At 41.0% G+C, this 72,089-nt stretch overlaps 1 protein-coding gene across 2 annotated transcripts; it reads right to left on the bottom strand.

The window, feature by feature from the left end:
- Positions 1 to 38,639: 38,639 nt before the first annotated feature.
- Positions 38,640 to 71,165, bottom strand: SOCS5 (suppressor of cytokine signaling 5). 2 transcript variants are annotated; one of them, XM_041413575.1, is made up of 4 exons: positions 71,015 to 71,165; positions 57,319 to 57,419; positions 47,686 to 47,777; positions 38,640 to 45,238 (listed from the first exon to the last, which is right to left on the bottom strand). In XM_041413575.1, the coding sequence occupies exon 4, from the start codon at positions 45,224 to 45,226 to the stop codon at positions 43,616 to 43,618; it is 1,611 nt and encodes a 536-aa protein (XP_041269509.1). In that variant the 5' UTR covers positions 45,227 to 45,238; positions 47,686 to 47,777; positions 57,319 to 57,419; positions 71,015 to 71,165; the 3' UTR covers positions 38,640 to 43,615. The 2 variants fall into 2 exon arrangements, with proteins under 2 accessions (XP_041269509.1, XP_041269508.1); XM_041413574.1 differs by lacking the exon at positions 57,319 to 57,419.
- Positions 71,166 to 72,089: the final 924 nt, after the last annotated feature.

Raw genomic sequence — 72,089 nt, 5'->3', positions numbered from 1 at the left:
TCTGCTCCCGACAGAAGTTATATAACATTAAGTCTTCAAATGCTCAGCATTTGCACTGAGTGCATTTGAATGGATACTGTGATATACAGTTCCCTGCACAGCACATCACATTGATTTTGTCAGCAGTTACTTCTGAAGCCAGGCAAAGAGCTGACTGCAGCATCTAAGCTCCATTTCATAGAAACTTGATGTCCCTTTTCATTCTTGCAATTGAATGACTTCTACCTCTGGAGCAGCCTGGCACATCTTTGGGCATCCCCAGTCCAAGTGTTTCAGTCCTGTACTATAATGAGGCAGCCTGCTTTTCTCTTCACAGTGTGGGATAGAATTTCTTTCTTTGATGATTTTCTTGTATGAAATTCCCAGTCAGTAAGATGTAAAACAACAGAAACAAGCCAACAAAAGTATAACTACATTCATCTTTAGCCAAATAACCTCTAGACTCATAACATGAGTCAACGATCACCTGGTACAGCAAAAAGGAAGTCAATAAATGAGGGCCATTAAGAGGATCAATAACAGCATATAGGGAAGAGAATGGTGTTAGTCATCACTTTGATGTTGAAATGTTCTTATACTTTTCTCTAAAGCTTCTAAGAAACACCTATTTTGCGGGTACTGAAGACCATACAGAAGCCATCTGCATTATGAAACACTTTACAAAGAGAAGCCTGAAATAACCCTCTTCTCATCACCTTTCATTCACCAGAAAACCATAGGAGAGAAGCATTTGTGTTTCATCACATCCATCAGCTGTATATTGCTGTAGTCAGGGAAGCTTGCCCTTGCCTCTAGTCTGTCAGTGTGTTCCATTTATCCCACATGAGGTCACTTGAGCTCATTTCTTTCATCTCCTTTCCTTACTTGATTAAACTAAAGCAAAATGACAGGTACAGAGATAGTAAACAGCATGACTGAGCTGGATCTCCAAAGGACTCAGACATTCTGACAGTGCTCTTTTAATTTAGTCAGCTTCTTTGAAGATGCAGCCACCTGAGAATAAGCCCTTGATTTCACCATGTGTGTTCTTGGAGGTGGCACAGCCTTTATTTCTATTAGCCCTAAGCAGGAACCCACACACAGTGATGCTGCAGGAAATTATATTTGTGGCTCACAGCTTTTCCACAGCATCCACAAGACTTAACAGTTTGGTGACCCCAGATGGGCATGGCACTTGGCTTGGAAAAGGGATTTGGTTTTCAGACTTGGGACAACACTCTCTGGCAAGGACTTGGGGGCCCAGAGGTGAGGTGCAATACCAGGTGGCTAATGGGGAGTCCATGTCTCATTATGAATTAAGGGGTTCTCCCACATCAGGAAGTGTAAGGTTCAGGGGTTGGATTTAAAACCCTTGCCACTCTTCATACTTTCAATATAAAAAGCTTTCAGTAGAGTTTTTGGCCAAGTTTCAAAAAAAAAAAATTCTATAATGGTACCAGCCGCTTGAGGTAAGGAAGTAGCATAAGAAGCATCATCACTGTGGTTACACAGCTCCCTAAATTCCTGCAGACTGTGGCCAGGAGGAACTGCATGGGTCCTTATTTATCCCTAAGACTTAGCTCCCCACCTGCAATTAGAGGCCATTTTTAGAAATTTCCTATACAAAGGCAAATGTAGAATTTAAAAAAAAAAAAAAAAAAAAAAAAAAATCATCCCATTTACCTGTGCAGTTTAGAGCTTCCATAAGTCTGTTCACCCGGTACCATGGAGGTAAACCATGGGTGATTTTGGGACGCCTTTGGAGATTTGATGAGGTGGGAAAATGGAGAAGAAGTGCCATTTCTCAAGTAGATTCCAGCAAGACCAAATACTTTGTTGCTGTAAATTAAGGCTGGGCAATTGATTGCAGTCAGTAGCCAACAGGCAGGGGGTAAAAGTTGCCACTGGTGTCCAGTTAAGGACCTACCTGCCCTTATCCCTGAGGTCTGCACTGAGCTGGAAACAGGAATGCAAGATGGAGTATGAGGGAGAAAAATATGACACACAATCCTTTGCATTATATCACACATGCTTATGCTGACTTCAGGGTTGCTTAATGAAGCCTTGGCTGGGTAGGTCTCTGACTCCAGCAATAGTTTTCCTTCAGTATGAGGCACAAGGCAGAGCCCAATACACCACAGGCTCTTGCATATCTGTAAAATGGTTCTAAGTTGAACAGGCCCCCAACAGACATTAAAAAGCACAGGATAATTAAAGTGCATATGATGTTCTACAGCCCTCCACTTTACAGTCCTACACTGCCCATCCTGCCAGCCATAAGCTTAGTTCCCAGCTCTCACTTATGACTCTCAGACCTCTATTTTTCAGCATACTGCTCACATTAATTTTACAAGATCTCTGCATAGGTCTGAAAGCTGGCCTATGTTGAATCACATTAATAGGGCAAAGAGTGCGTGCAGCTCAATTTTTTTTTTTAAAGCTCATAAGTGTGTTTCTGTGTCTGTTTGCCCTCTTCATTTCCTAATATGCTGCAATTAAATTAATGAGTGAGACTTCCAGATTCCCAGCTCTGCAATTTTAACAGCAGGACTTGGCTACACTAACTTCATCAGCTTGCTCTATTGTCTGGTCATGAAGGTCTGCTAATCTGCCCATGAATCCAATCTGAAACCCTGGCACTTTGCTCCTTACCACTTTCACTTATATGATCTATAAAATCACAAATGAAAATGAAAAAGAAAATAAGAAAAAAGCAGCTGTTTTGAGACTTTTGAAGTAGCTGAAATGTATCTTAAAAGCAGCAAATGCTTTTTGCAGGAAAACCTAGAAACTTGAACAGACATTTGGCAGTCTTCTGTCAACTAGCCAGGCACTAGGCTGGTTGAAGAATGCACAAAGAATATCCATCTGAGCTGAATTTCATTTACTAGTAAACTTTGTTTTTACTAAGGAGGAAAAAGGGAACCTGAGAAAGAGTTAAGAATTTCCTCTTGTCTCATTACTGGTGACCTTCCATTAGTCACTGAAAATGAAACGGCTTGTAATGGGATCTTGTGGTTTCCATGGCTCTAGAAAAGCCATTTTTATGAGGTTGATGCTTGATGACTCTGATGAGTCACACCTCATGAAAAAAAAAGGCAGATTTGAGAGCAGCCAGTTCCAGCAGTTGGGGGGATATGAATGGTCCCCAGAGGCCTGTCTCAGGGAGGAGCACTGTCAAAGGCTGGGGAACAGGTCCACACTGTCAAAGGCTGGGGAACAGGTCCACCCTGGTCTCAGGAGTGAGCCCAGCACTGCTGGGGATGCTGCCAATACATGCTCACTCAGCACTAAGGAGCACAGGTAGAGCCATATTCACAGAAATGTTGAGGAAGAACTGAGAGGCAGCTTCTTAGCACACACCTGGATTTTTTGCAAGCAGCTGTATGAGACAGCACAGCATCCATTATAAAATTACACGTTTCTCTCTTGCTATTGTTTACTATAGCACCCACAGCAAATTATAGACTCATATAATCACTTAAGGTAGAAAAGACATCTGAGATCATCAAGTCCAACCATTAACCCAGCACTGTCAAGTCCATGTCTAAAGCATGTCCCTAAGCACCACATCTACACTTCTTTTGAATACCTCCAGAGATGGTGACTCAACCACTTCCCTGGGCAGCTTGTTCCAATGCCCGACTCTTCACCAGCGTCATTGCCCAAACCTGGATACACTCAAGCACCTCATACTCAGAAAAAGTAAAACACTCAGAAGAAAATAAAAATGGTATAAAAACAACTCCCCCCATTTCCACCACCACCAAAATAACTTCAGAACCATCATGCTACCTTAAAGACTTTGGATAAGCTATGTACAAGCTATTTTGCATGTACTGCACACATTAACTGATGCAATAATGTTCACTTGCAGTTGCTCTATATTGAGTGTACTTACCTGTAATATCTATTAAAAAGATGGAATTTCTTTTTAGGAGGAACTTAATACAGTAACACTCCAATGATGTATGTGAAAGAGGCCTTGAGCTATTTAATATTATGGAAAAATTTAAATACTTTTCTAGAAATCATCCACTTGAATTAAAACAATTTCTTCTGATGACTGGAGCAGAAATAATATTCCTCCAACTTAAAGAACAGCAATAAGGAAAATCTGAGACTGGTTGACTTTACCTTAGTCTCCAGGAAGCTGATGGAGGCAACTGTCCTGAAAAGCATTTCCAAACACATGAAGGATGAGAATGTGATTGGCAAGAGTCAGCATGGATTTACAAAAGAAAAATCTTGTTTAATCAACCTAGTAGCTTTCTACAAACCTCATTCATACATACTTGCTTTGTATGTCTGAATTCAGTTTGGCACTCCTTGCTCATGCATACAGGCTTCCTGCCACTATTCCTTTATTGCCTGTGCTTTCAGATGGTCCTTTCCTGAGGACTCATCACTCCTGGACTCCTTTTCTCTCTGCAGCCATATTCCATAGGATTCCTCCAAGCAGATCTCTGAAGGGGTTGTTATGAATGAGTGTTATGAGATCACTTAAAAACTCATTGGCAAAGGTATCAGTAAAAACAGCTTTGATATAAAAGCGACAGCACAACAAATTTTGTTGGCAAGATTCACTCTGCTACTTACTAAATGGCTAAGGCACACTGAGGAAAAGAAACTAATTAAAATCCCAAGTCAATCAATCCAAGCCAAAATAAACCAAAAACTGTGTGCATAAGCATGTGCGTGTGTGTGACAAAAGGATAGAAAGGGTAAGGATAAAAAGGAATATGGTCTAAAGGCCTGATATCACTTAACAGCATTTAAACTTAGCAGTACTTGAACTTAACAACATTTAAATTATAATTTAAACGTAACACTTCAACAATACAATCATATAGGATGTACTGTCTCACAACAGTAACTTATTTACAGGCCTAACTTACATATCTGAAGTACTTAAGAACCTAAGAGAGTAGCATTTCTCCCATATTTGAAGTAGCATACACACATTTGCATGCACACAGACATAAGGAGGCTGTACAGGCTCTCTTTCAAAAATTCTCCTCAAAGATACTGAAATAGTCTGGAAGCCTTTGCATCTTCTCAATGGGCAAAGAGTCGAGGCTCAAGGAGTGGGGTCCAGGATCTGTCCTTGTCCGGCAATCCTCTGAGTGTAGCAAACCTGAGAAGGAGATTGATGGTCATGGCCCTTTGCTGTCCAGGAGAGCTCAAAGGGTCTCCTTTTGGACAGCTGTTAATAGGGCTGCAAGAGAGTGTGCTTTTGTCAACTATGTTTCATCCTGGCTGCACTTTGGGTCAGAGATTTTCTTTGAAAGTGTGAGAACAAGAACGTTATGCCATTCAAACAAAAAAAAAGTTTTGAAGGCTGTTCATGAAATAAAAAAGCAGGGACTGGTTAGAGAGCACAAGCTCTGGAAGCAAAAAGTGTTTCTGATAAGGTCAAGAGGAGCTGAGCCCAGGTGCTCTTTGTCAAGATCGAGGCCTTATCAGCATTTCTTAGACCATAGTGTGACCTGAAAAGGAGGGGAGAAGGGGAGCAGGCTCTACTACAGAGGAGTATTGTGCTCTTCTGAAATTCAGGGCTGTGATCCTGCTTTTTGGCCAGCTCCTTCCTCCTAGGGCCTTCAACTCCACTAGTCACTGCAGCCAAGGCTGCCTCCAGCCCTCATGTCACCAACCAGTTCTTCCTTGTTCATAGAATCAGGTCCAGCAGAGAACCTTTTCTTGTTCATACCCTGATCACTTGTTTGTACAGCATTATATCTTTGCTACTGTTCTACGTCGATGGAAATCTCTCTGTGAACATTGTTTTGAGTTTTCAGCACTGACAGTGAAAGCTCTTCTCAGTAGGCATGAATGCCAGGAAGCCACATGCTGCTTCAATTTGTTTCCTGACTGTACCAGCTTAACTCCTAAAACTGAGACTTTTGGCACAAATAACCACAATTGCACTGACAGGATATTCTATCGTCACTGTTTAAAATGTGATGTTTAGTGAAAACTCTGCCAGATGTATCTTTATAATCATTCACACAAAAAAATCAAATAAAAGAGAAGTGTTAAGGTTCTAATTCAGAAAAGCACTGAATATTCCCTTTAAGGGAATATTTTTATACCAGCCTGAGTTTGGAAAAATATTAGCATGCATTAGCATGCATGTTTGGCGAAAGTTAGCATGCTCAAGTCCTCTGTCTAATGTAAGGTTAATTCTCATAGAAGTTAAGATGAATATTTTACTATCCTCCTACATCTCTACAGTGAGATTCTAAACACTCTTTAAAATATCATCTCTGCAGCACTGTAACAGAAAGCAATAATTTTGGCTGCCCAAACTGAAATACCTTTGTTTCCAAGGATAGGTGCTCAAAACTCTTTGAACACAAGACAGTTTTAAAAGCATGTAAACTGGAGTTCCAAAAAAATAAAGGCAAAGGAAATCACTAAATAGCTATGAAAAGCAGTCTGTAACTTCAGTGTTGCCTGATTTTAATGGTTGAAAATTGGAATCTTAATGTTATACTAACACGTTTTTACATTTTCAGTGGAAACAGATGGAATAATGTTGCTCATGCTATGCCAACACTATGTTGTTACATAGTCTTTATTAAAATTGCTCCAAGGCAAAAAACCTGTATGCACAAAGGTAAGGGGCGGGGAAAGCTGGGAACCGTCTTGGACATTCAGGCTTGAATCCTTTAACCCTGAGCTAGCTCCGTGCTTCATTGAGAAATCCCCACAACTTCATGAAGGGTGAAGTGCAAGGGAAGCTGGATGCAGGGTACTGAATGAACTGTGTCCATGAGACCCTTGTCCTGCCAAAGGCAGTGGAGACACACAAACAAAAAGGAACAACAGGAGAAGGGGTAACATGTACAAAATGAAGAAAACCAAGCTTCACAAATTAAAGCATAGAGAAGTATGACTAGAATGAGATTTAAAGGACATAATTGAATAAAGAGTTATCATCAGCTTATCTTTAAATCCAGGAAAATCCCCCAAACCTTCTGTCCCTATCTTGCTCAGAAATTAATCCCAGTTCCGACAAATGGGATGCGAAGCAGAGAGGCACCTCTGTGTGTGCATACATCTATAAATGTGTCTTCAATATGTTCTTCTACAGTATGATCCACAGCCACTGAATTAGATGGAACCATTCCCATTTGGCTTCAGTGGGTTTTGGATCAGGTCCCCAAACTCTGTGATTTTGCTTTGAAAAAAAAAGAAAGGGATGATAAAATGCCAGATTAATTCTCATTCTGAAAAATCTGAGCTGATCTGCTGCAGGGGGGTGGGGGGAGGAGAGGGCAAAAAAAACCCAGACCAAAAAACCAAAACAACCCTCCCCCCAACTTTTAACCTTCCAACCATGTAAATGCCTTCAATTAACTAACATTGATTTCCCTTTGCTTATATTGAGAACTTTTATGTCCCAAAAGGAAGCAGTAAAAACATTTCCATGATAACAATAAAGATCACTGAAAAGAAAATACAGTTTTCTGTTTCATTAACTTTTCCGTGTGGTAATCAATTACAGAGGAAGACCAGTACAGGTTCAATTAAGTAACTAAATAAAAAGGAATTAAAAGACACAGGGGATCTTTATCTTACTTATGTTCAAGTAGGTTCCAGCTCCAGGCCCCACTGACTTGTTTGTACTGTATAAAGGGGTTTAATTTCTGTGAACCAGTCTGTCAGCAATAGCTGATCATAATTATGAAAATGGGGCTAGAGAAAACAGAGGTACTGGAAATAGCTTTTCCCAAGTGTAATCTTCCCTCCTCTTTGCTTCTTTCCAAGTGGGATTATCCTGAGCTCTCAGCACATAGCAAAGTAAAAATGAACCATTCGGCAAAACAAAGGTTTTTCCTTTGAAACATAAGGTACAACTCAGGAAAACACTGAATGCTCTGTCCCAAATTAGCAAGAGCCTGAGCACACATTCACCTTTAAGTACTTGCTTAGATGTTCCACTGACTTCAGGTTTAGCATCTGCTTATAAAAGCTCTCTGTGTCTTGCAGAATTGCAAGTTCATACTAAGTGGTGAGAGATTCATTTAAAAAGGAAATATGATTTTTTTTAGAACTTGAAAAAAATAGCTGTGGGTTTGGTTTTGAATTTCTTATTTTGAAGTCTGGGTTCTTATTTTAGGCAAATAACTCATTACTTCATTATAGACAGTCAGCTTCACATGGGCAAAAACAAAGCTCATGGAGACATATGCAGTATTAAATTGGTGCAGATACTGCATGGAAAATTTCAGAGGAACTGGCACCTGTGAGATGCTTTGCCAATGGAAAGTAGTTTTGTGGGGATTACGTATACAGATATGCCAGTGCATACACACACACAAAAATCACAGAAAAATTAGGCATTTTACTTCAGGCAATAGCAAAAATTTCAGAGATCCACACAAAAATCACAGAAAAATTAGGCATTTTACTTCAGGCAAAAATTTCAGAGATTCAAATGAAGCCATTGTTTCATCCACAACTTTTACACACACTGGCTGGCTGGGACTCATCACCTCTAACCCCTGAAGCCTCATAGCCACTTGTCTGAGACTATGCCAGCCACATGAGTGGGGGATTGGGGGTGGCACCTAGAGGGGCAACTGGGCTATGTCTCTGGCACTGCATGACACAGCAAAGGGACCAAAATGCCTTTCAGTCTCCTGGTCTTGAACCTGCAATACACCTGCTCAGCTTCAGCAGGGACCTGTGGCATGCCTGTTCAACCATGGTTCACTATCCCTCTCTGCAGCAGGGACCCTCAGGGCTCAACATGCCTGCAGCCAGCCCTTCTTCCCACCCTCTCTGGCCATCAATTAAAGAAGACCCAAAGGCAAGAAAGCACCACCATCCCTGGTATGACAGCTGATGCTCCACCAAGCATTCAACTGGGCCATATAGAGAAAAAGAGAGATTGTACCATCAAGTTTCAAGAGCAGTCAGTATATCTCACCAAGAGCTGCACCTCCAATTTGAGAAAAAAAAAAAATCATCACTCTCAGAAATCTGTTTGCAAAAAGATGGCTTGGTATTGCTCATAAATTAAGCCACTCTGTTTCACTGCCAAAATATTCAACAAATTTCTTTTTTGGACTGCTCATTTTTCATTCTTTCAGGCTACATTTAACCAAGTAATCTCCCTATAAATCCTGGCTCCTTCTGCCATTCACAATGCAGTGGGTCTTGTTTAGAAATTCTTAGAATCGGTGCATTCCTGATGCATGACAATCCTTCAGCTTCTTCCCTTCTTAAAGGAAGAAAATGGAAATCAGTCCTTCTCCAAGTTTATCAGAAGGGCAGCCAAACACTGATGTTATACAGTAAAATTTTGAACTGGGAACTAGGCAGCTATTTAAATCAGTGGGCTTATTTCACGTCTGTCAAGGACAGTATATTTAGAAGTGGACAAGCTGTTTCTTCACTGCACCTCCAATCTAAAAAAATGACCCAAGAACAGCAATTCTCAGATGGAGTCTTATGGACTTTGGCAAACCCTTGTGAAAGAGTTTAGATAGCACACCAGCTATCAACAGGGCCAGGATTTAAGTACAGTAAATAAATATCTATGACATGTAGAACTGGAGCCATCACTGTTGTTTAATCATGGCTATTTGATCATACCTTTTAGGCACCACCAGATTTGAGTGAATCACTCAGGTAAAGGCACCAGAATAAGACCAGCTCTTTTATCACTGCCTACCTGCCCAGAGTAAAGCATATGTAAACATGATGTAAGTGATGACCTCTGAGCAGCGGACAGCAAACAGAGCAGGAAAGCTCTCCTGAGCCAGAAAGAAGGAAGAGCTTCTTTAAGGTACCCCTTCCCAGCCATGCTGCCAGGCAGTACTACAGCAGGCTGCGAGCCTTTTCAGAAGTGCACAGCCCCCTCTCTGAGCATCAAAAGAAACAGAAGGATTCTGGAAAGACCTTGCCTCCAAACTAGCTGTCCTTACCACAGCACAAAGGTGAGAAAAGCTAGGTGGCTTTCTTTCAGCCATTTAATCAGCCATTTGGATAATAAAAGGATTAAAAATGAAAGCATTACTGTCTAGCATGTTCTAAGATACCAGAAACCTTACCCATCACTCACCCAGCCTGCCATATGCCTTGTCTCACCAGCTGGAGCTGTGGGTTACAGCAGGAGGAAGAGATGCTTGTGCTATGAACAACAAAGGTCTTTGCAGCCTGTGCGCTGCCTGCAGGGACTACAGCTTGTCTGCTGCAGCTTGGGCACAGAGCTGCCTGTAATGTCAAGGCAAAACACAGACAGCTGGCACTGTATCATCTTCCCCATTCTCCTGACTAGGAGCTGAAGAGCTTGGATTTGGGACCTCCTGTAATCAAAAAATCTAGATTTTAACAGCCATTTAGACTTGCATCCTATTGATAGCAAGGCAGTGAGAGGAAGCATCACACTCTGCACTCATGCAGACTGTCTGTTCTTTGAAGGACTTCTCAGAATGCTTTGATAATGGTTAGAGTAGTAATAAAATACTGAAGCACAATGCAATCTGAACAATCACCACCAAACATGAGTTCACAAGGACTTCCATATATTTCCTACTTCTCTGCTCTTCTACTTTTTTATGTTCTAAGGGAAGAAGGGGAAAAAAAGCTAAGTTAGGAGTTATTGCCTGAGATATGCCAGTGGACAAACTGCTTAGCAAGGCTGAAATTAAATTACCTCTTCATTCACCACACAACCACCCAGGGACTGCTCCAGACCCACCCACCACAACCCTTCAGGGCACCCCTCTCTAACTGCTGTACAGGGAGCACTGCAGAGAGACCGCTGCAAGTAACCACCTGCCAGAAAATGCAGGAGCATTAAAACAAACAACCCCCAAAAAACCAACCTTACACCTCCTGCTTTCATCATAAGCCGCAGATGCTCAAGAGATCCCAGGGGAAAATGCCTTTATGACCCTCAGAAGCCTGTGTTCTTCTAGGGTACTGGGGAAGGACAACAAAAAAGCCACCTGCTATGCTGAGGTGAGGAGTAAATTCCACCCTGATCCAACTAGCAATGTTACTAGAAGAACAACAATCTAACAGGCTGTCAAAACACCTCTCTTGCCTTCCCCATGCAGTCTCATCCCCAGACTTGCCCTGGAGGGGAGAGCAGTATTGCCCCCTGCCTGACCGCATGTAGCACAAGCTTCAGTCCTGGACTGCCCTGGGGCTGTTCACAGGGCCCTGGCTTTGGCCTCTTGGAGGGCTGCAATGCAAACCTGCACTTCTGCTGCTGGTTTGATATTCCACTCCTCTGCTCCCTCTCTTTTTCCTGCACATCAGCTCCATTCCTCCCATGCATTTCTCACTTTCTAGCTCATTCCATCCTTTACCTCCTTCCCATCTTGCTATTCACCCTCTTTACCTAGGCAGATCACAGCTACATAGTCATGGGAGTCATCCTTCACCCTCTCTATGGAAGTGTAACACGAAGTGTCACCTACATTTCAGTGACATACTTTACTGCAGCTGCAAACTGCAGTCTCAAATCAAGAGCTGGGGTCCTCACCACTTCCTACAACACCCACCCAACCTAAAGTTGTTTCAAAAATAATATTTCACTGGCAAGAGGTATAATGCAAGCTAGCAAAATACCATTTCCTCCATTAATGTCTGTGAAGTTATAACATTCTTGCCATACTCTGCCTGCAGATGTACTATAGGTATTGAGAAAGAGCTCAGAAACTCAAAAGAATCAGGAAATGACCACTTTCTGGGGTACAGAGTCAGCTTGTTTTGTACGAGCTGTCTGGCTTACTAAGACAGTCTTGTCTTAGACTTGCCAGCCAAGCGATATGAGCTACTGATGTACGTCTGGAAAATATTTATGATAAAAATTATGGTTGCAAAAAGAATAGCAAGTAAGTAGCTGATCCAGCTGGCATGCAAATCGTGCATAATGTTTATCAGCACAAATATGTTCATCAGCACTACCACCTAATCCTTCTGGAGAACAGTAGGTACTCAGGGATCTTTGTGACCATTAAGCAGTAGGGTTTCCTGCAGCCCTGACAGTACATTTATTCTGTCTTCTGTGAAACAGGAGAGGGCATTTCACCATCTATCATACTGTCTGACAGAGCAACATCAGGGTTTTTTCTATCTCAGAGTGCATCAGGGCAAGTGATGCACTTGAAGCCTTGGACTTGAACTGATATTTCGTCAGGACAGTGCAACACCTTGGGAGTTCATCAAGCCCCTGGCACTGAGAAGAATGCTCAGCAAAATCACCCTTCTCAGAAAACAGAGCAACTGGGCATCATTTTAAAGTGTGTGCCATCTCTGACACCCCTTCTCTGCCTGAGCAAGGTCTACACACTGCAGCAGCCAAGTTGCATTGTAAAAGGGGTTTCCCCAGAGCAAAGGCAATGCCAGCCTGTGCTGAGTGAGCACTGTGCAGGTGCAAAATCGCTGGAGGCAATTGGAGGGGTCAGAAAGGCCCCAAGACAGGGAGAATTTGCAAGGACATAGCATGAAAACTGCTGAAACGGCTCTTCTGCACACAGGAGCAGGAGAAGAAGGGAGTCCTACCTCTGAGAAGTGTGCAGAGGGCAAGGCTGGGTTAAAAACAAAGCAGCGCCACCGGGAACTGCTGGCTTCACATGTCCTGCAGCTCTGTCTGTGCCACCAGGGCTCCCTTGCACAATCTGGATTTCCCTAGAGCCCCTTTTCTGGGGCAAGTCCTCTGCTGCCCACGAGCACTGCTGAGCTTCCACTGCTCCTGGGTCTCTGCCATCTAAACAGCCACCTGTTTTCACAAAACTCTAGGCATTCAGTATTTTTATCTTGAAAGTGGTCAGGCATGTTTCCCTGGGAAACCAGGCTAAAAACATACCCATAGTCTTCCATGTCTTCTGAACAAAACAATTAATCTGGGAACTGCTGTATTAGAGCATATCTTAATGTTGCTGAGGGAGGAGAAATCAGCTCCCAGTCACCAGATTGATTTAGTGAGATCTAAATCAATCAGGATTTGCTTTAGCATCTGTCCCTTCTGAAATATCCTGACACCCACTCTGTCAGCAAAGACCAGCAGAGCATCTGTGCTCCCTCACTAGCCCAGCAAACCCCAGTCACACTAGTTTTTCACTGTATGCCTTTCAATGAGTCCTGTCACCAAAAAGTATGATTTGGCTCTAAATCCATACATTTTGTGCTCAGTTCCTAGGTGGATGAGGTCTGCTAGTGTGATACAATTCCTTGTATTCCCCTCTCTTCCCATAAGAAAATGGGAAGAAAACCTCCCTTTCCATCTTATTTCATATAAATGTTACTTCTTGGTCTCAGAACAGCTTGGTCAGCTTTAGGATCCAAGACCAGCTTTGTGCCCACCCTGCTCAGGCTTTCTAGAAATACCTTTGCTCCAGTGTGGGTCACCCAGACTGTGGGATAACTGGAAACTTCAGTGTTTATTAGTTTTCATTTCCAGTGCTGAGTGATTTTTAAAGGAATAATTGTTTCCAGATGTCATGCATGTTTTGCTCTGAAGGAATACTGCAATCTCTGTTAAGGTTACCAACCTGGAGAGGTTGTTTTTCCTCATCCAAGCAGCTCTCTCAAAAGGATTTGCGAACATTGTGTCTCCCATGCGGACCCTGCAAATGCAGGTAAGAGTAAGACTCAGCGTTTCTCAAAACACTCTTGGTTGTATGACACATTTCATAAAGCTGAAATGCTGAATGTGCATCTGTGAGACAATTTTTGGGTTGCTCTGTAGGGAGAACATTGTATTGGGGTGTTAGAGCAAGGCCCAGTCAAAACCAGACAACCCTAGAAGACTTAGATCTCCATTTTTACAGGAGCATCCTCATATTTCAAGGAAACACACTTCTGATGATGCCAAGCCCTCTCTGAATTCAGAGTGCAAAGATTGGAAAAGATAGAAGCACCTGAAGAAGCAGCACAAGCAAAAAATAAAACTCTGCCACTATAGAAATTCTGAGTCTTGACTGGTTTTAAATGCATTTCTTTAGTCAGATGATTTCTGTGCTTTTGCTCTTAAAAGATGTACATACATGTGAGTAAGTACAGGATTTATGTAGCAGCAGTCAAAGATAGGTCAGAGCACAGAATAAATACCATGTTATACCTTACAGGAATCAGTAGTTACATTATCCAAACTTTGAGAGGCTGCTCAAAATTACTCCTGAGCATTTTCAAAGTTACATCTGTTTAGGTGCTCTGCTTTCAAGAGCCCTGGTCTATCATACTAGGTATTACTTAACAAGGGCTCCTGGATCTGTTAATCGAAATTTCCAGTTCCAGAAGACATTATTTCCATAAACATAATTGCTTGTTGAAAGGCAGATGTGTTCTACACATCTCACACAACACCAGCATGAGCAAGGTTTCACACAAGGCCCATGTAAAGAAGGATGGGAAAAAGCACCTTCTCCAGGACACAATAAAAGAATGTATTTTGGACACAGGTAGACCAGCTAAAACACTCATACATGAAAATGACTGATGAAGACAGAATGGTTGCATTTCATTGTCTATGACATCCTGCAGGTTTGCTTATTTGCAAGGAAACCTTGTAGGACATCCAACTAGACTTGTAAATTCCTGAAAAATGCTGCAAGTGAAATGTGGCAGCTTTGGGAAAAAAACCCAATACATAAGTTGGTAAAAGGGAGCTTTAGTAAGACTTAAATGCACTGTTTGAACATTTCTGCAATTGAATTATTAATTTTCTATTTTTGAAAACATTTTTTCTATTCTGTGTAATGAAGTAAATGCATCATTTGACTAGAAAAATCTATGAATTTTTCTTTACAGCTTGTATCAAGAAAAAATTCAAAATTGCAAATGAAATCCCCATAAAATGAAAACTGAAGTTATCTCTCTGCTTTACAACTGAGAGTAGGTGGTGTTGAAAACTGTCCTAATAACACAGGACAAGACTGACAGCACTAAAAAAAGGGGCTAGAAAAAAAAAATAGAGCTAGAAATAAACTGGCCTCTGCATCAGAGCATTCCATAATAGGTAGGAAAATATGTTCTTTTTCTACAGAAATAGATTGTACAGAACACCATAATTTTGTGTACAACACCTACTTCAAAACAGCCCAAAAAGCTGTAATGCCTAAAATAAGAAAATGACCAAACTTATGTCCATGTTCAGCAAAACTCCAAATTTCATTCCAACACTATATCACATGAATAAGTAAGTACATGCTAAAGTATACTGCTGAAGGCAAAGAAACATGGGTTGAACTTAAAGGCTTGCCTGGGTAGGTCAGAAGGACATCCAGGGGAGTTTAAGTCTTTGTTTAAGAGATTCCTTGAATGGGGACAATTAGTTTTAGTTGAGGGCATGCAAAGCATCACACAACTTGTGATACTGCTGGGAACAGGCTGTAGCCTCCAAATCTGCACCCCTAAATGGACTCTAAACAGTAAACAACTAAAATATTAATGGAGTTTGAGAGATGGTAAGCTAAGCATTCAACCAATTGATTGTATCAAAGAATTATTGCAGATGGCAGTAGGGCCACCTGTCAGCACAAGCTGTCCCTTCACATTCCCCTGTTTTCAGCTGTTTATAACTTTGTCAAGAAATAGACTTTTTTTGCTAAACATCTGATGAAATTAGGTATCTCTTTGCAATCAAAGAAGCCCTTACCATCATTACCAAGACAAGCTTTTAAAATGTACTGTTTAGCCCACATTGAAGTTGTCCACAATTCTACCCATTTTGTTCTAAAGTCCTATTGCTTCCAAAACACTAAAGACTGGGAGTGGGATTTGGCACAGACTATCACAGCGAAGAATGTCCTTTTTGGCATCCCCACAAACAGTGTCCCAAACCTGACCAGGCCATGGTGAAAAGTGATCACAGCTCATGCAGGGCCAAGAGACCCTTGCCTCAAGGTGCAGGGCTAAATCTGCTGACATCCAGCTGCACCAGCACAATGCACAGCTCTTTTTTGTGTAAACTGAGTTTACATCTATTAATTTAATCTTATTATTTAATTTAATCTCACTATTTTCATTCTGATATTCCCAAGTGCCCATGTGCTTCATGTTCTTTAAATTATGCTATGACATCTTATAAAGGTCATCAAACCACCCACAAAGCCTTCACACACAAGTATATAATAATAAATATATTAAAAACCACCATGTCACCTAAATGTTCCTCTAAATACTTGCATTTTAACTAAAAACAATATAAAATAAGAGTAAGAAATAGCTTGCAAAAAGGAAAAAAATAGCTTTCTTTTCCTTAACAGCCAAAGGACCCCACATTAAAAGAGTCCATGGTGACCACAACTCATGCTTGTGCAACAGTCACTTGTTCTGCATTAGATTTGCTTTCACAGGCCCCATAAGCACAAGCAGTGCCAGAAGAAACTATGCTGAAGCTCAGTACCAGGAATATACATTGCTTTTGCACATTTTAAATACTAAGTACTTTTTTTATTTGTAGATGCACTAACAGGTGTTATTGCAGCATCTGGTAAATGTACTGTGTAAAGATCCAATTCAAATTCATGGTTAGGCTAATTTTAAAAGTAAGTCTCCACTTTAAAACAGAACTAAGCCTTGACAGTGCCCAATCCTGCAAGATGGCTAATTTTAAGAGGCAGAAATCCTATGAGATCTGATATTTTGCAAGATTTCCCATCCACATGCCTTCCAGCTTGAGAAGCAATTCAGAACCACAGCTATGGGCATGAATCCAAGCTTCAAAGATACAACGTGGACTAATCTCTATTTTAATCTCCGCTTCTCTTCTTCGGGGTATTACAAAACACGTTTCTGGTTTTGGAGCTTCTGACTTTATCACTCTAAGTTTGGAGCTGATACCTCTTGGTTCAGTTGAGAATGAAACACTTAATGGCCTTAGCTGGCAATTAGCTTTTCTTGCTCTTCTGATTTACATGAAGAAGGCAGCATTGCCCTGCCCAGCCCACATGGATCAGCAGTGCTGGCAGCTGCTGAAAAGCAGAGATCACTGTTCTTCAGGGGTGATGTCCCCCTGGGATCTCCCTCTCTCCAGCTGTGACTTTCAGGGTCCTCTTCTCTCTGCACTAGAACATCTCAGAAATCCTCTAAACTTGCATTTGCCAAGGTGGAAGCAGTGATTTGAGCACTGCAAGACCGCCAGGTCAAACTCCTGATATCATCAATATTCATATACTTGTTGGCACTCCATAGTCCAGTTTGAGACTGATGGAACATCTCTAAATATCCTTTGATACAGTATAATAGCAACTTGTTTAGACTGAGTCAGTTTGCAATGGAGATTACACCTTTTTTAATAAGATGTGCAGGGCACAACGGGACTTTAAAAATCTCTTCTAGCTTCTAAATTTTTCTGCAACAGAGGAGATGAAGTTGTGAAGAACCAGAATACTTCCAAGAATTAGTCAGTGATTCAATGTGCCATGCTCTGAGAAAACAGGCCCCTGGGGATGATGCATGCTAGTGGTCTGACAATATCTGACAATATCTCCAGCCATGAAGTAGTGGCACAAGGTTCATTTCCCTGAGGACCTGACAAATGACATTTCCTGCAAGGCTCTTTGGATTCCCCTCTTGACAGGGACAGGTTTTTCCAGTATGGAGGTTTCTAAGCCCAAAAAGGAGCCTTGCTTTGGTTTCCCTGACCTTTTCATCAGCACCCTGGAAACATGTGGCAGAAAGGGAAGCTGCTTTTCCTGACACCATTCAGCTGCCAAAACCAGTAACCCCTCCACAGTGTTCCTGCAGCTTTGCCTGGCCCCGAGGCCAGGGACCAGGAGTCTCGTGGGCATGAAGCTGCAAGTGAAATGTGGCTGCCCCTAATTCACCCCCTGAGCAAAACCCACTACAGTGAATGATGATGACAGCAACCAGGGCAGCAAATCTGTGACCCCTTAGGAGAGGGCTGTGCTATTACAAACGTGGAATATTCTATTTCAATTTAAATGGACCTACAATGTTCATCTAATCCAGTTGCTGGAACAAACAAGTTGTCTGACATACAAAACATTAAGCAGAAACCTTATTTCTGATGATTCCTCACTTCTCAGAACTTGCAACTAAACCTACTCAATCTGTAAATTTGCATATGTCATTTATTAGATTATTTGCAATTGTTCTTGCTGCTGAAGGGTTAACACAGTGTCCTTACATCCTGATGATCCTTAATTATAAATAATTAAGGGCACAGCAGAACTCTTCACTAAAAACTACTGTAGCCTTTTCCAGAACTGATTTCTAATCCTTTCCAAGACAGCTGCACAATTTAATATTTTTTTTAAGTGCTGAACTATATTTCACAACTTGCCAGCTGCCTGCCAGGGAAGAGGGGTGTGTGGTCCTGGCAGGGAGGGCACAGCCACAGCACCAGCCTGCTTGGAGAACCTAGCTCTGCTCAGTGCCAATGCCCCAAGCAGCAGTGGCTCAGGAAGAACCACTTCCCAGCCCATCCAAAAGGACACAGGGATTTACTGGTCTGGCCACAGGGAGGGGATGTGGTGTGCAATGGGGAGGCCCCTACACAAGTTTGGAGAGGTCAAAGAAGGCACAGCTGAGACGGAAGACCTGATTGCCAAAGCCAAAGTGGCCACCTCAGCCCCTCTCCTTCGTTACGGCTCTGCACCTTGCCCTCCTTGTAGGTCACAGAGAGGTAACAATGGGCACTAAGGGAATTAGTTGGTTGGGCTCAAAAAAACCCAAACTGGTGGGCAGCAGGTCTAAAAAGCTGACATGTAAAAAAAAAAAACCTAGAAAGATCAATAGTGAGACCCCCCACATCAGAAATTCCTTCTCCTCTAATGGTACAGCCACTGACACACTTTTTCTTCTCTTGCTTTATCATTTATCTTGTAAACAAATCCATCTGCCTTCAAACCAAACATGCCATGTAAATATGAATATTATTAGGAAGCCCTTTTTTTCTTCCCCTAGAGTAAATTAAACAGCTGGAGGTTACATTTTTTTGATATTGACAAGCCATTACCAGGCGTAACATAAAGCAGTTGGCTGCACACACAGACCTGCAATGTTTCACTGGGCTGATGCAGCAAAATCAAGGAACTTATGCCTTGTACCCAGCTGCAAATGCCAGAGAGGCTCCTGAATGCCACTTATTTTATGGCAACTGTCACATCCGAAGAACTGCTGCTCCCAGGCAGTGGAAGTACACAATTAGGTCACATTAAACATTGAGAAAATACCACCGGAGTTCCACATGCCAACTACAAGTGAGTGGCACTGGGAAACAGCTCGTAGCTGGCAAACGCCATCCCAGCATCAGTGCATAATTTCTGCTAAAAGTTCCCAGATGAAGTCTGCGGGTGCAGAAGCATGAGCAATCACCCAAACAGAGTGAGTAATAACATTTTTCCACAAGGTAGAGAAGTGAGACCAGGCAAGAACCAAAGACAGGTTTATTCCTCCTGGGAAGCCACGACTACCTCCTGTTCATAGAAAGGGAGTGGCTGGGTACTACATTCCTTCAGGAGGGTTTCCTTTAGGGCCAGAAAAACAAGATGAAGCAGTGATGCTCACAGCAGACGCTTCAGACTTGTGTAGGCTTTTTTTCCATGTACAGCACTAATCATAGCAACTGGATCTCCTAGTGCTAGCACAGGAGGAAAAGTGTTTGCAGTGTCCTTACCATTGCACCCACACACTACAGAGAACCTCGTTGGCCAGAGGTGACTGGCCACCAGGACTGGTGAGAAACACACAGCCCATTCTGCTTACAGAAAGCCTTTTGCATCCTGTCAGCATCACCAAACTATGTTCAGCCAAGTCCAGTCTTGCAAACCCAAAATCAAAGGTAGTTGTCAGTTGTAAGGTAGCTGCTATCACAAATATTGTGTCTGTTGCACAATATTTGGTGCTGGGCATAAAATTGTACTGAAAAGACTTCTATGCCCTTTCCACAACAGTGATGATTATTTAAAACATTAATAAAAGGGCACTGTACAGGACCTCAAAAAGAAGGCAACGCTGCATGGGGAGAGAACAGACATAACATGTAAACTTCAATACTGTGAGAAGTGTCAGTTTATGTATTTTTACTCCCATGTATCTTGAAGTTACTTGTGGAGTCCACTGATTACAAAAGCATGTTTAATTTTGCCTGTGATCAAACACATACCCATGATGCAGCAGCTAGCAGTGCACCTCAGGGAAATGTCACACAGTTTTGGATGGTGAGTGGGCAGCACAGCTTTCTCAGCACATGAATTAACACCTCAATTCTTTGAAAGTTTCCATTTTTCCAATTTCTTCACCAGGCTTTTTCAGATGAAACTCTAGTTGTGATGATCAGCAATCCCGTTGCAATATTTCCTCTGCATGCGGCCTCACAGAGCATCCCCATGGTTCACTCCCAAACACAAGAGCAAGGCTATTCTTTACACTTTCAGGTCAGCCCTTAAGCACAGACCAAGAGTAGCATCTCATCCCAAAAGCAGCTGTCAGAAGGGCACAGACAGATATGCGTGCAGGAAGTAACCTCCGGAGGTATTGCTGCTGCTGCAGTGCCCATGACCAGGGTCTGAGAGCAAAGCCACACACCAGCACGCATTAACAACCAAGCTGAGCACTTAGAGGAAACAACCAACCTCCAAAATATTTCAAACTGGAAACTTAGATTAAGTTCCAGACTGGAACAAAGACGGTAGTTATGATATCCTCATAAATCAGATTTACTATGGTCTGTCATGGCACAAAATCACAATGTCACACTTTCACAGAATGGTTAAGACTGGAAAGGGACCACTGGAGGTCATCTAGGTCCCAGTCAAGCAAGGGTTCCCCAAAGCAGGTTACTGAAAAATGTGTCCAGATAGCTTTTGAATATCTCCAAAGAGAGACTCCACAACCTCTCTAGGCAAACTGTTCCAGTGCTTGGTTACCCACACAGTAAAGAAATTCTTACTCATGTTCAGGTGGAACTTTTCAGACATCAGTTTCTGCCCATCACCTCCTGTCCTATTGCTCAGCACCACTGAGCTGAGTCTGGCTCCATCCTTCTGGCACTCTCCCTTCAGACACTGATAGATTTTGATGAGTTCCCTCTCTGGCATCTCTTCTCACGGCTGACCAGGCCCAGCGCCCTCAGCCTTTCCTCATACGTGAGATGCTCCAGTCCCTTTATCATCCCTGTTACCCTCGGCTGGACCCGCTCCAGGGGCTCCATGTCCCTCTTGCCCTGAGGAGCCCAGAACTGGGCACAGCACTCCAGACGCGGCCTCACCAGGGCCGAGCGGGGACACGGAGCAGGAGGCTGTGTGGGAGCCGGGCCTCGCTCCCGGCACAGCCCGGCCCTCGGGCCGGGGCAGCACGGCCGGACCCGCCCGCCGGGACACAGCCCCGCTCCCCCGGCTACAACACATCGAGCCGTCATGGAGGGCTGGGCTCCGGCAGGAGCGAGCGCCATGGGAAAAGGGAATCAAACTGAAACCCCACACTCCCAAGCTGTAGGGTGGTCTATTGAGAGCGAGAGCTCATCGAAACGGGCCCAGGCTAACCTGGAGGAGACCTGGGACAGAGGAGCTTGCATGGCTGATACCTGGCAAAGCAACCAAAAGCCTTCACCAAAAATGATTTCATTAGTTTTTGTTTAGCATAACTTTCCCTCCCTTACTCCCCGTGCCCTCCCCACGACCTCAGCCTGCCTGGGTTTTGTGGAGTAATTTTAGGGCTCCGTGTTTCTGACCAGATCTCATCTACTGTGACATGTGACAGAGCCCAGTGAGTGGAAGGCTCCAGCCCACAGATACCCAAGAAAATCTCAGATTCCCTTGCTGCTCATGCAGTTTTCTTAGATGGTTTGTCAAAAGTTATTGGTGGCTATTTTTTAAATGGAAGGAGTAGTGAGAAAATAGCTTGCAGCATATTGGGCTAGCAGATTGTTCAGACTCTGTACAGGGACAATAAAGCCTTTAGGAGCCTTTGATTGACATATATAATGAATGTAGCTGTCAAACTTTTGTGCAGCAATTTTATTTTGGCAAGCTATTTCACCGGCCAGGGTTTGCATAAAAGGAATAATCCACATTGTTGTGGTGCTGCTATTTACAGAGCCTAGAGGACAGTGGCATCAGTACAATATAAATATTAATATTCAGATTTCTTTTGAAATACATAATTCTGTATGCAACCTATACTACATGCACATCTTCATACAGGGAGAAAGGCATTGTTCTGCAGAGAGAAGGGGGTCTGGAGCTGCTGGGAGTTGTTCATTCACTGATTTATTATGTAGCCTTTGAAAAGGCACTTAGTCACTCTGCAGTTTAATGTTTCTCTCTGTGAAGCAGAGAACAAAGCCTCAACACAAACTGCTATCACTGTTATCAGTCAGAGTGGCAGAGGTCACAGAGCCAGCGTGGGGTCAAGGGGATGTTCTGAGCAGCCCTTGTGTGCACAAAGCCCAGGACAGCTGTGCTCTTCTGAAACAGATTCTTTCTCCTGCCAAAGCAGTGGCAGGGTCAGCTTGGGCTACCTAAGGCAGCAGTTGCTGCTTACCCACTACCTCTCTTTGGTTATGAACAATAACTTGCCAAGAAATCACTAGCCTCAGAGAAAACAGGCAGAAAGCTACTGAGAGGGCAAAGCAAAACATCAAGGAGAGGAAGAAAATAAAAATCTACATAAGCAAGGATGACTCTCACACTGTATTTGCTGTGCAGTCAAGCCCACAAGTGGGTTGTGTGTCTGAAGGTGGAAATACAAAGACATGTCCTGTTCCCTGGAAAGGTAAGCAACTTCTCAAATTATCTTTAGAGGCTATTATTAGCCTCACTCTAACACTAGCACTCCTCACTAGTACATCTAGCACTGACGTACCCTGTGCCCAAAACCACAGCACGCACACATTGTATACATAAAAAGAGATATTCACAGCTCTGCAGTTCATAGAAGTGCTGGGCCCATGCTTTGGTACCAGTATCATTTTAAAAAAGAAGTCTGAGTAGTAAGTAAGGGCATGGAAAGGACATGCACAGCAAGAACTTGGAAAGAGCATGAAAATCCAGCTTGAGGTGCTGAGGTCAATGAGCACACAATTTTTAAGAGTGTAACAGGTTTGTTTGTTCTGTCATTCCTATATTCATTTTCAATTCTAGAGACAGGAACTTCGTGCCTACCCCCAAAATAATAGTATTGTCTGAGACACAGCAAACTTGGTACGGTGTGCCAGAACTTTTCCATGCCCATTTATGTAATAAAGCATCATATACAACCAGGAAGCAGAACAAGAGCTTTATGCTCCTGTTACTTGGGTCCTAAAATACAAAGAAAGGAGACAGGGCACAGAGCAAAGAAGAGCAGAACCTTGTCCTCGTTCACATCAAAGACCTGTAAGGCTTTAACACAAAAGATATAACTATGTGGTGAAACATCTATGGGGGACACTCTTGTCTGGCACAGAGGGGTTCTGCAGATGGACTTCCGAGGTGGAAAAAGAGTACCAAGTTGGCAATACAAATTACTTCAGGCCAAACTTCAATACATAAGTATAGATTCCATATAGAGATCCACCGTTAAACCCAGACCCAGGAGCAATACAGGTAGGGAGAAAGGAGCCTGGCTGATTTAAACTACATATTTAAGAAGCTCAAGGTAGCTGAAAGTAGCACTGATGCCTCTGGGTTTCTGTGTTCATCATTTAAGGTGAACATACAAAACTCAAGGTGCAGGATCCCAAGGATGTTCCTCACCAGCTTCAAGCCGGCAGTTTCCTAAAAGCAGCACTTGTTTCCTTAGTTTGCTGACCAGCAGTGGCACCTCCTCTCCCTTCTGCCATGGTGCTCAGCCTTTCCCAGTGTCAACAAAATGGCATGTTACTGTACTTTGCCAAACTTCAGCACTGAGAATTTAATTTCAAACAGTTCAGCATCTGCTTTAGCCAAAACAGTTCAGCCATTTCCAGGAATATTATTAAAGGAAAAATATACTGCTTTGGCACATGTTAAATAAATCCAGGCTACCTTTTATATGAGGATCTCTAGCTTCAGAAGGGAAATTTTGAAATTGGCAGAGAGGTGACCTTTTTGGAAAGAAACGTGTCTATCCCTATTAAAACCTACCTAAATTTGGCCAGATTACAGGGCAAGGAAATACTGCAGTTAAGGACCCAGTAAAGACTTTTGAGAGTTGCAGTTACTTGCTGTTCCTGCTGTGGGCAAGCGGTCCCTGTGTCCTGCAGAGCTGCAGCTTGTGCACACCTATTACCATGGCCAGTTGTGCCTGCACAGGTCCTCCATGGCTGGATGATGAAATTACGGAGCCAAGGGTGACAGAGAGACCAACATTCCATCTGACATCTCCATATATTCCCATCTTTTTTCTGATAGAGGACAGCTTCATCTGCCACACAGCCCAGGTTCAACATCAGCATCACAAGTGCTGAACAGCATGAGCACACTGCAGAAGACCAACTGCAACTGAATAAATCAGGGCAACTGCAATACATAAATGAATTAATACAATACAAAAAAATTAATGTCAAACAGACAATGGCATTGCAGACATCCCCTAATAATGAAGGCATTAATGTACTGTCTCAGTAAAACTCTCTGAATGAGGTTTGTGTGCAGTATAAGGAGAGCTTCTGGGAGAAATATAAATGCAGGCCACCATTCTGCAAAACTTCACAAACCTAAGCCTTTGCATTCAGGCACCATCTCACTGACTTTGCTGCAAAATCAAGGCCATTGATGTTAAAAGCACAGACAAGAACGTCTGCTCAAACTGATGTGTTTTAACTGTATTAGTTAATTATCCAGAAATTCTTCTTATGTCATGGAAATGCAGTTTGAACACTGGCAGGTAAATGCTCTTGCATTAAATAGGAAGGAATCAGTATTTGCTGTTGTATCTCTGGCATGAGTAGGTGGGCTGCAGGCTCCCATTAATCTCTTACAAACAGGTGTTAAGAGGATTTACAGATTTATAATGAAAGCACTCACCCGATAGAGAGTTGCAACATTTCAGTAATTCTTCAGTCTTGGCTCATGGAAAAAGGACAAAGCCAACCAACCTCCACCTACACCATGCTATTCCTTCAAGGATTTACAGCTCAGCACATCAAGGAAATGGTTTCAAGTCAAGGAAAAAGATCTATGGAGGAAACACTCGAAGCAGCCATTAGAAAAAAAAGGTTCCACCTTTCACACAAGGGTGTCTTCTCCCCAGTCTTCAGCACACTGTGCAGTCCTTTTGTATATCCATGTGCGGGATCTCAGGACTCATGACCATATACCGAAAACTGGCATGTCATCCTCATCCCAGAAAATTATTTCAGTTCATGAAGCGCTGCTAGGAGAAGGATTATAATTCCTGTCACCGAAAGACTCGACAGGCTACAAAGGAAGAGTACAAGGAAAAGTTAACCATCCCCTTTCCTCACCCATAAAGCAGGAGCAACAGAATTTATATACATGTATAGAAGTTCTATATCTATAATATAGATTGTATACTTTAGTACATATATATATATATATGTAGATAGGTATAGATCTGTTTATTATTATATACATACCTCAGGTCTGGTTAAAGCATGGTGTGGAGCAGAGGGAGTCTGTAGGGCTTTCATTCCACGGGAGAAGCAAACCATACCTCCTGCAGAAGGCAAAGTGTCCATGCAGACTGCAAAAGGCACTCAACAAACAATTTTGTTTTGTCACTCAAGTGCTTGGTTAATGATCCACCCTGAACAACCAAGAAAGGAAGAAGTGAGCTTGTCCTCCTTAAGTCCACTGGCTACATTAAGAAGAAAGAGCTCAATGTGGAGCCAGTGCAAGAGAGAAACTTCCCACCTACAGTGCTGCAGGACGCTCTTTCCCAGGAACATGAACCAGGATTATGTGTCACAACAGCAGGTATGGCTTAAACAGGTATGGGCCAACCCAGCCACACATGGACCTTGTGTCATATTTTTCATTAGCAGAACCCAGATCCTTTACACAGTAATTGCCTCCCAAATGAGGAAGCTGCAACATAAAAGGCATTTGGGTGACTTCCTGATGGGTGACTGCAGAGCCAACAGGCTCATCTCAGTTCTTCCACACACTCAGGCTTGGAGTGCCTGCAAAATCCTTTCTTCCTCTTATGCCTCTGAAAGGCAGCATGGCCAGCCATTTTGCAGGGGATTTCAATAAAATTACACGCTTGATGTTTACATGTTTTTGCCCATGAGACAGCTTTGATATGCTTTGTGAAACACATGCTTTCACAGAGATCTGGGGAGGAAAACCACATTACCAAGAACAGTAAAATATTGTTCTGTTTGGAACAGACAATTTTAACAATACTGTTTTAATGGGAAGAGGATTTGGTAGATATTTTTAAATACTGGCAGCAGGTTTTGCTAGACAAAATCTTATTATATCATTCATTGGATAGATTGCTAATCTGCAAAACCCCATCATTTGAGACCCAACAAATACCATTCTAATGTTAGAGAAATCCCTTGACTTCTCTGTACAGCTTTGAGACTGTGGTGCAAGGTCAAGCCATTTGTGAATGTAAAGTCTACCCAGTACTTAATTTTTCCAGGTGCAACTTGGTGCCACTTGGCTGTTTGAAGTTATTACAATGTTTCAACAGAGGACTGCACAGAATGACCATGTTCTCCTTCCCGTCTAAGAGTTGCATGAGCAGATAAATGTTTCTGTGTTCAATAACTAAAATTAAGATTCCCTCTGCCTGTAGCCTCCTTCAAGAATGTTGCTATTCTGCCTGAGAAACCACATCCTGCTTTGCATCCTATGTGGATTCTTTCTGTCAACTGAGAGACGTCAAGCTCAGCAACCTTCCAGAACTGCTGAGAATCTCTTGAGAGTCTACAGTAAACATTTCTTTATGAACTGCATCAGCTATGATGAACTACACAATTCACACCACTCAGGAAAGTGTCTGGGACTGGCTTTCTAACCAATACAGACACAGGGGTGGACTTACTGGCCAATTATAATTTTTCCTAGAGAATGATGAGTATATCTTTTTCCCACTCAGAGCTATTGTTCTGTGTTTTCCCAGGACTTCAGAGTGTGTCCAGCAGTGACTGTGCGGGAAATCCACTCAGGCTTACCAGGAAACTGGGAATCCTGGGTGCGTTTATGCTATAGTCCATGTAACCTGCTACTGCTAAGGGTATTACAAACATTTTTAAAGTCTTACTGCAGATATTGCTCATGGCTGCACAGTGGATTTGCCCAAGTCTGATCCTGCTGGAAAACCATCCTACTCAGCTGGTACAATTCACACACATACAGTCAAGGACCTCCCAAAGCATCAGACAACCCACACGGCACCTCAGCCACGTTCCCATCTTAGGCAAGGGAGATTCGACATTTCTTGAACAAAGTCCTGTATTTGCAAGTTCAAATACATGCTACAGGCAGTAGTAGCATTACTGAGTGCATTTGCAGACCAACTCCTTGAGATGCTCTGTCCCCACCTCCTGCGTGCCTCAGCACATCAGGAAGTCAGACACAAGTGCCTCTCAGAGCAGAGCACGAGCAGCTGGCCTCCAGCAAAGCTGACACAGACAGATCCCCTGAGTCTCACCACGCTGCACTTCGAGGATGTCTCATGGCTGCTTTGACTTGAAGGTGACCTTCACCCCACCTAATGAAACCAGCAGTAGGCTGAGGGCTAGGCTGGCCAAAGCCTGGGTAAACATCTGCTGGGAACCAGTTAAATGGCCTTTTGCTGTGGAAAAGAAGTCCGACTTTGAAATCTGCCCTAGAGATCCATAGCAGAGGGTGCCTTCTATGCACAGGCTGAGGCATCACGTCACGAGCAGTCTCAGCTGAACATGCCTATTTATGGTGGAAAGCTAAAGGTGCTATGAGTCAGGTGCCTGAACAGGGATCTCTAATTATACCTTCCAGCTACATGTAATATGTAAATATGCTATGTGGGCAGGAAATGTATGAAATAGGAAGGCATTTATTATAATTATTTTAAAAGAATTTTAAAAATATTTAAGTATTTGAACTTTATTTACAGCATGGCAAAAGCTGCTACAAAGAGAGCTGGAAGTGAATAAACTCCTTACCCAGAACTCTCTTACAGGCCACTCAGCAAGATTAAGTGAATATCACTTTTCTGCATCAGTTTCTTTATTTTTTACAGCCACACCAGGCAAAACTGAGCTGTTTAATAAACTGATCTGAGTTTTGCATATGGAAAGGAATTTATAGGGCCTTGTATGATTTATAAAAATGTAATACAAGAGCATTTAAATTGTGCCTTCTTCTGACAAAGTGGACAAATTCCTGGATTTCTTGGTTGATGTTTATAGCAAATTAACCTACTAGGAAAAATGCTGAAGTGACAGCAACCAGAAGCAGAGCAGAGAGGCACAAGGGGGTGAGCAGCAGTGGTGAGAAGGCTCCCCAGGCTAGCATGTGCCCTGAGGAGAATGTCTAAGATGACACTGGTGACAAACACAGTGGCCTACACGCTTTTGTCTGCTGTGTTCTGGGATGAGATCACCATATATGCCCATCCCTGGCCTGGCCACTGCTCCTTGGGGACAGCCTGCTCCTCTGCTCCCAGCTCTGACTTGGGAGCCTGCAATGCAAACAGCTATGCAAACTCCAGGAAAACCATCTAAAATGGCCGCAACACAGCTGTCTGACCAGAAGGGGACTTCCCAATAAGGGATCAGAAGGTATTCAAGAGTATTTTAGAACAATCTCTGTAACAGATTTGAACCAAAGGGATGGGTTTGGACAGTGACTCATGGTGCCCAGTGCACAGCTGGAGCAGGACTGCGTGTACAATTACAGTTATTAAAGCCAGCCAGCTATAAAAACTCACTGCTTCAAAGTGGCATCTGAGAAACCACAATTATTTCCCGTTCAAACTGTAGAAGAAAAATGTGGTATTTTTTGGTACCAGCATGCAGCAGTGTTTGCAACATCTGTACATGTCCAACTGAAAGGGAAATGGTGGATTTTGACAAATTTAGGTTCCAATATTAAAAGTCTGTACTATAAAATTCATTAGCCATGAATCATTTGTGTTACAGATGCGACTTTAAGACCTTCACTGTCTGGGCAGGCTTTGGACATGTGATACGGTCATACCCATGCTAAATGTCCATTCAGCAAGCCCTGATGTCATCTATCTCCTCCTTCCTAATTTAAGGGGCGAACAAAATTTACTGATATAATTACAATTTTCTAAAGAATAAAATTAATGCAAGGAAGTTGGGAAGCAGCAAAAAAACCCATGGTTGAAGTAAATTCCTAAATCAAGTGAAGAGAACCTTTGACAGAAACTGTGGCTCAAGGCTCCCATGACAATGAGAGCAGTGAAGAAAAGTCTTGTTCTTGACTTGTTTCCCGACATGCATCTGGGAACTCCTTGGATGGCATGAAACCTTCATGGCAGGATGATCACTCAGAGGCTTACATCAGACACACCACAGAGAAGAAAACTGTCCCATACCTACTCTGTGGATCAGATGGAACTATCATTTCAGAGGAGGTATCAAGGGAGAGGATTAAGAGCAAGGAACAATTTCATCTGATGTCCTTGGGCCAGCTAAGCTGCAGTGCTCCTTGTCTAGTGGGCAACTGCCCCAATGTTTTGGGGTTTAGCCGTTTTAAATAGTCAGGTAAACTGAATGTGGCAAGGAGGAATAGCCTGAAATAACAGTTGTGTGTGTATGATATTTGCCAGTATCCTCTGATAGCAAAATGATCTCTTTGGAGGGCTTACTACTTCTTCTAACAGCCAAAAAAGCTGTGAGGTACAAGCTGGGCCTTTTTCTCCTAGAAAATTTGTCCAGACTTTACCTTGCTAGAATCACACAGCCAACAAACAAAGAAAACTTGGAGCTTTTTATTCCAAGGCACCAAAGGGAAGCAAGTTCCCTAGAGCGTTGTGGTAACAGACTGACTTTGCTGGAGCAATAAAGTCTGCACCCATTCAGCAGTCCCCAGTGCCTGTTTAAGTTTCTCAGAGAAGCTTGGGTGTTTGTGCGTTTGAGTTATCTCTGAATTCAGAAAACCAGAAGACAGCTGTTGACAGCATTTAGCTCACATAGCCACCATAAGATGGCCAATGGTAATAGTACACCAGCACTACATCTCTGCTTATCTCCACATTTAGCAGAATATTTTCTCCTCTACTTCAAAGCATTCAGCCAGTCTCTAAGAGTATCTTTTAGTTTCATCACCTAGGCTGTGGTCTTTAAGGTATCAAGCCTGAAGACAAATATAATTTTTATGTGATAAATTCAGTATTTTCATGCCTCTCTGGCTTCAGGGGAGACTTTAAAACTCTGCAAATAATTCAGATTGCTTTAAATTTTTCTTTTCTAAAAAAGCCTCTCAAATTTGAAAAAACATGCTACTGAGGATTTTTGTTCTCAGAAGTAACAAATGTTAGATCAGTCTGACTTCCTTCACCAACACAAACAAAATTTAATGTAAATATGATGCCTATTCTGACTATTATCTCTAGCTCTTATAACAGAAAAATTCTTTGGTTAATAGACTTTTCTTTATGTTCTATAGCTCAAAACACTACAGTATTCTCACTAGTTTTAATGTGTCTCTTCACACACAATAGACATTTCAGGTGTTGCCATTAAGGGACATTACTGTTTCACATAATAAATTGGTATAAATAGGAGATTCCATCCCAAAATGAGTAGTCCTATTAGGAATGGGAATGTGGGTATGTCCCAGTTTGCAGTGTAAAACACTGATGTCGTAATTTGCAATACTAAAAGAACTTTTCCACAGGCTTTCTCCTATGTATCCATTTAACATTTTCAGGCAAAGTAAATGCTACATAAATCTTAACTAAATAGATTTAAAAACAAATCTAAAAAAAAAACCCCTAAAAACCAAAACAAACCCAAACCCACACAGAAATCCCAATAACCAAGCATCAGCATCAGAACAGCTGGTCTAGTCTATTTAAATTTCAACAATTGCAATAGGAAAGAAAAGGCAGTGAATTACTTACAGGTTGCCTCTGTGCCAGCTTCAAACAAACAAAAAAATTCAAGTTAGTTTTTAAATATGTCTACCATTTTTTAGTCACAATTATACACAAGAGGCACAGAGATACAAAGGACCTCCTTCAAGTGGCAATGTGTGTAAGTGAATTACCACACCCCATGTTCACACAGCCCATCTGAATCATCTCAGAGAAGTTGAGCAGCCTTTCTGTTGCACAAGCTGGGATTATGATTAAAACTCTTTGAGATGTGCCCTGAAACACCAAATATTGGGATGTGTGTACAATTACCTGTGACGTCCCAGCAGCTGGTTTCCCTCACTGGAAGTCGTCAGGCCGAGCCTTTGGCCATCTCAGTATTGCCACAGCACGAGTTGCGCGTGAGGCCTTTGCCACGGCCTTGTAGGACTGCTTTTGGCAAACGTGCTCCAGGATGACCACAAGTCTCATCCGAAAAAAGTTTGGCTATAAATACTCATGGAAGACCTGGGAGCAACAGGGAGCACTGACACTCTCTCCCAGGCCGGCTGCTGAGGACAAAGAGTGAGCTGACTCAGCCCACACGCTGCGTGATAATGTGACAGAGGGCGAGCACACAGGCAGCGTAACAGGCCACCAAACAGCACTGGATCCCAAGCCAGACGTGGCAAGCAAGGAATAAAGGAGACTCAAACTTTCTTTCCACAAATACATAACAAGAAATCTCTTATTTGGAGCAGTGACCTAATGCCAACACTGAACAAAGCACAGCTGTGTTCCTGGAAGACCATGGTCTTACGGAGAGAGTCCAGTGGAACAGCTGCGGCCTCACAGCCATGCTGTGGGAAATTTTAAGGAAAGAGGTAAGCCTGCACTATCTATGGCCACCTTCCCCATGTTGCAGTTTCCATGCAAACAGCATTCAAATGCACAGCTCAAAAGCTGCAATAATTTGACAGGATGGTTGAGTGGGGAGCTAGGGCTGGGGGTGCATTCCACAAGATATTCCATGAATGCTTCCCAGCCCCCCACCACAGGCAGTGCTGCCTAACCCAGTCCACTGTTTCTGAGTCTACCTACCCAAGTTCTCACAATAAATCAAAACAGCCCCTCACAGCTTTCCCTTACATCCCCATTGTAAACTCATATTAATTTCTCATCTCACACAACAGCATTTAATCACTGTAGAATAAACCAATCGAATCAAGACAAAATATAAGTGATTAAAACCTGCAGCTTCAAATTCTGCATTTCTAGATCTACAAGCTCACCTACACAAATTCGTAGGTGACATGCTGATCCAGGTCTGGATCTCATACAAGGGGAATCCCAGCCCTGTCATTTTTAACCTGGGTTCCAGAACCAGTTGACCTAAACAGGAGCTGGCATGCAATGATCCTGATGGGTCACTTCCAACTCAATTCTATTCTATGATTCTATAACCCATCACACACATGCCAAGCACATCTTCTAACTTTCACCTAATGTCTATGCTGACCAACAACTGCACATGACAGAGATACATACACACAAGTTAAGTTAGCTGTAGAATTTGGAAGGTGATTCTGTACATAAACACATTGTAAGAAAGTTTTAAACTTCTTTTGCATGTTGAAGACATTTGCCTAAGGTCTTTCAGTCTTTTCCTCATCCATGCAAATAGAATGTCTTGGCACAGAGAAACATCCCCCCAAAGTACAACATCATTTTTACAGGAGCAACATCCATTTCCACAGACTCTCCACTTGGTAGACAACCCTACTATCCCTGGAATTTGAATAAATTATGAGGTGCAGTATTTTGCAGTCCCTTGGAGAGAGGGGAGCAGGGCACTGTTCTGCTGAAAGCTCACATTCCTGGAAGCCCTCACATCAGCACACTCCTTGGTAAAGATGCAACAACACTTCCAGGTAGCTGCTTTCATTACCCAGTTCACCAGAGTAGTCCAAGCTTTGCTGAGTGGCATTTTAACCACACTTAATATTTTCATCTTGTCACTTTCATTATAGGTGGTGTCACAACCAGCTCTTTGGTTCAACAACCTTTAGATAAAAGAGCTGAGACCTGGACTTGCATTGTGGAAGGTGGTCCCAAAAAATTTCATGCTGTTCAAATAGAAAACTAAAAGGTTCCTCAACATCCAAGATAAAATGAGATGATTCAGATATGTGTATCAGCAGTTTTGGGAAAAACTGTAATTAGCACCAACCAAACTCAGATAAAACAGTAAAGCAAGTGTAAAAGGCAGTTTTGTCAAGAGAGGCAGTGCAGGGAGGGCCAGCTAGAAGGGCATGCATTGCTCACCCTTGTCATCAATTTGACAGCCAGCAGAATGGTTGCTATGGGCTCAGCCATCTGATCTTCATAGGTGTCTAATCCAATTAAAATACTCGCTAAGGAAAGGTTTTAAAATAACATATAGAGATGAAAATTAAAAGGGAATGAAAGGAAATGTTTCTAAATCCATAGGATTTCTAACCATTGCAGGATGGAGGAGAAAAACAGTGTTTGAGCAGCAAGGAGGGCCACAAACAAACTTTTCACTAAGAAGCTCAGACATCAAACAGTGTGCCAGCAGGAAAGGGAAGAACATGTCCCTGCAGAGAAGTGATGACTAAACTTGAAGGAGAGAATCTAATTACTTGGCTTAAGCATTCATTGCTGCCGTTAATTAGGGTATCTCCCAACAGAAAAGCCAAGTCATGATTTAATGCTGAGGACCATATGACTAAGGGCAATGAATAGCGCTTTGAGTGGAGATGCTGATTTAAAAGACGGTGAGCAACTCTGATGCATAGTGTTGATCAGTGTCTATTAGATTGTTACTGATTAGTTAATTGCTTAGTTATTTTTGGCAAAACTTGCTGTACCACAACAAATTATAAGTTATTACTGAGTCAAGTTAAAATGGACATAGTAAGACTAGACAATGTTTTGAGAAAACCAAGAGGAGCCCTTTGAAACAACCTGAGGGAGGCAATTATACTGCAGAAATTCTCCTTAAAGAAACTGAAGGCAGCTCACTGCTCAGAGTGCAAATTGCTCATGATACGGGTACAGACATTATCTCTGTACTCCAGGAGAAGGCAGCCTGAGGAGAGCCCTCTTCCATTAACCAAGGCAGATGGGCACAATCTCCTATCTTGTACATGACGAAGGGGATGCCAGAATTGGCCCTATTAGGATGGAGGGATTTGGTCTGTAGGCTTACTCAGGAAGGAGCCAAGCCAGATTCTCTCCTGTCACCCCAAGACTTCTGGCTAAAGGATGGTAGTAAAAGCTCTCTAACCACAGGGCATGGAAAGCAAGGTTGGCCACTAGATCCATTCTCTACCTGGTCTAAAATGGGGATCAACTCTTGTGCCTAACCCCTTCTCTTTCCACCTACAATAGATATCCCCAAGGAAGCCAAGGAAGATTGAGCCACATTCAGAGCCTCAGACCATCCTAGGCTGCTTCATGAGGCGGCACTGGTCTGAGGAGGAGCATAAGGATTAGAAAAGGAACCTTTCCATTTCAATGAAGAAGTTCAAATGGCTGGAAAGCAGGACTCAGGGGAAGCTCTGGAGGGCACCAGTGCCTGTGAAGCACATAGTGCATGCAGCAAGTTATGACCTGCTGGAAAGTGACTTCCAAGGCATCCACCAAGGGCTGCAGCCAAGTAGTGCTTCAGGGCGGTGCTCAACCTCTCTGGGCAACTGTATCTGTGGAGCCCGTGCCAGTCTTAAATTCCAGCCAGAGATACCAGACACCTGAGAATTTAAGGAGGTCTTAAAGTGACACAGATACCAGTCTTGGAAATAGCTCTTTCGAAGTTTGTGCTGAACTATTTACAAGCCCTTTTCCCCTTCTTTTCCTTTACCCCCCAATGTAACAAAACAAACAAACAATCAAACAAAAATCTAGTTGAGGTGACCCAGCATATAGATATAGATTAAGACTCCTTGAAGTATGGAATCAAGATGAAGCCAAAATCATTAAAAAAAAAAAAAAAAAAAAAAAAAAAAAAAGCTGAAGCTGTTGCTGTTTAATGCAAACACTTCTCCTCATAGAATGTTTTCCATTGGCTTTTTCCTGAACAGCATAAACACTGACAACACTCATCTGATGGTCAGCATTGACTCCACCACATCTGGAACAGTTTAAGCCACAGCCTTCATGCAAAGCCATGCCCACAAAGTCAGGAATGCAAACCTGCAGTTTAAAAGAAAAGCTTGATAGTTCAGGCTCAAATGGACATTTAGAAGAACAAGGATGAAAGCATCCTCCAGCCATAAGTACACAATGTGTGTCAGGCTGGGGGTGGCATTGTCACAAGGACTGCTAGGGCAGAAAAGTGTTTAGCTGAAGTATCAAGGTGCCCACATGCCCGTAGTATGAATGGCTATACAAGCAACCACTTGAAGGGAAAGTCTGTCTTTTTTCCTCTTGGCACATAATGAAACTGAAGACAAACGGTGCGTAAATAAAACAGGGTGCTTCTGTAGTACAGAATGATAACAATCTCAGCAATTCCTTGGCTCATGCCAGGAAATTCTCCTCACACACTGCTTGCAGGTTTGTCAGCCTTATCAGATTGGACACAAAAATTAAAATTACAAAAGCAAGGATTCAAAAGCCAGTGTCTCCACAATGGAGCTTCTAAAGAGCAAACACCACTTTATGTGGGAAAACCCAAAGTATGGCTTAACAAAGTCTGGGTTAGACCATAAAGGGGATATGGCACTCAGTGCCACACCACTGCATCCCTATGTATCATGTGCGTCATGTCAGCCATCCCTGAGCAAAACCACTGAAGTGCAAATACACACACTTACCTCAGCTCTACCGCTCGCTGAAGGGAGAGTGTCACACACGTGATGCTCCTCACTAGAGCACAAACTGTTTCACAGATGAATCAAGTATCATCATTCTTCTTCCACGAAAGGGAAACCTGAGCAGCATCACGTCCCACTTGCCCCATATTCAGCCAGTCTGATTCCAAGCAGTTCTTTGTGGTCTTGTGAAGTCTTTGTCCCACTCTTGAAATCAAGATGAATTTACTTATTCCTGCTAAAGTAACAGATGACAGCTACAACTAATGCTATCTGAAGATCAGAAACCCTGCAAATGGTGATTTTTATTCATTTGGTAACTTTATAGGAGAAGCTGTGAACCCCCCACTGAGGGTTTACAACTTTAACTTCCCAGATACCCTGCACCTGATGGGAGAGTGAAGTGAAAACAGTCTTCCAAACAGGTCATGTCAACATTACTTAATCCACACCCAAGCTATCAGATGTTGGGAAGCTCAGATGTGAAACCACCCTAATGCTCCTCACATCACCACCTGCTTTGGAGGTGAAGTGACAACACTGTTTTATGGATCCGTTTGTCCAGGTCCTCTGTGTTCAGTGGCAGCAATGTCACTTCAGCAATCTCTACTGTGCTTAGAACTCCTGCATTCAATCTAGGTAACCGAATAAATGCTTACTGGACACTTCGAAGCCCAAGAAAAACCCTATAGGAAAGGATTCTGCCCTGCACAACTTATGCTAGTGTAACAGACAAGTTCTTTGCAGGTTCTCTCCTACATCTATTCTATATATTGACATGTTCTCTTCTATATACCGGCCAAACCACAACACAACAGCTTTCTAAGAGACTCCTAAAATTCCCTTCCCTAGGAAAGTGTTGCAGAAGATACTGATTTTAGGAACTTTAGCTTCAGAATACCCAGTGATTTGAAACCCTTTTGAAGTATTACTGTGCCTGTACTTTCCTTAGCTAAATACATAAAATATTTACTATAATATTAAGATATCTGCCATAAGTTTTACAGAATTTGAGATTAATATTTCAAACCCCCCCACTACAACAGGTGAATCAATATTTCCATAACTTTCACTTCTTAATCAATTACAGATTTATTTCAGGTGAGTTTAAGACACATAGGCTTCTCCATGTACCAATGAAGCTAAAACTACAAGGGCGATCTCTATATAAAACAGCCAATACCACATGGTTTGTTTTCAGGGTTTCAGTTTTCTATTAGTTCACCAGTGATGAGATATAAATACTCCAATGAAGCCTAGACTAAATGTATTTTTAGGAGCAGTGGTCCAGAAAATATATAATTAACAAATTAAGAAGCCCAAAATAGTTCCACAGAGCAGCCCACGACACTTCTTCAGCTTGTCACATGGTTGTTGCTGTGCCCAGCTATAACTGCTCACCAGCAGCATTTTGCTCAGTTTTCATAATTAGCTATAGGGTTTGTACTATGCTTTCAGAGCAGCTCCCATCAGGCACAGAGGAGAAACGCTCTCACTTTAGAGGATGACATCTACATCTTCTGAAGACAACAACTATCAGTTTGTGGATCTCTTCACTCAAGTATTTTAGGTGAAAGAGAAAAGGACTCTAACTAACATGAGTTACTGATTACTTATCGTTCTTGACATGTGCAACTAAATACTTGTAAAACTATGCATTTACAGCATGGACTTAAACTCATTAAACCCACAACTTTTTGCTCCCAAACAAATATAAAAAGAAAACAATATGGCAGTTTATACCCCGTTTATTAAGACAGAGCCATCTATTACTTAATACACTGGTTGGGTAGCCATAAATCACATTATTTTCTTACTCTATTAAGATGCAAGACAGTTTGGCAACCAAATAACAAAGACAAATTAGGCAGGGTGGAGAAACATTTAAGCTGCAGTGAGTTAAAAAACATCTAAGCTGGGGAGACCTAAACCAGCACAGTTATACAAGGTGCTGGCATCGGGTGACGCTCGGCACGGCGTGCTTGCCAGCCAACTCCTCGAGTGCCCAGCGGGCCTGCCAGGCCCCTTCAACTGGAATGTCAGAAAAGGTCCAGGGACCGTCTGGATGCCACTTTTTTGGACATCTACCAAAGAGCGCACCACCAAAGCTACAGTTTTCTGTGTAGGGATCGCATAGTTCTTTGTAAGAATGAAGGCTTCTGGTAAGAAAGTTTATAGTGCAATCTGAATTAATTTGTGCCCACAGTGTCATTATTCATTTTCCCAAAACAGTTTAAATATAATTGTGTAGGAATTTGATGTCTCTGTAAAGATATTACAAAGCAGTGCTTATGCAGTTGGTGACTACATAGATTCAATTTTAATAAATATATCTCTTTTGCAAAACCACAAGTACGAAAGCAAGAAGTGACAAAGCAGCCAAGTGCTTCCGTATCTTCCGAACGCTATTAAAATTCTCAGGGCTCTAAGGAGTTCAGATACCCTGTCACACAGGAAGCACACCGCGTGTTCAGTTTAACAGCTGCTCAGGGAAGAGCAAAACCTATTTCTGCTTCCTCTTAGCCAACGTGCCACCAAGTTACAGCTCCTGCTGAGAAGTCAGAGAGGTTGCCTTACTCCAGACAAGCAAGTTCAGATATGTTTCTGCTTGTCAGCATAGCTGCGTGCTTAACATGGAAATTTGTAACGTGAGCTGTATTGCGCAGTTACACACTTTTTTTCCTACTGAAGACAAAAAAGGGTCAAGCACCAGGAGCTTCAGCTCATAAATTCATTGTGTTGGCCCTAGGGAACCTCGCTGGTAACAGCTGTAGCCTTAATGCAAATTTACAAAGTGAACACTTACTCAGCTCAAAAAGCATACACACAAGTTACCCTGATAACAACAAATACAGTATCAGGTCATCCTGTTGACAGACAACTTTTGTAAATGGAATTATTTTATAAAATCATAAATGGCAATGCTTCATTGAAATAACAGATTTAATTTGCTTCTTGAAACAACTATTCTTAAATCAGTCTGGCAATATGCAAGCAAATTAAGTAAGAGCACCAGATTTCTTTTCAGTTTTCAAAAGATTGTATGGTTTAAGTCATCAGGAGATTGTTTGGGTTTTGATTTTTCTTTTTTAAAGAGTTTTGATTTAAGACAGTAGCAGAGAAAACTTCTAAAAAGCTAGCAGAGAAAACTTCTAAAAAGCATCTTCAAAAGATCCTTATCTCATTGCAAAACATTCACTTTATGTATTTTGACATAAAAACATCAAACCTTTTTCTTTTCAAAGTCCTCATCAGGAGCATTTTCAGTTTAAAAAAAAAATGCTTAAAATTCAGACATTTGAAGTCAACTACATTCAAGAGATACAACTCATGGTCAAGCTAAATGATTCTCTGTACATCAATACTGCAAAAAGGAAAAGAGCAATTAGCAGTGTTACACCAAGCTCCATAGGAATTAATACTTTAAAAGCCAACTGATTTGATTTCTACTTAAAAATAAACAGGTATGAAAAATCTCTTTTGGTCACAGTCCAGATGCAACTGTTTAGGTAAGTTTGACGACAGCAGGAAAAAACACACCAATCAACTGGTCATAATATATAAGTGCAGGTGAAGATACAAATAAAATAGTCCTTTTAATTGCAAAGCATGCCATACACAGACAGAAAACAGACAGAATTTTTAGAATTCCAATATATTAATGCTCACCATATTGGTGCACTTCAGTAGCTTCAAAAAAGACCATGAATGTAAACATGCTTGGAGGCATCTTATTACATATAAATATACATGTGCCAGATACTTGCAGACTAAGGTTTGGCACATACGTGCTCGCTTCACAACAAAACTTTCAGAACATGAGGCTCAAAAAATGCTTTCATAATTTTAAATGTAAGCTTTAAATGTTTTAAGTGGTGAAATGCTATTTTAGAAAAGAATCAACTAAGATTCAGTTCATAGTTTTTCCATTAAATACTGTCTTTCAAGATGATAACTTTGGAAAAAAAACCTCAAAACCATGATGCCTGCAGATATATCTCTCTGGTACTCTGACAGTTGTCAATGTCTGACAATATCAACTTCTGACAATGTCAACTTCTGTCTTACATGCAATTCTGCAGCAGAGAAAAGTTTTAAAGCATTCTGCAAATATTTTAGCTCACACATGGAGACTGGAGCAAACAGGTTTTTTACTACAGAAATTCAGAATCCTTGCTTGTTTCTAAGTAGTGCCAAACCTTAAAGTTAAATATGGACTTAAGGATTTGAGTGACATCTGTAAGTCTTGACTTCATATTGTCAAACTACAGATGAACAGACACATCTTTTCACAACTCTATGCTTCTGATTTAACGACTATCATTTTGTAAGCAGTAAGTCTTCAAATGCAAATAAAATTTAGAAGTACATAAATGCAAAACATTAATTAGCAAATTATTTTCTTCACAAGTTCCATTCTGACAAGTAAATTATACAGACAAGTCTACTTGCCTTACAAGTATTTTCAAGAGTTATGCGTTTAAAACTGATAAACGCCATAGACCTGATGAAACTGCTAAGAGATCCTAAACTCATAGACCTTTCCTGGATACTCAAAGTATATTTTCCTTTCTCCAATTCCACAGGGACATAAAATACCTTTGGTAAGATTCCTCACAAAACCCTCCTACAGAGTAAGCACCTTCTATAGCTCTTTCTGCTGAAACAAGAATCACCTCAAAAAACCACTTGACAAGACTGAGGCTCAAAAACTCATCTGTCATGTAACCAAATTATATTGGAATAATACAAGAGTACCTTTTTACATTGAATCCACTTTTAAATTAAAAAAAAATAAAGCTGTGGTTTGTGCACCTCTTTAAGACATGTTTAAGGTTTTCTAAATGAAACCAGAATGAGAAACACAAATGAGAAATCAACTATTTGCATTCTCCACCTACTAGCATTTTAATGCCTTTAGAACTGAAAATGTATTCATTAAGAAATACACTGCAACTGGAATAGTCAACACTCAAGTCCACCAAAATTTAAAAAGTGATTCATTTTAGCATAACCACACTAGCAAATTATTCTGTGTATTTCAGTGAAGCAGAGCTTTAAAAAAGTTGTAGAGAAATAGATAATTCCTTTTTGTGTTTTAGGGGAGCAAATCTCTCAATAAAGATTGTTTATAAAAATGCAAGAGCAAACTTTCTGAGATAAGGGTTTGGGGTTTTTATTTTTTTTTTCCCAAAGATTCCACCACGTGATTAAAAATTAGATGAATGTGTATTCCTGACCACATTGACAATGTCACAGCTAGCTCATGACAAGCAACTGCAACGAGTGTAAATGAAAAACAGGTCCCTACACCGGGACAAAGCTTGGTTGCAGGCTGACTGTATGACACTAATATTGAAAGCAAGAATTGAAGTAAACTCATCTGGCATTCAGATCCGACTGAGGGAACAGTGAGAACGACACAGTGAAGGTACACTTAGGTGCAATTTCATGCTGGTGACTTTTTCCTCTTTTTATGCTTAGAGCAGATTTTAAACCAAGAGTTGCATATCCAATGACACATACACAATTCAAAACTTAAGAGACCAAGAGCACAGTTGTACACATAATTACATAAACTTAGTATTTACATATTCTAAACAAAGCTCCATTTTAACAGTTGAAGTCTTTTAACACATGAAAGAAGATAATCTACTACAAAGAATGCATAACGGGATCACAAACTTTCCACAAGCATATAAACACATGTTTTAAAGTGCTTTTCTGGGTGCTTCAGATTAACCCCTCGCAGTACGAGCTATTATGTAGTGCTGTTCCAGTCATTACAAAATTATTTAAATCACTCCCCTTCAGGTGCATTGTGAGTTCAGGAATAATGACAACACCATTGATTTAAAAGCTTTAGGCTCTACCAACATAAACGCATACACTACTTAGGTTCAGATGAAGTTGTCAAATACTTTGGTTTATCATAGCTTGGGATAAATATTTGATAGAACAAAAATTGCACCTCTCCACTTGAGTTAGTTTTTTTTTTTTTTTAACTAAAAAAATACCCCAACATAAATTGACAGTATTCTTTGGTAAAAACAGGACATTTGGCCAGCTTGTGTGTACATCTATTTATCAAAATAGCCTAAAAGTGAACAAATGCCACTGCTGTACTGTCAGTTTACAGGAATAAGCATTCCTCAGTGGGGAGTATTAAAATATTAACCTTAGCAGTTACCTATATAACAAGCTGAAACACCTTCAGCAACCATTACAGGGGATCAATAATGTTTTAGAACACTTTTTGCTTAACATTTATCCTTTGCATTACAAAAACCTGTAAAATGCTCTATGCCTGCAGACAAGTCCACTACCTTGCAGTGACTACAGAAACGTTATTCAATGGTGTACACTGTCAAGTTGCTGTAATAAAAACCAGGAATAAGATGTGTTGACCAACTAATATCAACTGCACAGGACTTGTGCATTACCTATCCTAAATACTAAGAAACACCTATTAAAAATTCATTTAACTGCTACAAGTTACGTGAATATATAAAAACAGAGCAGATATACAAGTATAACACTGAACATACTGTACTTTATTAGCACAAAAAGCCAGAACAAGGCACAGCAAGCAGAAAAATACATCAATAGAAGGGTTAGTGTAGCATACAAGAATAACGTTTATTGTACTTGCAGCCAAAATGGTTCCTACCTCGCACAGGTCACTGCCATAGAGAAGTAAGAAATAAAATACTGTAGCAGCTGGTAAAGAAACTAGGGAGCACTCAGAATCGGTACAAAACATTAAACAGGGGTCAGGGCATTCCAACAAAATTTTAGTGCAAAATATCTAAGATAGAACTACTTTTAAGTTCCATCTCCAAGTAAATAAGCAAACAGAAGTTAGAATCTTGTTTCTAAGTAATCTGTTGAAACTATTATCAGTGCATATTACTTTAAAACATTTTTAAAAGCGCAGATGGAAAGATATTTACAAATAAAGTGTAGCAGTACCTTTGAAACCTGACATTTGCTTCAGCTATGTCAGATTTTGTACTCTGATTATAATAATTCAACCATTTTTCATGTTCTCCATAAAAATATCAGACAACTTTAAATAATTAAGAATTTTTTTCTTGTCACTATTACCTTCCGTTGTAAGTTACTAGCAGTCAGGTCACCAAAATCTGTTTTGGAAAAAACCCACAACCTTCTGTTTCACAGCAATAATCTAATTCTGTGTCCTACCACAGAAGCAGCAATTCACACTGGAAGGTATTTTTAACTGAGACAGTATTACTTTTACTAACAATGCCACTTAAATCTCCAAGTGTTTGTAACAGAATTACAGTACTGAGCAGGCATATTCAAGTCTTAATGATTAGGAAACCTTATACACTGTGAAAAGCATGATTCATCTGTCAGCATCAAAGCACCATTAACTCTTAATGGACCGCTTCTAATGAACTGCTCTTCATTATAAGAAAATATTCACTAGTATTTGGAAACTTGTTTGTGAGCTAAATTATTACTTTGAGTTGAGGAAAGTTTTCAAGAAGAGAATTTTAAAAAAATACTTCAAATATTAGCAAAAATGCCCCTCTGATAAAGCCTTTCTTTAACAGCATTACACGAATGCCCCATGGGAAATGCCTCATAGTTTCTTCATCCAATTACTACAGCTATAAAAGGGAAACAAAATATTTAGAAATTAGCAAAAATATTTTCATTAGGCCTTAATGAAAAACGTGCAGAATTGTGTCTGCTTATTGTTTCCAAGAGGCATCAACTTAGTTTGATTAACAGCAGGCAGCATCTGACAGGATACTAACACTCAGCTTAAATAGGGTATTGCAGAAAAGCTAGACGTCATCGGTGCGCTTGCTGCAGTTAAACTGTAATACACAAAAAAAAAGCATGTTCCAGAAGCTTATTTTGAATTTCATTTACTTTGTTTTTATAGGTTCCCGCTCCAGCCATCGCACCCTGACTTTTTGTTTATAGTGATACTCCTTTAGAAAGTCTTGCAACATTGAGGGTAGGGGAAGGTCATCAATTCCATCGTACGTAGTGCACCTGCAGATTACCGCCCGGCAGATATACTGCAGGCTAAAGGGGAAGGTCCTGTTCAGAGATACAGTAAGCAATGGTTCAAAGAACATGCAAGAGCTGGGGTCCTTGTAGTGTTCCAGAAGCCCCGTAACGGTGGAGGAGTGGAACACACAGGGGTCATGGGCATCAAAGCTGAAGTTGTGGTTCCACTGCTCAATGCGTGCGTGCAGCGAGCGGTTGTAGCGGCGGAAGCTCACCGAGAAGAGGTAGTCCTCCTGTGCAGAATCCCTGAGCAAGAAAGTGCCTTCGGGTTTACCCTCCAGAAGCGCTTCTGCTTCGTAGCGGTCCATGACGCCCCAGTAACACGGGTTACCTGTGATCTGGAGCAAGTCTGGCACGAGGCAGTGGATGTAATCGATCTGAGTGTGCACTTTCCAAGCCCCCTGCCTGCTGATATGGCCATGGCTCTCTCCTGACATCTGACGCTGCTTCTGCCGGCGCGACTGCAGGCAAAGCGTTGTTGTGTCCTCTTCGGAGTCACAGTTCCCTGGAGGTGTTATGGTTTTGTCCCCAGTCAGCTCAGTCATACCAGGGGCTAACTTTGGTCCCAGTTTATACAAGGGATTTACCTGTGCTGTAGCTTCAAAAGTGTGTATTTGGGCATTGGGAGGGGGATCAACCCCTTCTTCAATACTAAGCCTACGTCTCTCTCTGAGTCTGTCTTCTTCATCTTCTGTGGAAACCAAGGAAGGGTCAAATGTGTCAAAGAAAGTTGAATGAGGGCTCACAGGTGCTGTGTGTTGTTTAATCAGATGCCACTTCTGGGCCAGATCTGAGCCTGCAGGAAAAGGGCATTTCTCCAGCATTAGTTCAGAGAGATGGATCTTTCTTTTGTTAGAAAACAGAGGTTTGGACTGTTTGCTGTAAGTTCTCATGGGAAAACACAGCCCAACAGTATCTTGCAGACGCTGTCGCAGAGAACGGCTACCTACTGTCCTGCTGGACACTGCGTCCATGTCATGGACTGAGCTCACCCCGTACCTTCTCTCCCTCCTCTGCAAACCACTCCGTGTTCTACCAAATCTTTTTTCAGTATCCAAGGAGCTCTGTGTTTTGGTAGAGCAGGAATGCTTCTTCTTCCCACCCCAAGGAGCATGCCGAGAATAAGAGTCCCTTCGAGCAAGCCTGGCTCCTGTGGTGACACATGAGTCATTCTCTTTCTCAATGCTTATTTCAACAATCTGAGGAATTTCTGTGACACAGTTTTGGTTCCGCCTTGCTGAATTCTTTGAAGGACTTAAGCCTAATTGCAAAGCAAAGTTTTCTCTCAAAGGGCTGCTGGGCTGTTGTTGAGTCAAGTCAGTTATCTGGATGGCTTTCTCTTTACCAGATGAGCAATTATTGGAGTTCACAACTATACTCTCATTTTGGCTTCCACCCTCATGACTAAAGAGGTTCTGGCACCTGTATTTGAAATTGTTCCACATCTTTCCCACTTTATCCATGGATTATGTTATCTAAATCAAGAGGAGAAGAAATATTAAAATAAAAACACAGTTTTAAAACATGAGGATACATCTTCAGTTATCAATTAAGTTACAGACCCAAGATGACTATTATTAACTGAATGCAATACATTTTTAAAAGTGCCCTAGTCTTTGTAGGGTTATTTGGAAGCAAGATGCATCACACCATTTTGACATTTAGAAAAATATCCATATTTTTTAATATTTTCTAAATGAGTATTTAGAAAAATCACCACAAAGAAAGTGTTTAGGAAATTGCAAACATTTCATTTACAAGCAGGCCCTCCTATTTTTCTGTAGGCATGTAGGTAGGTCTGCATATTTGTATTTGATGAATAGGAAATACACAGTCTAAAATTCTTCAATTAAGAAAGAATTTTTAAGTCATATGTTAGGTATGACTCCCTGATAAGCTTCCAATAAGCAGCAGTAAAACAAATCCTGAATAAGAACTGTTCAAGTCACTCCAAACTAGGAGAGCCGTTAGTAAAATCCAACAAGTGCACTGCAAATGTCCAGAAGCACCATGTAAAAATGAAAGCTCCAGCTGCACACCACATAAATTCCAAGATAAAGCTTTGTAAGATTAAAAGAATTAGCACAAAAATAGAAATTTAGGGGGGAAAAAAGCATTCATCCATGTTAGATGAGACAATCACCAAAAGACAATTTTAGAATTATAAAGTCTCTGATATTTTAATATAAGCCATATGAAACAGCTGAAAAAAACCCCACCAACCAATGGTCAGCTTTATTACTTAAGATATAAAAGAATGAAAGAGCCCAAGGAGCTTTTCTATCTTTAGTAAGAACACTTAAAAAGAAAGCAGCTCCACAGCAGAAACACGATGACAGTGAATCATGGAGATACTGTAAAAAGATAAAAACATTAGCAGTGTGTATTTTGAAACTACATCTTTAGAAACTGAGTTTGATAATTGGAACAAGACTGCCAAAATTACAGTACTGCCCTAGGACAGAGAGAAACAGGCTAATTCTGTACTAAAAAAAAGTCAGGCAATGCCAAACTAAATTAGATCTAATTAAGTTCTGAGAGAAGTGCTAAACTTAAAATACTAAAATACATCATCTTATCTAATTTAACTCTTTATGGAAACTGCTCTGTTCTTTGGAAACATATTATTTTGCAGCAACACTCCTCTGTTGCTGCACTACTTTTCTGTTCATAACTGGAGAGCAATCTGAAGCAGTGACTAAATGCACTGGGACTCATGACATAAAGTGGATGATAAACAAGCAGGCAATGCTCTGGTGATCCAGCCTACAAGTCCTTACAACAGGAGCACAGCTGTAAGCCTACAACTTTATAGCAGAATCCACTGAGAGTGGAGAAGAGTCAGAGGCATAGCTTACATGAGAAACATGAAAGAGAATGAATTGTAACACCTGACAAACAAAAGCTTTCTTTCTCACTCTGTCATCAGATGATCCAGCAAACTCAGCGAGCGAGGTACCCAACTGCACTGTGTAAGACCATAAGGATTGAGTGCGGATGAGGGAGCTGGGGAGAAGGAGGAAATCAGGCCTTCAGTCTCTGAAGGTTACTGGCACAAGTTACCTACAACACAGTGCTAAGGGACAGTCTGCACAGCACCCACGTGGTCATTAAGGAGGCAGACACTTGCAGGGCAATGTTACACATAGATGATGTTACACAGTTCCATGTATACATAAAGACTGTAAGCAAATGAGCAAAAAATTTCCCTATCTCCCTGATTAAAATAAAAAAAATCCTTAAATTATTTTTCTTTCTGGAGTTGTCTGGATCAAGCTGGGGAAATTCTAGGAGCAGCAGAACTACTAAAGTCAGACCACACAGAAATTTGCAGGAAGCACCCAACATGTATCATGTCACTGCAATGATCATAGCTGTTTGTGGTGTCCCAGAATACCCATGCTGACCATGAAGAAGCACATGCTTGCTGGCTGCCAGCCTGTCAAAACAAGATATACAAGGTTGACTTCTACACTTTTGTCTCAAGTTGCAAGTTTTTTATTCTCTTCCTAGTCAGAGAGATGTTTAAAATGTTTGGGAAGAGAAAAGAATGAGATACTATATAAACTCCATTCCCTTGGCAAGTCAGGCTAGAAAATGTACACATTTTTGTGACAATTAATTGGAATTACTTTTCTATCCAAACAATCACATGCTATTCAGTGATGTCTTTTATTCTGAAATTGTTCTTTATTGCTCTTCCTTTGCACTACTAGTCTAAAACATCTTAGACTGTTAGACAGGTGGAAAGTTCTCTACTGCCCAGAAATCTTCAAGAACAAATAAAAATTAAAACCAACAAAACACTCCACCCACAACCCCCCCCAGCATACTGGCTTGACAGACTGTACTTTTCAGAAGTTAAATTTAAAAGGTTAAGTACTTTTTGTCACACTCAAGAAAATAAAGATACCTTTCTTACCCAGAAAAGCAAGTGAGTCACTGTGTCTTGTCTTGAGAATATACCTCAACATGAACTTGCTAGATTCCTTCTTTGATTTGTGGACATGTTTACTACAAAGGGAAAAGCAGAAATTTTATTAATAGTTAGAATATCTTTTCATTTAGACATTTACTGTTAATCACTGACATCAAAGGGATATTTTACTATTTATTTCTGAAATGTGTCCATTTAATTGCCTGCTCTTTATATATTTTTAATGCATATTAACATAAAGAAAAAGCTTCACAGAACTTGCTTTTTCTATATATTAACAACATTTGTAAGTACAGCCATGGGGAAAACTCTGAAATAAAACTTTTGACAACCAAGAGCAAAGCCACAGTATCTGGATCATTGAAGTGCCAGGGACAATGGGCATAATCAAGCCTATGAAATGGTTCCCCCACATTTTGGTCCCAAGTTGTGGCTGGAAGTACTGTCAGATCACCACATACTGTCTCTCCTCCTTGTTTCCAGCTGCTACATCACATCAAAAGGCAGCTAAAAATACACACTTTTCTAATATTACTTTTCCAGGTAAGCAACTGCTGGACTCTCCACAAGGATGTTATATGATTGTGAAGCAAGAGCAATATGAACCACGATTCTAAAAATGGGAAAGTGGAATACAAGACAAGTTCTTTATTAAAAGAGTAGGTCAGCACTTCCCTAAAATAATCATCATTGTTTTTCAGAAATCCAAGAGGAGTTGAGGGATTTAATATGCTCACACCACTGTCAGAAACCTAACAGTAACAGAACAGAGAAGATTAATTTGCTTCTCCCTGCTAGATTCAAGCCCAGGATAGCAGTAAGAGTTAACAAAAAACATTGGGAACTTATATTAAAGCTTTACACGCAGAACAGGAAGAAAAATATTGAAATGATGCACATGTACTTCAACAAAAAGCTACAGGGTTGAGAATCACTAGGTGGATATTAAAAGTTAATATTCCTAGGTAGAAACTCCAGAGCAATGGCAGGAAAGTCCAGGTATTACTAGTTTCCATTCCCTTCTGGAGGCACTAAAATTGCTGAAACATTTTTAAAGTTAGGCCATACTATTGCTATTGAGATTCCATAAAAGTAACCTTTTCAGAGAGCAACTTTGTGACAAGTACAAAGTATTTATACCAGATGAAGATCAAAGCACAAGTACAGTTCTTCTGCAACTGTAACATCACTCTCATGTCTTTTGTTCTGCATTGCGTTCCTAGCAAGTCTACAAACACAAGACAGTCAAGCCTATTAAAATATGTTCAGTGCAAGGCCTTAACAGAGCAAATGCAAGGTGAAGTTGCTAGAATAAGGGCTATCCAACTTTAAAGAAAACCTTACTTGAAACATTAGCTCATTCAGCCCCTGAAGTTCATCTTCATTATAAACAAAACCAGCAATGCTGTTTTACGGGGCACAGGTGGCAAAGGGGCTGCATGCAAACCATTTTAACTCATCAAAAATTCAAAAAACCCACATGGATGCTTATCCTGAAGTGTCATGCTTAATGGCACTAGCTTTATATATCCCCATTCTTCTCGATTCTGCTAAGAAACATGAGCAGTCAATACACCACCTATCATATCACCACTGCCAGGCAGCTGACAAAGCCTGTTGAACAAACTGCCAGGTGGCTCCAGGAGGGAGTGGTTTCTTTGGGAACCAGCCTTCCCTAATGGAAAACAGGTCCTTGAATGTGGGCAAATTGTCTCAGTTAAACATCTCAGACTTGTGTGAGAATAAAAGTTGAGTCACTGGTAAAGTATTTAAAATTCAACCTAGTGATTTTAAAGTACTTTAAATCAATGTGCAACAGATGTGCGGTTTCACAGATTTCTTGTGGCAGCACTAAGCTTAACAAAACAAAAATTGTTTCTGAACTGGTTCTAAAGCCATCCTCGTTTTACAAAGGAGCACTGCCAGTGGTTATTCTAGCCTAAACAGGAAATCCATTTCATTCCATCAAATTCCACAAAGTGAATTCAACCATTTGTAGATTTTTCTAAGAAAAAAAAAAAAAATTCTAAGAAAAATATAAGTTCTGCTGATGTTCTTAACATAATCTCTTTTCAACTAAAAATTATTTCTACCTACTTTGAACTGGCATAAATGATCTTAAAAATTACAGATAATAAGCACTCTACAGGGATTACAGAAGCAATGAGCAGCAATACCTCAGTGCTATATTCCCATTTGCAGTAAATTTAGAGACATTCGAATGCATGAAAATTGCATGAGTGTAGTCTTCAAGTATTCTGAGTGCACAAATGCTGAGACAACAAAGATTTTAAGCAATATGATAAAGCTACAGTTACGACTTGTTTGTAATCCTAAAATACCACATATTAACTGATTACTGTGAAAATTCAGACCATTCTTTCCAGAAATGTCACAAGATCTAGGCAGACCTTTCTGCCTGTGACTTCATAGGAACACTATTCAAAGTCAAGGCTGTGCTCTTTCTGAAAGATAATACACTCGTTTCACTCACAGTTCACCCAATTTAAAATTTCCTCAGTATGGTTTATTATATTCAAAGTATTAACTCCTAACAATGTACCATCTTCACAAAAGATGATATACTGCACAAAGTATGACACCTTACAGAACAGGTTCAAAAAGAAAGAACCTACGAGATTATTTGTTTTGGTATTTTTGTAAGACAATAGCTTCAAAACACTGAAAGATAACAAGGTCAAAACATTGAAGGAGTACAAAACCAGATACTTCTTACAAGTCAAAAATCCAGTAACCTGACAGGAGAAGGAAAAGAGGGCAGGGAAAGAAATCAGTCTCCCTGCTCCTTGCACACTGTTCAGCTCAATATTAGCTGGAGCCTCCACAGGCAAACCGGCTACCACATTCCATGACCCTGGTGCATGGACCACGGAGGTATAAGCAAATGACTGGAAGGAAACGCTGCTTCTATTTGTGTCATTCCTTAAAATTATTTGCTTCGCAGTGACAAGAGACTCTTGTTAAAGACATTTGCTTCCATTAAGGGATGCTTGCTGAAGAGGTCACTGTCCCATCTGTGCGCTGCCAAATGCCCACAGCAGGCTCCTGCTGTAGGGATGCACTGAGGGAGCTGCTCCCGTCAGCGCTCCTCAACCTTATTCAGTCAAAGTGAGGAAGGCTGGCATCTGAAGGAACCCCCTACATCCAAAGTAACCCACTTGAGGAAGGAAGGGCAGTACTAAGGATTACAAAGCAATTTCCTCCCTTCCAATGCACATTCCAGAAATAATGAATTACTACTGTAATACTAGAGATAACGTTTCTTAAAAACATGGAATTTGTTGGCTCAAGAGGAACCATGCATTTTTCTACACACACAAAATTGTCCTCACTGCAGACAGCTCAAAGAGCTGATTTAGAGGCCTGGAAAGAAAAGGTTTTTTCACTAAACAAGGTAAAGGGGCCAAGTGTCTCAAGTGCTCATGAAAGCCTTATTAGGATAAAGTACTACTGGTTTTTAACTATTAGGCTTTGATAAATTGTGCAGTTGCGTAGGAAGATGAATACAAAGGTCTGAACCCCCAAACCAAAACTCACACCTGCCAGAAAAGAGGTAAAGATACAGAGCAATTGCAACAACACACAGAATTGGCCTAAGTCATCACTGCAACCAAAAGAAATGGTGTCAGCCTCTTCCTGGCCACCTGTGCTGGTGCAGGAGGTGGTCTGTACACCATATGGCTGCTCAGTCAACCAGCTCAAGGAACTGATCCAGACTAAAATGAATTCTCAGAAAAAGTCTCAGTCATTTACTCCATCTGGTTTATGACTTCTGTACAAACATTCAAGTTAACACATGGGAGGAGCAGATGAGGAGGGAGGAAGCAGCAGCCAGGGCAAGACTGCTTCCTTCCACAGCAGCACTGGTTAGTTCTGCTGAACTTATTAAATTCTTAGATAGCTACTTTGAAGAGAAATCTCCATTCTCAACTGTGGGGCTCTGGCTGTAAAGAAAGAGATTAGGACTCTACTTAAGATGCTGCTTTGAACACTTGTATTGAAAGTTCCACCATTGAAAACCTTTACTTCAAAAATTAAATGCTGAGTTGGCTTGATGCATTCTGCTAAAACACAAGGAAAGCTGAAAGTTTCAAGGACTTAAGCTGGCAGATTGTCAAGTCAAAGCCAAATAACGATATTTTGCCATTGCTCCAACCTGGAGTAAGAAGTAAACTCCTCCCCCTCCTTGGTGCAGATTTGCATTGAGCAAAAAGCAGTCTTAGCTTGGACAGCTGATGTTCTGCCAGTTTCTTTCCAAGCAGCTATACATTGGTAACTTCAGTCCAAAAATACTGCTCCAAGTCTTTGAATAGTGAGAACATTCTTGTAAGCCCCTTACTAGGCTTTGGGTTTCCAAATGGACAATTTTGGGACTATGTGTATTCAGCTTGGATTGGAAAGTACTGTACAGCTGCTATCCATTTCTTTGCTGTTCAGAAAATCTGAAATCCCTGAAGCAGACAAGCCATCAATAGATGAACAAAAGCACTGAATCAAAACTAGAGACAACTGCTTTTTAAATACTTCCCTCCACTTACACAAGTCTGGTAGGTAATAACCACCATAAGCAAAGCTGGTAGTTCTAATTATGTAAGAATCACAGAACAAACATGAGTTTCAGATATTAAAACAGAAATACACTATACAGATTTACCAAGAACTCCACATAGTGGTAGATTTCTATGCTAGAAACTGCAAATTCAAGACAATGGCACACATTAATTCCAAGTCAAGAAACCTTCAAATCATTTAGGCAGTATCCTGATGGCGGCCACTCATTGTAACATGTAAATCCAGACAATCAACATTAAATGAAAGCAGTTTCCTTTAAACTACCTCCATAAGCAATTCAATTTCATCTTAACATTTCAAAAAAAAAAAAAAAAAAAAAAAGGAACAAGCATTAAGTTAGCAAGGTAAAGTACCTGCCATGAAAGGGAACTCTAGGTGATTAAGTGTAGCAATAGTTCCCATATTGCTAGGTTTAACTCCTCTTACACAGAAACTGCCACTATCCTTTTTTAAAATTCATGTGGATAGAATAAATGGTTCCAGTCAGTGCTCAAGTTAAGTACAGCAACCCTCTTGATGATGTCAGCAAAAGCCATAAGTATTCCAAGAAAAGTTACGGAGCTCTCCCCTACTAGAGAAGAATTTGTTTCTACTTCTAAGAACACTAATGAAGTATATCCTCCTCTATAAAGTTCTAAAATATAAATAGGTATCAAATTGATAAAAGGAGTGATCTAATGGTTATTTGTATGTAATTCTTGGGAGTTCTGAGTTAAGAAAAAGCATACCTTAATAGCTGTGCCTCACTAAAAGCAAAGGAAATTGGAAGCAAAGTTGAAAAGATGAGTCAAATCACATCCCACATCTTTGACAAGCTCAGTAAAAACATCCAATTTAATGTATTTTGTAAACAGAGCATTTCATTCAATTGCAAATGGCCTATTTTCCAAACACAATCCTTCTGTTCTGGGATCAATTTATACTGGTTTAACAGTCCTATTTCTTCTCACTACATTTTTCAAAACCTCAACAGCCTGTCTAATGCCTCTCCCTCACCACTGTACCCGTGCCCCACATCAGCTTACAGGCACCTCCTGGAGACAGAGCTTTTCTCGTGCACCTCGCCACTTCTCATGTGTCCTTTTAACCTGACCGAGCAAAAGATCACATTCTCCAACACAAAATAGCTACCTGCCACCTCTTCTCAACTAATAAAACCAAAGTTGTACTTGTCTTTCTCTAGCAATGTGTTCTAGAATGGTGACCACATAGGAAAAAGCATTATTGCCATTCATGCAATTTGCAGGAAAATAAAATAAAGTAGTCCTTCTTTCAAATTTAAGTGAAATGGACCCAAAAGTTCAAGTTTCTAAAATCATAATAACTGAGAAAAGTAACAGCCCAAGCTGCTACCCAGCTACAGCTATGCTTACAGCAAGTAGAAGATGGCCTGAAATGGACAGTTCTAATAACAAACTTATAAAGTGACCTTCATAATGACTTAACTCCCAACTCACATTCTTTCATGCCAGAAGTTTGGCAAGTAAACTCTACCACTACAGCACCACTGTAAATCTTAGATCAGTTTCTGTAAAGAATATACTTTCATAAAATAGCCTGAATATTTGAATAACTGCAGAATGAGACCAGGGGATTTAACCTGCAAAGCATTTGGCAAGCAAGGAGTTAAAATCCTACCTAAGACTAGCCCACAGCTGCTGTCAGCAGTCAGGCTTGTCAAGAGAAGCTCTGGGCTGTCTTGACAAGACTAATTGGCAGCAAGCACCTGGTTCCCCAGGCTGGGCCTGGGGAAGGTAAAAGAACATAAACCCTGCAAAGAAGAAGGAGAAGCAGCTGGAAGGCTGCCAGTAGGTCTAGCCTGTTTCATGTTTTCACTTTAATCCACATGCAACTTTATCCTAGACTATACCCAGCTAGAGCTATCACAAACATTTCAACTCCCCAGCTGAAGGAAACCCGTGCTTTGTGGTTCTGTACCTGCAGGTTCTGCCAGCGAGCACTCACCAAGCCTTGGTGGGCAGGGTCCTGCTGCAGCACAGCCAGCTGCAACACCAACACTAGCACTAAAGTGCAGTGGAACTGAAATTTTGGTTTTCTAACGCCACCAAAAATTTGCTGAAACGTGTTACCGTAACTTTAAAATTATGGACTACTTTGCCAGAAAATCTAAACTAAGACTGTTCTGTACAATGAACACATAAAGCATGTGCAAGGACAACTTATGAACACAAATTAAAGTGCATCTTTAAAAAAAAGTTTTAAAAATCCCCAACATTCTGGAAACTAGCTAGAAGTAGGATGTATGAGGAATTTTAAGTGGGATTTCCCGAAAAGTTAAAAGACTTAAAACACATTTTGACGTCTGCTAAGAATCACAATTTCAGTGAATGTGAAGCTTTCTGAAATTCTGCCCTTGGTTTTTTTCACATTATTAAAACTCAAGTGAAAAAAGAAAAGCATTAGCCTTGCAGGTTCAGCCCACGAGATAGGAAGATCTTTCTTATGGGAAGGGATGAAAAAAAAAATCCCTTAGTTTAGCTGAGTTTGTATAACAAAACCAACAAGCGTCCAGTTATACAAAAAAATTGATATATGTAAAATATGTATAGCATCAATATACATCAGAAATTTTTGCATGCAAGACAGTCTAAGTTGTAAATATTAAAAAGTCAGAACTAAATTTCTTCAAAGCAAATTGCTCAGCAAATACATTGACTATGTCTTGGCCAAGTTTCACATTTTAGGTGTTTCAGTTTGCTAGTCAAGAATTCTAACAATGTAGAGCAGCACTAAGTTTCCATATCTTAAAACCCTGGAAATTTGGAAGTATACTTGTACATAGTCTCCGTGTGAAAAACACTTCAAGCAATAAGCATTAATGCCAAACGATGGTGCTTGGGAGAACAAAAGATTACAGTGGAACCGCTGGATAGTCAAGCCACTGTCAGCAGTGGAACAAACCCACCTAAAGAGCCAGAGTGTGCCACTGTGCTCTTACCTGGGCACACCATATGAACAATTGCAACATTCCTTTAACTGCTCATGATACTAAACAGTACCAATACAACGATCCATTAGCAATATCTAAAAAGAAAACACTTCAGGGTAATGAGATTATAAATTACTGTGTTTAGAGTTACTGCTCTAGCAATAGCAAAAAAATGTTTCTCTGCCTGACAGCAAAGGGTCCAGCCCTTTGCAACACCTGCTCTCCATTTGTATTTAAAGATTACTAATGAGTAATCTAGAGGCTCTCTTCGTGTCTACTCATGAGCTTCATGACTCACTGTTTTTAAAAAAAAACACAAACAAAACCAAATAAAAACACCTAACCCAAAAACCCTACCCCAAAAGCAAACGAAGACAAACAAACAAAAAAACCCACCCACACCACACCTTCCTTGTGCCACGCAAAACAGGAATGCCCATGATTCAAAACATAGGATCAAGACGTACCATAAAAGCTTCAAGTAATACTATCTAACCCTTCACATAGAAATGTAAGACTATGACTAAAAGCACAGGATATACATTACAGAGACTGAACAAGCACTGATAAGAAAATCAGGTCTCTCCTCTTAAGAGCATCAGTTGCCTCAGTCCATCACAATTGAGGTGCTAACTAGATTATTAAGCTACTATCTTATCTTCAAGGCACTAGACTCCATTGCATAGTAGGTTGAAATAGGATAGCAAGATTGTCAATATGTGGCTACATCTTTCTTCTTCGTTTTACATAAAGCAATCAGTTAAATAAAAACTATTTTAATGAAATGCTTATTCTAGCAAAGAAGCACCTGTGCATGTTATATAAGTGAGCCCCCACAGGATGAGAATTTTCTAAGAAAAATATACGTATTTGGTTAGTTCCTAAATTCTTCTCAAAATAAAATATATAAATGCTTTGTCTTTTGAAATCATCTATCCAATCCAAAAGCTGACTCCAGTTATCATGCTATTAGCTAAAGGATTGTTGCAGCAAGACCCTAGTCATGAATCACTAATCCACTAATGCGCATTCCTATTAATCAAGATGGAAATGGCCTATCTAAAAAGACAACTCACTAACCTGCAATACCACTTGTACACCTACACACCAGCTCATTCAGTATTGGAAAGCTGCCTGATAGCCAAGGGCTCCTATCTGATATGGATGAATACAACTTACAGGCTGCAGGAACTCCAAGAAGATGCAGAAAAGGAACAGACTAAAAAAATGAATCTTTACAACATCATTGCCAGCTGCATGAGACTAATAAAAGCAGTAGTGCCCTTTTGCCCTGTGAAAGCAGAAACTCATGAATGGCTTACCCTGCTTGAGCAGGGAGGTTGGATCAGATCATCCACTGCAGACCCTTCCTTCTAACCTCGACTGTTCTGGGATACTGTAATGGTTTAAGAGGCTGCATTTCACGCAGGAAGAGTCTGCAGCACCACAGAAAATAGAGCAAACCTAAATCAACAATTATTGAGTGATAAACTTGTCATTGGGCAGCTATTGAAGAGTACAGCTTTTTCTAGGTTGCTTCTCATGAACAGAATTTAGCCACAGAAAGGGCACCCTAACTGATCTACCACTGCTTTGATCCTATTAGAAAGGGATATTCTTGCTTCCCTCCCATCCCTTTGCATCAGTTCCAACATTCATCTGACCTCCATTTTCACCATAAGCTAATTGATGGAAGCACCAGACAGACAAACAGCATTTCAAGAGGAAAAAGAAGCCAGAAGAGACAAGTGATAGCATGGAGGTAGGAGAATTTCAAGTCTTATGCAAAGAGAGGAAGTGAAAAGAACCATGTCTACCTGCAGCAGTGAGCCATTAATGCTGGTTTAGCCATTTCTGTGAAACCTACTTCTTAATGTTAACCCAGATTCTCCTTATAACCTGAAACATGTTCTATTAAATGAATAATGAAATCAGTCTTAATTGTAAAGCAAAAACTAAAATTTAGCTTCAAGACTAACACTCATCTAGAAAAACACTGTACCCTTCAGAAGAACAGGAACTGTAACACTGTTAACAGGGAAAACTATTAATATAGAAATGTAAGAAATATTTACCTTTATTTTTTCAAAAAGGTGGTTCAACTGCTACTTGAAAGGCCACACATTTTCTGGTATTTTTCATAAAGCACAGGAACATTTTAAGAGCACAGAACAACCTGTCCAATAAATGAGTTCAGAAAGTTGTGAATCTTAAGTATCCTCCATGATGAAAAATACTTTGATTATTGATGTAAAAATTAAAAAAGTCATTATGAGACATGGCAATTTCCATACCTAACTACTTTCACCCAGTGGCCAGGAATTCCTGAAGAAAAGCATGCACAGTGATTACAAGAATGAGAATTCCAAATTCTACATTCAAAACTAGATGAAAACAAAGACATTTTCTTAAGATACTTATGAACAGTCACAGCTTGAGCACCCTTTGAACCATTATATAAAGTTTAAGGGTCCAAATAACTAAAACCAGTTGTGCAAGTTCAGAGATCTCAAATTCTTCTGCTACAGATTGGCAGGAATCTGCCACTTACAGGGGGGGAGGGAGAGAAGGAGGAAAAACCCCAGAACACTGCCTAATGTTTGACTGTACATAAATCCATAAAATTCCGATTGTACTGGCACCAGTGGCACAGAGACATACAAAATTAACTTGTAGGTAACTTAAAATCATTCACAATTTGAAGAAAAATTATTTATCTTCATAAGAATTCTGATCAGCAGCCAGACTGGAACATTCTTCCAGCAAAATCTGCTTGCTCCTATACTGAACCAACACGGAAAAGAAACACCTGATCCAGCAGGTACCAACTTCCCAAGAAGTTCACACTGCCACAGTGGGCTCTGCTGCTGGTTCAGAGGAAGCACAGCAGTGAAACTCAGGGAAAGCTCTCTCACACAGCTGCAGGCATCTACACAATTGACACAGATTTTGCTACAGGGGAAATGCATTTGAAAAAAGAAACTTTCAGCTGTACTATGTCAACAGGCAAGGCCATCTTTCTTAAAGTTTAAACTAGTCACCTTAAAAACAGCAAAGAAAGTCATTCTACTTGGTGGCCCCTAAGTCTTTTCCCAACAGGAGGGACATGATTCTGAAAATATTTTTTTCTCTTTTGCCTTTTTAAAAAATAATTTATTTACTACTGTCACCTAATGCTTCCCATCATCAGACACATTCAATCACTTAATGTAGCTTTCTGATTTGGTCAGAATTTCATAGGCTGGATAGCTACTTAAAATAGTTTCTTGAAATGTAAGTTGCCAGAAAAATGTCAAAAAAAGTTACATTTTGGTCATCTTTAAACAGCCACCTCCTCATTTTATATATTCAGGAAGTGCAGCCTTTGTGCAGAGTATCTTTTGCTATCTTTACTAAAGTTCAGATAAACTTGGTCCAGTCTGGAACTCCTGAAGAAAAAAATACCTTTAGGTTCATTAGCCTAGTAGTCTTTTGGGATTTTGTCTGTGAAGGTCTCTGAAGAATCATACTGAGCTTTTTTTTGCCTGTCACAGCACTCAGTCCTGCCCAAATGCATAGACCCTGCATGTGAGAAGTGACTGAGCACCCTCCTACAATCACAGCTACACGAGTGTGATGAGTGACGTCCTTGTTATGCTCAGAAGTAACAAAGGTATTCATATACAGAAGCCAAGCTTTAGCCCAGTATGGATACCTGAACTTCTCTTGAGTCTTAACAAAAAGTCACAGTCAAAATGCCGGTGTTGGCAGGAGATACTGAAGAGCTGATGGACAGGAAAGGAGGAACAAGTGCATGATTCTGGAGCTGACACATCAGGGCTGTCTCAGAGATCCCCCAGCTGGCTTTGTGCCATAGGACCCCCCTCAATCAATTAACTTGGGACTATTCTGGCTCCCATGCTCTGCACAGCTTATTGCAGCCCAGAAATGTACTTTAAAGAAAAATCCTGCTGAGCATACAGAATGCAGAGAGTCTCCAGAGTACCCCACAAAAAACAAACAACACAAAGAACTGCGATGTCCAGATCAGAAATTTTCAAGAAGAGAATTGGCTCAATTTTGACAGATTTTCATGTAAAATTAAAACAATACTGCTCAGCCAGAGGCTGCCCACAGAAAAATTTGATGTAAATGTTTCAGTTCAGAAGTGCACTACAATATTTCAAAGTAGTGACTGACATTAAAAAAATGGCACAATTATTCTAGTCCTGTTTCTGAAAACAGATGAAGAATTTTGGCAAAAAGCTTTAAACAAAATTAAACTCAAGGCAAAGAAAAGGCTTAAAGTATTTCAGTCCAGGAGATCAGAGATCAGGAAAGTTATAAATGATTGAATATACCATCTCTCAAAATTTTTCCAACACTTCCTATTATCTATGGAAGAAACAGATGAAGGAAGAACACCACTGGGAACAATGACTTGTGTGAGCTCCCATTTTCACTTAAGCAGCAATGCTCTTTGTTACAAAAGTTTACAGCTGCATAACAATGTAGGATGCTTTGTCAATGATACAAAATCAAACCATTCAGATTGTCTATTCTGACTTTGCAAACTGCTGGGTGGACAGCTGGACACTCTAACAGTTATCTGTGTGATGACCAATGTCAGTGAAATGAGGGTCAGTGAAATGACAGCACAGGACGGAGCCAGCAAACACAAACAAAACATACTACTATCTTCCTTCCTAAAAATTCCAATTGCTTCCTTACTCATTGAGATCAGGTAACTAAAACACTCTATGCCATCTTATCTTTTCCTGAAAAAATCTGAAGGTAAATAAATCCAAGTGACCTTTGCAAGCCTCAGAGACAGACACAACTGGAAGACTTCACAGCCTTGATCTCAAGCAATGGCATACTCCATTCTAAGAGAGCAAACAAGTGAGCAACACAGGCATATACAAAGACAATACTCTCTTAATTTAATACTGGCAGTAGAGGACTTTTAGGCCTACGGTAAATAGGAGCTAAAGTCCAAAAGGACAAGATAAGACCCCTCAGAGAGTCTGAAGAGGGGAAAAACCCCACCTCAACTGTAAGAAAATATGTGAGGAGAGTTTTTCCTTCACTCTTCTGATTCTCTCACAAGCAGTCCTGGACATTCTATTTAAATGCTAATCATATATAAGTCAAACCAAAAACACCCATGGCCATTAACTTTTTACATTCAGTTACCATTGTTCAACTCTCACTGTGGGCAATTGTAAGCTATTTGAAGTATCATGACATGAGCACTACATGCACCCAGCCGAAACTTGCAATACCTTTGAATACAGCTACATTTGGTACAAAGTTACCTTGTCTAATTACTCTTTTTTGTTGTTGTTCGGGGGATTTTTTTAGCTTGTTTGTTCTATAGAATACAGTATTTCAGTTGAGTGACCTACAGCAATCACCTGCTCCAACTGCCTGACCAGTTCCGGGCTGAGCAAGTTCAAGCACGTTTTAAGGGCAATGTCCAAACACCTCTGAAACACTGACAGGCTTAGGGCATCGACCACCTCCCTAGGGTGCCTGTTCCGGTGTTTAAAGAAATGCTTCCCGATGTTCAGTCTGAACCTGCCCTGGAGCAGCTTTGAACCATTCCCACACATCTCATTTCTGGATCCCATGGAGAAAAGCTCAACACCTCCCTCGCCACTTCCCTTCCTCAGGAAGCTGTAAAGAGCAATGCTCAGCCTCCTTTTCTCCAAACCAGCCAAGCCCAAAGCTTGGGCTTGGGCCCGTGGCCGCTCCTCACCAAATATTGCTTCCAGGCCTTGCACCAGTTTTGTTGCCCACCTCTGGATGCAAGGACTCAACATATTCCCACAACAGATTTCCACTGTCATATGTCCTTCCTACCTGGTAAGGGAGCAGATGCAAAAGCAGAAATAATTCTTTTACCAGGCTGGCACTGTGTTACAGCCCAGGGATCACACACAAGTTTGGCACCACAGCACCTGTGGTCGTGCTACTGCCAACACACTGCCAACTTCAACTCAGCAAGGATGACACAGAACTCCATTTCCCTCACTTCATGACACATTCCTTTGCTGCTGTTCCTTACCAAGGAGGCTCAAGTCTGTCTTCTTTCTGCCTATTCCCACAAGAAGCAGAGTGCATGAATACACAATACTTGACTCCTGCACACACAGGACAGGTACGCTTGTGCAAAGCTTTTGAGTACCAACTTTCTACACATATTTATTTGAGCCCTAGGCTCAGCTCCTGCATGGAGGCATCACTACCCTTTAGAGCTAAACACACAGTTCAACTCCAGAATTAGTAAAAAGACAAAATACACATGCAAAGCTAAATGAGTGGGAAACAAAGATTAGGAGTACTGGATTCAGCTATACTTAAAGGATTTGCAAACAGTGCTATACCGGTAGGCCCACCTAGTGAGATTTTGCAATACAGAGTTACCTCTGTACATTGACATTCTTTTCCAGATTTGGCTTTCATCACTGTCCCAAATCAAAGACCAGAATATTTTCATACATAGCTGTATCTGTAACACCACAATTCTTATATACAAATTACAAGGGTTTCCAACAGCAAAGACCATTTTCCCATGCTAACAACAAACTCCTCTATGTTTGCAAAATGCTTCCCTTTGGTTCACTCCTTATAGCAATACTATGATGTTTTTATAAAAGAAAAGTGCATCCTGGGCATAAGGAAAACTTACAGTGATTAATGAAACCACAGAACTAAACATCCTTCAGAAGAGAGGCATCAGCTGAGTACTCTCACACGCTATTGAATGACTAAAGTACGTCATCCTGCTGCCTCAGAGCACCACTGCTGCCTCTTCAGCCCCTCCAGACTGGAGGAAGGCACATAAACAAGCGAGGCAGAAGAGAAGAAGTTCTGTTAGGTATGTCATCCATGATGTCAGCATATTCTTAAATCAACAACTGCTAACTTACTGTCCCCTCTGAATTCAGAATAACTTGAAAAAAGACAGGGTGCCATGCTTTAGAGATGACGACCTTACTGTTGATAGGAAGCCTGGCAGCAGTAGGTTTTAAAAATATCTCAACATCAATTTGCTTGTGAGAGTGAAAACTAAAACACTTGCAGAGAATTGCTGTCTATTTCACAGGTAAGCTGTACTCCAGTAACTTTCTCACTAAATTAAATCAGTTTTACACTTCTTTAGGAAACAGCTCGCACTACATCTACAAATTACCTAGGTAACAGAGTTTTGAAAACCTTACTAGCACCTACTCCTATATTTGCCTTTGGCAGAAAAAAGTTTTTGACTCATTTTTACGTTCAATTAATCCACAGTCACATTCTTCATAAAAAGACTTCTGGAAAAACTCAACTTGCTGGAAACAGTAACTGTAATTACTGACCCTCTTGAAGTCAGCCAAAATTAAATTGCAAAGTAGATTTTCTGGCATTCCAGCTATAACTTAATAGTACAAAGAAAAGCAAGTCTACAAGTAAAAGAAGAAACCAAGCCCAGCATTTGTATCTCATTTTCTGGGTTCTCACAAGTGGTGAGTTTATAGGGGAAAACTGAGACTGGACCCTGAACATTCCCCTTCTAGATTTGTACTGCATAACAAAAAGAGTAAAACTTCTGCTTTGCTCATCTTTGCAGTATCAAACTTCTGTCAAAAAAAAGCATTATTATAAAAAAGGAGAAATATGACACTATGAAATTTCATGGTAAAGAACAAATCATGAACTGTAACTGTATGGCATTTTATCTCCTTACATAACATCATTCTCTTTTCTCTACAGTTTTCAGGTTTGCATTACTTACTGCTCTCTGCAATTATGAACAATGTAAAACAAAAAATAATGGCATCTCTGTATTTCTCAGGAAAACAGAAAACACCACTGCAGGTGTCCCACTGGGAAACTTGTGTAAAATTACATATGCCACTGTCAATGAAACTGTCAAATCAAGATTCTTTTCACTTATTACAGGCTTTAAAGCAAGTACAAGGATCACACATTTCTCAGCCATGCACAGATCTACTATTAGTATGCCACATTAACTTTACCAGCATTGAGACAATTGTCTTATCATGTTGCAAAATTGATGAACATTTCATATTTGACTAATGCTTAAAAAATATAGAATTCATGGCTATGTAGACATTCTGCAGTTTTTGCTTCTACTGAATTATTTGCATGACAGAAAAAAAAAAAAAAAAGAAAAAGAAAAGAAAAAGTGGCTTAATTATGTGACAATTTTTGAGCGTATAAGCAAGAACTTCCAGGACTAAAACCCAAATAATTTCTATCATAAAAATCATTCCCAAAATAAGCTGAAGATTTGCAGTTACTGCTATCTATTGTCATCTATGATACTCCAGGAGAATATTTTCTACCCACATAAGCTATTGCTGAAAAAGGGCTGTAAAGTTCCTATAGAGCACACTAGCAACAGGGATTTCCATATGTACTTAAATATAGATACTGTCAAAGAGACAAGCTATAGTACATTGCTATTTCTTGCCATTCTTAAAATTCTGATCAAAACTAGTTGTGAAAAAAAGCTAAACATCAGTCACCAAAAAACACAACAGTGATCATCAAATGTGGGGAAGGGACAAACCAAACAACTCTCAAAGAAAGGACATTTCAAACTTTCAAGCTGCTAAAGAAATCAGGTTCTGACCTGAAAGCAAGTGAGAGTTCAATCAACAAAAAGTCAGTTTTCCCTGAATTATACAGAACTATAGAACACAATTTTCCCCCCAAAATTAGTGCCATACTGAATCTAAGTCCAAACCTTGATCTAAGATACAAGATGCCTATTACTGTTTCAGACACCAGTTGCTCTGCTGGTCTGGGTCTGTACCTTAAGGCACCACACCTCATTTACCTTATTCATAACTGTTGGGAAAATATCAAAATAGAAAATTTCTTCAACACAGGGGTCATCAGTCCCCCTCATAAGCAACTCTGAGCTATAGCGTGTGCAATTACTCGATAGTTTTGAATGTTAGTCACAATCATTCTGACAAAACCACTGAAATTCCTTTAACAGACACTTCACTCCTAAAGGAGTTTGAGAGAACACAACCATGTTGTATGCTCATGGGGACTAACAATTCTACTGACAAAAATGCTAAATCCTCTAGCAAATGCTTCAGACCCCAAGGAATTAGAGAAAACAAAACCATGTCATCTGCACATGAGAATTGATACTGGGCAACACAGACTCTTGAGGCAAAACAGCTTTCTTACTTCTCACAGCACAACTATTTGAGTATTATAAAAATTAAAACTCCAGACTGATTCCCAGATTTTACCTTTTTGGTTCCAGTAAAGGGAAACAGGAGATCATCAGGTCAATCTGAAAGAGCCTGTATATTTATTAAAATAACTTTTGCTAGAATACAATTCAATAAAAATACCTCTATAATATAGACTACTGTGTAGATTAACTGAATGTGGAAATAATTTAACTGAGACATGAAAAAACCACAGAAGATCTAAGAGAATTTAATTTGGAATTGTCATACTGGAAGACTAATTGCTAAGTTATCTTTCCATAAAGAACAAGAAATGGATTTTCTTTCTCAAATAGACTAACTGAATAGGGGTAAAAAAAAAAAAAATCAGTATTTCTACAACTTTACCAGCATACATTATGCTAAGTGTCAAGTATAAAGTCAGATTTTCTGAAAAAGACCGTTTCAAACATTCTCAACTAAAGAAAACTAAGCTGTGGAAAGAAACCAACAATTACAATGTCATAATCCAGATGGGACAGAATTTGTTAATTGCCAAACCAGGCTATATGCTAATCATGTCAGCAAATACTAACAGGCAGACGACACACTCCTGAAATACAGTAATGGGATGTAACATAAGAATAGCCCTGACCATCACAGGGTACACCTAATAAAAAAACCTGTCTGGCCAATAGATGCTGCTCAGTAGAGAATACAAGAACAGGTGAACTATTTTTTAACATAGTCCTCATATCCTCTCCCAGAGTCAGTACTCTGCAGTTCAGCATTTTTAAACCCAGAAGGAGTACTTCTGCATTCTCCAAGATTATAGTATACAATCAATACTTTCAATCTCATAATTTAAATCTAAATTATGACACATAATCTGTTTTACATCTGTTAGAACCAGAACTGCTGTTGTCAAAGTTCTTCCATAAATAAGTTTACCAGATCTTAAGAACAATAAATACGAGGAGTCTATCTGGTGGATAAACCACACATATTTTTGAAGATAGAGCTGCTTTGATACTGACACTTTAAATCTGATTTATATTCCAATCTACCATCACTGTGACAGTCTGCATTAAGGTCTCAGTCTACAAAGAAAAATAAAATTAAAGCAAAAATCAAAGATCAGGTTTGTTGCCAAAGTCTTAGATCATGTCAAACGTCCAAATGAGTTAAAACTGCTGGCAAGAATCTGCCAAAATACCCAGTGAGATACTGGCAGCAGAAACTTCACTCACTGGATTCAAGAGACTTTTCTTACCTTAAGAGTGTGGCTGGATGAGACAGACTTAAGAGAGTACAACTCACTGCAGTCTGAAAGGACAACATAACACCACCACCCCTCTGTACCCCCATGCCCTGTCACACACCCCAGAGCTGGTCTCCCTTAACCCACTACCAACTAACCCAGAGGAAAAAAAGAAATTAGAAGAGTGTGGATTAAATGAAGTGGTTGAATAAAAATGAGAAACTGTGTCAGAGAATCTGGGGACTCCAACTGGGCAATAACAAGTGCAATTTAAGACAGGTCAGACAGAAGCTTTATTAACTATGATCACAGTGAGAGAACATTGGGAGCATCTTCCCTGATTCTCTGCCAAGCGACTGCAGAGACCCAAACCATACTTTGTTTCAGAGAAAGGCAAGGAAAAGCAATCGTATCAATGTTAACAAAGCCAGGTACCTTCCCCTGGGAGGGATGGACTCCTGTTGCTAAACAGCCACAAATCTAATGAGGACTCTGGCAGTAAATAACGTAACAATACGGAGATGGCTCATGGTGGAGCCTACAAGGATGGTCTGGTATTATCCTATCTGAGATGCAAAGTTGGAAACAATCAGACTGCTAGCTTTTGATTGAAAGGAATGTTCTTGGAGTAAAGATAACCCCTTAGTCAGACTTCTCAATCTTAACTGTTAATAATTTTACCACCACAACACTTTGACAGCTTAAAAATACATTTGTTACCTTCCTCTTCCAAGCCGCGAGTAAGACCAACAAATGAGAAATCATATCTACTAAGTCAAAAACACTGCAAGACACAACTCAATAGAAATTTTAACTTATTGAGCAAACTTTAAATTTTAAAAAAACCTATTTTGATATAATTGATTAGTTAATGCACTAGTGGAACGATCAAAATACCTCCTTCACAGATCCCAAATATAAAGGCTCCCCCAACCCAAAATTTAGTAATAGGTACTTTTTCCACAAGTAAATTAGTCAGTAAATGAAGCAGTGCTGCACATGTCTTGCTGCAAAACCAAACACCCAAGGTACAGAGGCAGAGTATGTAGTTTGATATATAAACAGATGTACCTAAGCAGATGAAATCCTAAGTATCAGAAGTTAGAGACAACTTGGAGATGGAAGCTTCCTGTTCAAGTTCTTTTCAAGAAATAGGGTCTACCCCATTAAACATGTTAATCCTTAGCTAGGCAAGTTCCATGAGTAAAATTAAGTCAAACTGGAATAAGCACCACTACAAGCTAAATTTTTCTTATTAGAGGCCAAAAAGTCTAAGAAATTATCTTGATCAATTTTTATCAGTGCTTTGATCAAGCCTAATTCATTCAACTGCAGACCTTGAGTCTCTTCTAGTCTAATGGGAATATTAGGTAGTTGAGTGCCAGACACTTTCTATCCCGGAATTACAATTCCTAATCCTATGACTGACATTTGAGTCTTGAGCAATGAGGCCCAAGTTGTTTCATTTGGGAGCCAGGCTGACCATTGAAGTACTATTAGAATTCATTCTGCTGAGGAGGAACAAAAATGTATCAGATTTAGTATTGCAGAAAAATTATTTTTGATTGCTCCTACTCCATTTTTTAAGCAATACCTCAAATTTCACCTCTGTGAATGTGCTCCAGTCCAAAATTACTAAAGCACTTACAAACACTGTAAAAGTTTCTACCTCTAACAAACTGGTGCTCATCATAGGTATTGCAATACAATAGTATCTTAAGGAATGCTTCTTAAGCAGTAGAATGCTCCTTAACAGCAGTAAAACTATTTTTTGCAAAAACCTTGAGTTTACACAGAGTAGTTATGTACTGCACTGAAATTGCTATTATTCTGCTGCAACAAAAAGAAAACCAAATTCCTGACCTCTTTGACTCTTCAACTACTGTAAAGATTCAAACTTTTACAAGAAAGGAGTACTGGTTTAAATACTTCAGTTGATAATGCAGTACATAATCAAGTGGTCTCCAGCCAGCCCTGAACACACCGTGGACGGCTACATAAAGAAAATACTTCAGAGTCCTCAAGAAGTATTACTTAGCTGGGCCAGCCTCCATCTCCCCCTCCTTCTTATCCCAATCTTTCATAGATAGGCTTTAAATGTTTTGCAGCTGTCCAACATTAAGGCTGAAGAATTCAACAACCACGGCACTATAAAAACACAGGGTGAAAAGCAACTACATTCAGGACCCGTTACAGAGCCAGAAGAGGTTCCTAACTGCAAACTTCTTCAGCAAAATCTAGATAAGGTCCCGAGAGCAGATAAACCTGTCAAATTATTCCTTCTTCCTTCCAGATAATTCTTCAAGTGAGTGCCTACCATATAAACTAGTGCAGACTATGCATAACTGCATTGAGTTTTAGCCAACCTCTCTCACAGCCAAAAATATCAACCACCACCACTGCACACATTTTCTTACTGAGATTTTCAGAAGGTCTGCATAATCTTGTAACTATGAAGTTAGTGAGCCATTTCATATTTCCTGAAACTAAACTGCACATCAGATGATTCACCAATTAGTGTATTCATGAAGCTTTAAGAACCAATCAAAATTTCATTTTTGCTGAAAAATTTAACAGAAATGTCCAGCTGTATGCTTGGAGAGAGCATGTGGGCTCTTCTCCTTTATTTAACTTAACTAACAGCTACGTTAGCTGGTGAAAAATATTCAGTGTGTCAAAGTTAATTTATCAAGCTGACAAAGTATAAGGGCTCCAGAAGGTATAGCATACATTTACTAAATTTTAAATACAACATTTTAACTAGATATAGCTCAAAGATTAAAATAAGCTGTCCAACAACCAAGCCACACAAACACATATCACTCCAGGGCACTTCTTATTTAATGGAGCAATTGTGTGCTTGTTTCAAATTAATGCATAGGTCAGCATATCAGAAAAGCTGATCATCCTTCAGACCTCAAACCCCATAAATCAAAATGTGTTTTTTTTAAACTAAGGAGATATCTTTGAAGACAGAAGGCTAGTCAGTACAATGCAGGCCATGATCAGATGGAGGGGAGGCACTGCATGTTGCTCAACACAACCCAACTTTTCACCTCCTGGAAGCCTCTAGGCACAAATACCACAAGGTAAAATTAAGTGCTGATTTCCCCCTAAGGTTGAAACTATGAAGCACAGCTCTTGGGGAAACAAGGTAAGGAAATCAGCCTGAAGTAGACAGTTATTCAAGAATTACTTAACTAGCCAGCCCATTCCAATACTTTGGAATAAAAATCAGTATTTTAGGAGTTTATAATGAAGCCTTTATGTCAAAAGTTCTTTCATCTATGAAGTCAGGAATGTACAAAATTTAGTAAACAAACAGGCAACCCATTTAGATTTTACATTTGTTTTCACTATTTGTAACAATAAATAAAATATCACCAGTTTAACTAAATTTTAAGAATAGATAAAATTGCTGTAGGGAAGTTACATAGAATGATCTGAATCCACAAAGCATATACCAAAAATTTAACTATTTTGCAGGAAGCTATCACAGGATGAGGTGCTTTACAACTATTAACAAAAACCATCACTATTGTTTGATTAGACTAAAATCCATCTCCAAACATAATGAATGAGCCCCAAAAATGCATGATATACCATCTTTGGTTACATGTCCATCATGGAAACATCTAATTTGAAGAACAGTCAGTCATTTCTCTAGAACCTTGCTGCAGAGTGACAGGTTTCACATGTTTCAAAGATTAAAGAAAACCCCTTTCAGCTGATTTCTAATCCCTTGCATTTGCTCCCTCTTTCTTAGATGTACCCGCCATCATTAAAAGAACATCAGAAGAGAAATTCTAGATATTCCTACGAGGACTAACTCAGCCATTTTGCCAATGCTCTCATACACATGAAGTCATGTCAAGCTACTGCTACCCAACTGTCTGAATTCACCACCTGATTTGTACTGCTAATGCAATCCTGAAAACCAGAGTAGAGGCAGAACATTTAGACCAACTGGAAAATCAAAACAGATTTCATAGGCTCAGTCTACCAGGTCACAAAATTGGTTTGTTTTCTCTCTTTCTGTAGTCTGCTTTGGACTGACAAATAATTTGCTTGAGAAATATAGATAATTCACTCTATCATATTAAAATGTAAAGAATTTAATCTGTTCTGACAGAAACTCTATTGCTAAGGCTATCGCTTCAATATGAGGTCCATTTGAGTATCTTGGTTTACAGACTGACAACTGAATGAAGTAGGAGGTTGCTAACTTGGAAACTTGCCTCCTTTCAAATGTCTCACTGCAGCAAACTCATCAGCTGAGGATATTCAAGGTAACAGGGGTTATGCTCAGGCTGAGAGCTGCATGACATCTTCAGTGCAAGCTTCTAATGACACAAACTTGCATGACACAAGGTCTTGAGGTGCATGGATCACACTTCAAGATTTCTACGGATGTAACATTCCCAAACAATACTGGAATTAGTTCCAGTGAAAAAGCATCTTGGGTTTGTGTGGTATGGCCAGGGATCACACCTCACAGAATGGGATATGGTGCCATATGATGCACAGCATAAAATGTATCACTTACAATCAGAAACAGTGCAGAAAACTTCAACAAGCTTTAGAGGAGAGGGGAAAATAAAAGAGGGAAGTATTCTGTAAGTATTCAGGGAATGGAAAAAGACCATTGTACATGCTGGGTTCATAAGACCACATCACCAGATGACATACAACCCTGATGAAACAAATATTCAGAGACAGAAATGTATTCCATGAGATTCAGGTACTGTGATTCAGTGCAAGCATTGAAGTACAAAGTTAACAACAATAGCAGAAATAACTCGATTTACTGCTCCTACAATTCCAAGAAATCATCCACAACTTCGAATCAGATGCTTATAAAGACCACTTGCAAACTTTTATGAGCGCTCACGAGAGCAGACGGCCCGATGCTCCACGCACACCCCTCCGCAGAAGGGGTTAACAAGAGGCTGGACGCCCCGAGGTCTCTCTAGTGGTCATTCTGCCAGGGTGATTTCCACACGGACAAACCGTGCGTGCAGACTCGGACACGGGACCGCCGACCAGCCCGCTGCTCCTGCACCAGCCCCACGATCAGCCCGGGTGCCGACACCGGGCACCCCCGTCCGGCCGGGGCAGGTTCGAGCCCCCGCACGCGGCGCTCCGCTGCGAGCCCTCAGCGAGCGGCCGGGACCGAACGGAACCGCCCCCCCACACCGCTCCCCGCCTCCCCCGCCCCAGGCGCCCTTCTCCCGGCCGCGGGTACAGCCGAGTCCTCGCCGTCCCTTCCCCCGGCTCCCTCGGGCCGCCCGCCGCGCCCGCGCCCCGACCGGAGGCAGCACCTACCGCTGCGCCGTCCCGGCGGGGGCAGCGGCGCCTCAGCGCCGTCCCGGCGGGGGCAGCGCCCGTAGCATCCCCGGCCCGGGCCCGCCGCCGGTGCCGCTCCCGGAGCGACCGGACCGAGCCCCCTTCCTCCCTCCCTCCGCCCAATGTAAAATAGTTCCCCGGGCCCCGGAGCGGAGACACCGGGAGCGACACCTCGCCGGCCAATGAGAGCCGGCCTGGCCCCCCGCGGCGCCAATGGGAACGGCGGGTTGGCGGGGGCGGGGCGTCGCCCAGCCAACCGGGCCACGGCGCTCTCACTGACCCGCTAGGCTGTCTCCGGTGGCCTCCATTGACCACCATCTTGGAGTCGGGCGCGGTGCCCGCGCCGGGAATGGGCTGGCCGGCCGGCGGCCATCTTGGGTCCGGGCGGAGTCACGTGCGGGGGCGGGCGGCGGGGAAGGGGCGGCCGAGCGGAGCCCCCGCCCCGCCGGGAGCCGGAATTCCCCGTGACAGCCGCGTCAGAGGCGGAACGGGAACGGCGGTGGGAAGCTGGCTTCTCACAGTACAGCTCCCGAGGCGGCCGGATGCTGCGCAGGCAGGGACCGCCCCGGCACTGCGCCTGCAGGCGTCAGGCGGCTCCTTGCACGCTGCAGGGAGCGGCAAAAACTTAGCTCCACTTAGCGTGGAGACCCTTGGAGACACGTCGCTATTGTTGGGAGTGATACCCATTTCGAAGCAGCTTCCTCTCCCTTCCCCCGTATAATGGAGAGCAAATCCATGGCTTGGCCTAAGTGCGGATGAAGTGACGTCCGATCACGTCGGGCAAAGGAATCGCTCTCTGCTGCACCAGCGCGGAAAGACGGCTGCTATTCCAAGTAACAGAACACACATGGCATTTTCTGTGTCTGGCGGACACACTGGGACACTACAGTGCAGAGGGTGGGCACTTAGATGAGAAAGGATGCACAGATGTCAGACTCGGAGGGAAGGGTCCCTGGGTTTACTGGGAGGCAGCAGCAAGCAGAGAATGGCAGGAGCCGGTTCCCTTGTTCTCAGAGACTTTTGAGGAGGAGACAGAGTGTGTGTTCAACAAGCG

This window comes from Onychostruthus taczanowskii, unplaced genomic scaffold, assembly GCF_017590055.1.
Source record: "Onychostruthus taczanowskii isolate IOZ18803 unplaced genomic scaffold, ASM1759005v1 scaffold42, whole genome shotgun sequence".
Lineage (NCBI taxonomy): Eukaryota > Metazoa > Chordata > Aves > Passeriformes > Passeridae > Onychostruthus > Onychostruthus taczanowskii.
Note: the sequence above shows the minus strand (reverse complement) of the source record. Positions and strands in the feature narration are given on the sequence as shown.

Coding starts and splice junctions, on each gene's coding strand:
- SOCS5 (XM_041413575.1), bottom strand. CDS start 45,226: ATGGATAAAGTGGGAAAGATGTGGAACAATTTCAAATACAGGTGCCAG.